Raw genomic sequence first — 72,089 nt, forward strand, 5'->3', positions numbered from 1 at the left:
ACCCCTTCACCACCAAGGGTGGTTTGCACGTTAATGACCGGGCCAATTTTTACAATTCTGACCACTGTCCCTTTATGAGGTTATAACTCTGGAACGCTTCAACGGATCTTGGCGATTCTGACACTGTTTTCTCGTGACATATTGTACTTCATGTTAGTGGTAAAATTTCTTCGATATAACTTGCGTTTATTTGTCAAAAAAAACGAATATTTGGCGAAAATTTTGAAAATTTCGCAATTTTCCAACTTTGAATTTTTATGCCCTTAAATCACAGACATATGTCACACAAAATACTTAATAAATAACATTTCCCGCATGTCTACTTTACATCAGCACAATTTTGGAACCAAAATTTTTTTTTGTGACGGAGTTATAAGGGTTAAAAGTTGACCAGCAATTTCTCATTTTTACAACACCATTTTTTTTTAGGGACCACATCTCATTTGAAGTCATTTTGACGGGTCTATATGATAGAAAATACCCAAGTGTGACACCATTCTAAAAACTGCACCCCTCAAGGTACTCAAAACCACTTTCAAGAAGTTTATTAACCCTTCAGGTGTTTCACAGGAATTTTTGGAATGTTTAAATAAAAATGAACATTTAACTTTTTTTCACACAAAATTTATTTCAGCTCCAATTTGTTTTATTTTACCAAGGGTAACAGGAGAAAATAGACCCCAAAAGTTGTTGTACAATTTGTCCTGAGTACGCTGATACCCCATATGTGGGGGTAAACCACAGTTTGGGCGCATGGCAGAGCTTGGAAGCAAAGGAGCGCCATTTGACTTTTCAATGCAAAATTGACTGGAATTGAGATGGGACGCCATGTTGCATTTGGAGAGCCCCTGATGTGCCTAAACATTGAAACCCCTAACAAGTGACACCATTTTGGAAAGTAGACCCCCTAAGGAACTTATCTAGATGTGTGGTGAGCACTTTGACCCAACAAGTGCTTTACAGAAGTTTATAATGCAGAGCCGTAAAAATAAAAAATCATATTTTTTCACAAAAATGATCTTTTCACCCCCAATTTTTTATTTTCCCAAGGGTAAGAGAAGAAATTGGACCCCAAAAATTGTTGTGCAATTTGTCCTGAGTACACTGATACCCCATATGTGGGTGTAAACCATTGTTTGGGCGCAGGGCAGAGCTCAGAAGGGAAGGAGCGCCATTTGACTTTTCAATGCAAAATTGACTGGAATTGAGATGGGACGCCATGTTGCGTTTGGAGAGCCCCTAATGTGCCTAAACATTGAAACCCCCCACGAGTGACACCATTTTGGAAAGTAGACCCCTTAAGGAACTTATCTAGATGTGTGTTGAGCACTTTGACCCAACAAGTGCTTCACAGAAGTTTATAATGCAGAGCCGTAAAAATAAAAAATCATATTTTTTCACAAAAATGATCTTTTCACCCCCATTTTTTTATTTCCCCAAGGGTAAGAGAAGAAATTAGACCACAAAAGTTGTTGTGCAATTTGTCCTGAGTACGACGATACCCCATATGTGGGTGTAAACCATTGTTTGGGCGCATAGCAGAGCTCAGAAGGGAAGAAGCGCTATTTTACTTTTCAATGCAAAATTGACTGGAATTAAGATGGGATGCCATGTTGCGTTTGGAGAGCCCCTGATGTGCCTAAACATTAAACCCCCCCACAAGTGACACCATTTTGGAAAGTAGACCCCCTAAGGAACTTATCTAGATGTGTTTTGAGAGCTTTGAACCCCCAAGTGTTTCACTACAGTTTATAACGCAGAGCCGTGAAAATAAAAATTATTTTTTTTTTCACAAAAATGATTTTTTAGCCCCCAGTTTTGTATTTTCACAAGGGTATCAGGATAAATTGGACCCTAAAAGTTGTTGTCCAATTTGTCCTGAGTATGCTGATACCCCCTATGTGGGGGGGAACCACTGTTTGGGCGCATGACAGAGCTCGGAAGGGAAGGAGCGCCATTTGGAATGCAGACTTAAATGGATTGGTCTGCAGGCGTCACGTTGCATTTGCAGAGCCCCTGATGTACCCAAACAGTACAAACCCCCCACAAGTGACCCCATATTGGAAACTAGACCCCCCAAGGAACTTATCTAGATGTGTTGTGAGAACTTTGAACCCCCAAGTGTTTCACTACAGTTTATAACGCAGAGCCGTGAAAATAAAAATTATTTTTTTTTTCACAAAAATGATTTTTTAGCCCCCAGTTTTGTATTTTCACAAGGGTATCAGGATAAATTGGACCCTAAAAGTTGTTGTCCAATTTGTCCTGAGTACGCTGATACCCCCTATGTGGGGGGGAACCACTGTTTGGGCGCATGACAGAGCTCGGAAGGGAAGGAGCGCCATTTGGAATGCAGACTTAAATGGATTGGTCTGCAGGCGTCACGTTGCATTTGCAGAGCCCCTGATGTACCCAAACAGTACAAACCCCCCACAAGTGACCCCATATTGGAAACTAGACCCCCCAAGGAACTTATCTAGATGTGTTGTGAGAACTTTGAACCCCCAAGTGTTTCACTACAGTTTATAACGCAGAGCCGTGAAAATAAAAATTATTTTTTTTTTTCACAAAAATGATTTTTTAGCCCCCAGTTTTGTATTTTCACAAGGGTATCAGGATAAATTGGACCCTAAAAGTTGTTGTCCAATTTGTCCTGAGTACGCTGATACCCCCTATGTGGGGGGGAACCACTGTTTGGGCGCATGACAGAGCTCGGAAGGGAAGGAGCGCCATTTGGAATGCAGACTTACATGGATTGGTCTGCAGGCGTCACGTTGCATTTGCAGAGCCCCTGATGTACCCAAACAGTACAAACCCCCCACAAGTGACCCCATATTGGAAACTAGACCCCCCAAGGAACTTATCTAGATGTGTTGTGAGAACTTTGAACCCCCAAGTGTTTCACTACAGTTTACAACGCAGAGCCGTGAAAATAAAACATATTTTTTTTCCCACAAAAATGATTTTTAGCCCCCCAAATTTTTATTTTCCCAAGGATAACAAGAGAACTTGGACCCCAGAAGTTGTTCTTCAATTTGTCCCTAGTACGCTGATACCCCATATGTTGGGGTAAACCCCTTTTTGGACGCACGGGAGAGCTCGGAAGGGAAGGAGCACTGTTTTACTTTTTCAACGCAGAATTGGCTGGAATTGAGATTGGACGCCATGTCGCGTTTGGAGAGCCCCTGATGTGCCTGAACAGTGGAAACTCCCCAATTCTACCTGAAACCCTACCCCTAACCTCACCCCTAACCGTTTACTGAACATTTTCTGACAGTCATAAGTGCCACGTATATAAGTGCCACGTATATAAGTGCCACGTATATAAGTGCCACGTATATAAGTGCCACGTATTTAAGTGCCACGTATTTAAGTGCCACGTATTTCAGTGCCACGTATTTCAGTGCCACGTATTTCAGGCACTGAAAAATACGTGGCACGTAAATACTTCAGTGCCACGATATTTCAGTGCCACGATATTTCAGTGCCACGATATTTCAGTGCCACGTATTTCAGTGCCACGTATTTCAGGCACTGAAAAATACGTGGCACGTAAATACGTGGCACGTAAATACGTGGCACTGAAATACGTGGCACTTAAATATGTGGCACTTAAATACGTGGCACTTAAATACGTGGCACTTAAATACGTGGCACTTATATACGTGGCCACTGAAATATCGTGGCACTTATATACGTATATACGTATATAAACGTATATTTCAGTGCCACGTATTTCAGTGCCACGTATTTCAGGTTAGGGGTAGGGTTAGGGGTAGGGTTAGGGTTTTTTGTTTTTTTCTTGTTTTCTTGTGTTTTTTTATAGAAAAACACAAGAAAACAAGAAAAAAACAAAAAACCCTAACCCTACCCCTAACCCTACCCCTAACCTGAAATACGTGGCACTGAAATACGTGGCACTGAAATATACGTTTATATACGTATATACGCATGCGTTTATATACGTATATACGCATGCGTTTTACCGCGTTTACATGCATTTTTTCACACATGTGGTTTTTTTAAAAAACGCATGCAGATAAAAACGCAAGTGTGAAACCAGACTAAAAGACGCTTTTTATAGCAAAAAAGTTTTTGCGTCTCCACATTTTGAGACCTATAATTTTTCCACATTTTGGTTCACAGAGTGATGTGAGGTCTTGTTTTTTGCGGGACGAGTTGACGTTTTTATTGGTAACATTTTCGGACACGTGACCATTTTTTATCACTTTTTATTCCGATTTTTGTGAGGCAGAATAACCAAAAACCAGCTATTCATGAATTTCTTTTGGGAGAGGCGTTTATACCGTTCTGCGCTTGGTAAAATTGATAAAGCAGTTTTATTCGTCGGGTCAGTACGATTACAGTGATACCTCATTTATATCATTTTTTTATGTTTTGACGCTTTTATACGATAAAAACTATTTTATAGAAAAAATAATTATTTTGGCATCGCTTTATTCTGAGGACTATAACTTTTTTTATTTTTTTGCTGATGATGCTGTATAGCGGCTCGTTTTTTGTGGGACAAGATGACGTTTTCAGCGGTAACATGGTTATTTATATCCGTCTTTTTGATCGCGTGTTATTCCACTTTTTGTTCGGCGGTATGGTAATAAAGCGTTGTTTTTTGCCTCATTTTTTTTTTTTTTCTTACGGTGTTTACTGAAGGGGTTAACTAGTGGGACAGTTTTATAGGTTGGGTCGTTACGGACGCGGTGATACTAAATATGTGTACTTTTATTGTTTTTGTTTGTTTTTTTTAGATAAAGAAATGTATTTATGGGAATAATATTTTTTTTTTATTATTATTTATTTAGGAATTTTTTTTTTTTTTTTTTACACATGTGGAAATTTTTTTTTTTACTTTTTTACTTTGTCCCAGGGGGGGACATCACAGATCGCAGATCTGATAGTGTGCACAGCACTCTATCAGATCGGCGATCATACTTTCATCGGAGCAGGCTGCAGCTTTCATCTGCAGCCTGCTCCGACCCGGAAGTGCTCCCTGCAGGACCCGGATACAGCCCCTCGGCCATTTTGGATCCGGGGCCTGCAGGGAGAAGACGTTCGGTACGAGGTGAGTACATCACCTTGTACCGATCGTCTCAGGGAAGCACGCAGGGAGCCCCCTCCCTGCGCGATGCTTCCCTGTACCGCCGGTACACCGCGATCATGTTTGATCGCGGTGTGCCGGGGGTTAATGTGCCGGGGGCGGTCCGTGACCGCTCCTGGCACATAGTGCCGGATGTCAGCTGCGATATGCAGCCGACACCCGGCCGCGATCGGCCGCGCTCCCCCCGTGAGCGCGGCCGATCGCGTATGACGTACTATCCCGTCGGCGGTCATGGGGGCCCACCCCACCTCGACGGGATAGTACGTCAAATGTCGGGAAGGGGTTAAAGGGCTCCGAGAAGATCCCGTTCACCCCGACTCTAGCAGATGGGTCCACATAGAGGGACATGATAGCTTCTATGAAAGGGGGCAGGAAGGCAATTTTTGTAATGTACAGACCATGTATTGCCAACTGATCCTGTCAAACGATTTTTCGGCGTCCGTTGACAGGATGGTTAGCGGCGTTCTGGTTGTCCTTGCGTAGGAAATAGCGTGCAGGACCTTAACAGAATTGTCTTTGCCCTCACGGCCTCTCACAAACCCCGCTTGATCGGGGCGAATAATCCCACCTAGTACTTTATTGATTCTTGAGGCCAATATCTTAGCCCACAGTTTGAGATCGGTATTGAGTAACGAAATGGGACGGTAATTACTGCAGAGGCTGTCATCTTTCCCCTCTTTTGGTATAATGGCAATGTAAGCTTCCAGCGCCTGACGGGGTGGGGTCATCCCTCCAAAGAAGGAGTTGAAGAGATTTACTAGATGGGGAAGGAGGATGTCAGAGAATTTTTTATAGCATCCTACCGGGAACCCGTCAGGAACCCGTCAGGACCGGGAGATTTACCATTGGGGGTAACTTTTAAAGTGTCTTCCACCTCTTTTAGTCTGACTTCAGCAAGAAGTGTATTACAATCCTTAGGGGAGATTGTCGGAAGAGAGAGAGGGGCCAAGAAGTTTTGAATTTTGGTTATGGCCATTGAACAGTCTTTCATGTCGTCAGAGGGGGGCAGATTATAAAGAGATTCGTAATATTGGCGGAAGGTTTCAGCAATTTCCTTAGAGTCCACAACTCTCTTGTTTGTCTTAGTGAAAATATATTTAATGAATTTCTTTTCTTTTTGCTGTTTAAGCAACTGTGTAGTGAGTTTGCTACTTCTGTTACCATGCATGTAGAAGCGATGTCTGCAGTACATGAACAGTTTTGCTGATTTCACGTTTAACAAATCTTTGAGTTTGTTGCGGAGGGAAATAAGTTCTTGAAGAGACTCACTCGATCTAGTGGTTTTGTGGGTACGCTCTGATATGTTAATTTGATGGAGAAGAGACTGAATTTCTTTATCTCTATTTAGCTGTTACCTTTAACCTATAAATATATATATCTAATGTGCTTCCATAATCTATTTGTCTTTATTAATTCCTAGAACACACTTAATCTCTGGTTATATTACTCAGCACTGTAATACCATTAGGAATTGCAGTTGCACTGGGAACTTAATTAGGCAAAGGTTGAACATTAGCCATGTCTTCCATAATTAGTAATCTGTATGAAAGCTATGAGGCTTCATCAGAGATAGGAAAACCAAGACTAAGGAGATTTCATATAAAATGAATTCCCCTTGCTGTCTGATTTGCTATAACCGCACATCTTAATTACCGAAGAGTAGCACTGCTCCTTACAACCGTAGTGTGCACTTCAGACAGCACTAAGGGCCTACGCTCTGCCGTAAAGGCCCCGTCTCACTAAGCGATTTACCAACGATCACGACCAGCGATACGACCTGGCCGTGATCGTTGGTAAGTCGCTGTGTGGTCGCTGGGGAGCTGTCACACAGACCGCTCTCTCCAGCGACCAACGATCAGGGGAACGACTTCGGCATCGTTGAAACTGTCTTCAACGATGCCGAAGTCCCCCTGCAGCACCCGGGTAACCAGGGTAAACATCGGGTTACTAAGCGCAGGGCCGCGCTTAGTAACCCGATGTTTACCCTGGTTACCAAAAAAAACAAACAGTACATACTCGCCTTTCGGTGTCCAGGTCCCTTGCCGTCTGCTTCCTGCTCTGACTGAGATCCGGCCGTACAGTGAGAGCAGAGCGCAGCGGTGACGTCACTGCTGTGCTCTCACTTCTCACTGTACGGCCGGCAGTCAGTGAGAGCAGGAAGCAGACGGCTAGGGACCTGACGGACATCAGAAGGCGAGTATGTATTGTTTTTTTTTTTTTTACATTTACGCTGGTAACCAGGGTAAACATCGGGTTACTAAGCGCGGCCCTGCGCTTAGTAACCCGATGTTTACCCTGGTTACCAGTGAAGACATCGCTGGATCGGTGTCACACACACCGATTCAGCGATGTCAGCGGGGCCTCAACGACCAAAAAAAGGTCCAGGCCATTCCGACACGACCAGCGATCTCGCAGCAGGGGCCTGATCGCTGGTACGTGTCACACATAGCGAGATCGCTATGGAGGTCGCTGTTGCGTCACAAAACTTGTGACTCAGCAGCGATCTCGCTAGCGATCTCGCTATGTGAGACGGGGCCTTAAGTGTCGTACAATCTCTGCTATCTAATCTTCTTCAGCCCCGAGAAAAATAATGAGGAAAATACAATCACTGCTATCTATTCTTTTTCAGCCCTGAGAAAAATAATGAGGAAAATAAGATCACATTCACAAGATCCTGTAAATTATTTCTATACGTATCACTAAGGCTGGTTTCACATTTGCGGTTGTGTCCGCAGCATTTATGCTGCATTTTTCCGCATGCGTCGTGTATTCCTATCTTTAACATTAGGGAGGCAGGTGCCTGCGATTGGATGCTTTTTGCCGCGTTTGACGACGCATGCGTCGCTTTGTTGTCTGCGGCTTGGCGCGGTAAACGCAACACGTTGTAATTTCAGAGGCGTGAATTTGCTGCCTAGAAACGTATGCGGTTGTTAGCAGAAGGAATGCGGCAAAAAAACGCATTTCAGTCTATGAGAATGCATGCATTCGCAAGCACATGCGTTTGTTTGCGTTTCTGAACGCATGCGTTTTTCCACAGGAAAACCTGTCTAGACACTGATTAGCCACTGATTAGCCACCCCCAGGGCCATATTTGCCACTAGGTGGGGGGCGGCACCTGAGTAAGTTTTTTTTCTTTTCTAATTATATTCCGGGGTCACCTCCTGACCACTCACCCCCGTCATCCCCCAACACTCCCCCCCGGCCGCCCGACCACCTGCCTCTTTGAAGACGTCATACTCACCCTACTCCAGCGATGCCTGGTCTCAGCGCCGGCAGCTCGTCCTGTGTGAGCGGTCACGTGGTACCGCTCATTAAGGTGATGAATATGGATGCATATTCATGACCTTAATGAGCGGTACCACGTGACCGCTCACACAGGAAGAAGATGCTGCGCCGGGACAGAGATGGAGAGATGTTCGCCGCGGTGTGGGAAAGGTGAGTATGACAGCCAGGGAGGAAGGGGGGAGGATGAAGGAGGACAGGGAGCCGAGCCATGCAAGATGGGAGCGGGGAGCCGATGAGCCATGCATACTGGATGGGAGGGAGGAGGATGAGCCATGCATACAGGAGGGGGGAGGAGATGAGCCATGCATACAGGAGGGGGGGAGATGAGCCATGCATACAGGGAGGGGGGAGATGAGCCATTCATACAAGAGGGGGGAGATGAGCCATGCAAACAGGGAGGGGGGGAGATGAGCCATGCATACAGGGAGGGGGTAGATGAGCCATGCATACAGGAGGAGGGGGTAGATGAGCCATGCATACAGGAGGGGGGGAGATGAGCCATGCATACAGGAGGGGGGAGATGAGCCATGCGTACAGGAGGGGGGAGATGAGCCATGCATACAGGGAGGGGGGAGAGATGAGCCATGCATATAGGGAGGGGGGAGATGAGCCATGCATACAAGAGGGGGGAAATGAGCCATACATAAAGGAGGGGGGGAGATGAGCCATGCATACAGGGAGGAGGGAGAGATGAGACATGCATACAAGAGGGGGGAGATGAGCCATGCATACAGGGAGGGGGGAGATGAGCCATGCATACAAGAGGGGGCGATGAGCCATGCATACAGGAGGGGGAGGGAGATGAGCCATGCATACAGGGAGGGGGGAGATGAGCCATGCATGCAAGAGGGGGGAGATGAGCCATGCATACAGGAGGGGGGGAGATGAGCCATGCATACAGGGAGGAGGGGGGAGATGAGCCATGCATACAGAGAGGGTGGATTAGCCATGCATACAAGATGGGAGGGGGGAGATGAGCCATGCATACAAGATGGGAGGGGGGCATTATACAGTATAGAGCATCATGTGTGGCCATTATACAGTATGGAGCATCATGTGTGGCCATTATACAGTATGGAGCATCATGTGTGGCCATTGTACAGTATGGAGCATCATTTGTGGCCATTATACAGTATGGAGCATCATGGGTGGCCATTATACAGTATGGAGCATCATTTGTGGCCATTATACAGTATGAAGCATCATGTGGGGCCATTATACAGTATGAAGCATCATGTGGGGCCAATATACAGTATGGAGCATCATGTGGGGCCATTAAACAGTATGGAGCATCATGTGTAGCCATTATACAGTATTGAGCATCATGTGTAGCCATTATACAGTATTGAGCATCATGTGGGGCCATTAAACAGTATGGAGCATCATGTGTGGCCATTATACAGTATTGAGCATCATGTGGGGCCATTATACAGTATGAAGCATCATGTGTGGCCACTATACAGTATTGAGCATCATGTGTGGCCATTATACAGTATGGAGCATTGTGTGGAGCCTTTATACTGTATGGAGCATCATGTGGGGCCATTATACAGTATGGAGCACTGTGTGGCTATTATACAGTATGGAGCACTATGTGTGGCCATTATACAGTATGGAGCATCATGTGTGGCCATTATACAATATTGAGCATCATGTGGGGCCATTATACAGTATTGAGCATCATGTGGGACCATTATACAGTATTGCGCATCATGTGTGGCCATTATACAGTATTGCGCATCATGTGGGGCCATTATACAGTATGGAGCATCATGTGTGGCCATTATACAGTATTGAGCATCATGTGGGGCCATTATACAGTATGGAGCATCATGTGTGGCCATTATACAGAATGAGGCATTATGTGGGGCCATTATACAGTATGGAGCATCATGTGTGATGATTATACAGTATTGAGCATCATGTGTGGCCATTATACAGTATTGAGCATCATGTGGCACCATTATACAGTATGGAGCACTGTGTGGCCATACTTTTTTGTTTATAAGTATTGTTTATGAAACAGTGTGATCAGCAGTACTAAATGGGTGTGGTTGGGGCGTGGATATGGGTGTGACTAGTTGTGAAATGGGTGTGGTCAGATGCGCGGCCTAAAAGTTTGCCGCGGCGCTGTGTGTGCCGCAAACTTTGCCCCTCTTTCCCTTCTTCACAAGTTGGGAGGTATGGTACCGCATTTGCCGGATCACAGCAAGTGCCGCAAATGTCCGCAAATCCCATAGGGAATGAATGAGGTCGAACGCAGTGTTTCCGTAAGTGATCCATTACGCGGCAGATGCGGAAAAACTGCTGGATCTGCTGCAAAAGGCTACTTTCACATCAGCGATTTTTGCCAAAGTCACTGCCGATAGTGTCATACTCACCAAAGGGGAAGGCAGCACTAAAAGTGCCTAGGGCAGCATAAACTCTAAATACAGCCCTGGCCACCCCCCACATACAAACTGATAAAAGGAGGGAGTGGGCATTTGCAGGTCACTACTCAGCAGACTGGGAACAAGAGAACAATCTCTGAAGCTGTGAGGAAACTACACTTTGAACAATGTGAGTATCAAAGCCAATGTCTGTATTTTCTTTTTTCTCTCTCTATATGTCCTAATAATTTCTGTCTCTTTTTTCTTGCTGCATGCATCAGAATGTCGTCGTCTTCTTCTGAGGAGCAACGTCTTGGGCCTGAACAAAGTGGAAATGAAAGTGAAGTGAGTACTCACCTCTTCAGATTGGTAAGCATTCTCTGTCACATCTACACATGTGACAATTTTTTTTTTTTTTTTTCAGAACAGTTCTTCAACTACGGCAGAGGCCGAGCAGGAGCAGCATGGACACGTTTGTGTGTCAAGGCAGCGTGTAAGTATACCTCACTGATTGTACTCTGTTTATTGTATCCTGACTGTACTATTCTTGATTGTTCATTTCTTTACTTTGCTCTTTCTTTACATTTTTCTTCTTTACTCATTTTTTTTCTTGACTTTGAATATTCTTGCCTGTTTTCTGTCTCTGTTGTTTTCTTATTTTCCATTGCAGAACAATAATAATTATGACAGGCATTTGTTTAGAATTATTACGTACCTTAGTGTGACCAGGAGACGTTCCTCTGCAGGAATCGCTCTACGGAGCTGGGTGTCCTGTCTCTGGATGGCTCCTTGGACACAACCAAGCTAATCCTGAAAAGTCTCTTGAGACATCCTGGTCTATTCTGGGAATTTGTCAGGGTTGGCATTAAGCTCGCCATATAGCATGTGGTAGGCTCCACGGCTCTCCCAGAGTTCAATAATGGGGTGTCTCCAATAACGCCCATGCCGTGTTCTTCTCTGTCTTTCTCGATTTCTTTGCTGCTCCCAAGCAAACCCATAGGCAAGAAACAGCTTTATACTTAAATCCAGGTTGAAATAAAAGCTCTCCATGCGAAGATCCACCATCGTGACACAGGATACAGTACCAAACTGTGAAGATTTCAGCTGACCAAGGGTCTATATAAAGATATCCCATAACACACGCCCACTGTTGGAGGTGTCTGTTTATCTAGATTTTTCTCCTGTAAAATTTTCTACCATGCACCCAGAAAACACAAACGCATGCAAAACGCATGAAAAAGCATGTAAACATTGCGGTTTTTTTACCGCATGCGTTACCTTATGCGTCTAAAAAAATGCTGTGTTTGCATGCGTTTGCATGCGGTTTATCGTGTGTTTTAGGTTGCGGCATAAACGCTGCACATTCTACCGCAAATGTGAAACTAGCCTAATAGAAACGTGCTGTCTTAGTAGAAAAGATTTCAAAGGATCTTGCTATAGGTTTCACAAAATCTCAAATCTTTTTTTTTAATTGATATCGCCTTGTTATGACAAGATTCAGCTCAATAGATTCATTATGTATGTTGATACGATGGATAGATATGGGAATGTGTCACCTATATTATACTAAATGATTAAAACCAGATGACTACTGAGCTTCTGGACACAGTGTTAAGTGATATGTAGTGTTGAGCATTCCGATACCGCAAGTATCGGGTATCGGCCGATACTTGCGGGTATCGGAATTCCGATACCGAGATCCGATACTTTTGTGGTATCGGGTATCGGTATCGAAACAACATTAATGTGTAAAATAAAGAATTAAAATAAAAAATATTGCTATACTCACCTCTCCGACGCAGCCTGCACCTTACCGAGGGAACCGGCAGCATTGTTTGCTTAAAATTCGCGCTTTAACTTCCTTACGTGAAGTCCCGGCTTGTGATTGCGCGCGTGCCCAGCCTCCCGTGACGTCACGGCTTGTGATTGGTCGCGTCGCCCATGTGACCGCGACGCGACCAATCACAACGCCGGAACGTAATTTTAAAATCCTGAAGGACCTGAAATTACGTCACGGCTTGCTGTGATTGGTTGCGTCGCGGCCACATGGGCGACGCGACCAATCACAAGCCGTGACGTCACGGGAGGCTGGACACGCGCGCATTTTAAAATGCGCGCGTCTCCTGCCTCCCGTGACGTCACGGCTTGTGATTGGTCGCGTCGCCCATGTGACCGCGACGCGACCAATCACAACGCCGGAACGTAATTTTAAAATCCTGAAGGACCTGAAATTACGTCACGGCTTGCTGTGATTGGTTGCGTCGCGGCCACATGGGCGGCACGCGACCAATCACAAGCCGGGACTTCACGTAAGGAAAGCGCGAATTTTAAGCAAACAACGCTGCCGGTTCCCTCGGTAAGGTGCAGGCTGCGTCGGAGAGGTGAGTATAGCAATATTTTTTATTTTAATTCTTTATTTTACACATTAATATGGTTCCCAGGGCCTGAAGGAGAGTTTCCTCTCCTTCAGACCCTGGGAACCATCAGGGATACCGTCCGATACATGAGTCCCATTGACTTGTATTGGTATCGGGTATCGGTATCGGATTAGATCCGATACTTTGCCGGTATCGGCCGATACTTTCCGATACCGATACTTTTAAGTATCGGACGGTATCGCTCAACACTAGTGATATGCTTTATAACCAAAACATGGACCATAGAAAGCAATATAAAAGTCAGAGACTGTCTAAGGCTGGTTTCACACTTGCGTTTTTATCTGCATGCGTTTTTTAAAAAAACGCATGTGTGAAAAAACGCATGTAAACGCGGTGAAACGCATGCGTTTTTTACACGCATGCGTTTTTATAGAAAAACACAAGAAAACAAGAAAAAAAACAAAAAACCCTAACCCTAACCCTACCCCTAACCCTACCCCTAACCCTAACCCTACCCCTAACCCTAACCCTACCCCTAACCTGAAATGCGTGGCACTGAAATACGTTTATATACGTATATACGTATATAAGTGCCACAATATTTCAGTGGCCACGTATATAAGTGCCACGTATTTAAGTGCCACGTATTTAAGTGCCACGTATGTAAGTGCCACGTGTATAAGTGCCACGTATATAAGTGCCACGTATATAAGTGCCACGTATTTAAGTGCCACGTATTTCACGTAAATGCCACGATATTTCAGTGCCACGTATAACCACGTAGTTATAGTATTTACAGTACGTGGCACTTAAATACGTGGCACTGAAATATCGTGGCACTGAAAGACGTGGCACTTAAATATGTGGCACTGAAATATCGTGGCAGTGAAATACGTGGCACTGAAATACATGGCACTTAAATATGTGGCACTGAAATACGTGGCACTTAAATACGTGGCACTGAAATACGTGGCACTGAAATACGTCATACGTGGCACTGAAATATGTGATACGTGGCACTTAAATACGTGGCACTTAAATACGTGGCACTGAAATACGTGATACGTGGCACTTAAATACGTGGCCCTATGACTGTCAGAAAATGTTCATTAAACGGTTAGGGGTGAGGTTAGGGGTAGAGTTAGGGTTAGGGTTTGGATCCCTTTATCACCTTGATGGTGGTGGGTGGCTTTTCAGTGTGTTTTCTGTTTTTTTTCTATAAAAACGCATGCGTTTTTAACGCAAACAAACGCATGTGCTTAAAAACGCATGCGTTTACATAGACAGCAATGCATTTTTTTTGCCGCGAAAAAACGCATGCGTTTTTTCGCGGCAAAAAAAACGCGCAAGAAAATGCTACAGGTTGCATTTTTGAAAATGAACGCATGCAGAAAAAAAACGCATGCATTTACAAACGCGACCAAACGCGTACAAAAAACGCATGCGTTTTCAATGTTAAATATAGGGGGAAAAACGCATGCGTTTTTTGTGCAAAAACGCTGCAGACAAAAACGCAAGTGTGAAACCAGCCTAAGGCTACGTTCACATTTGCGTTGTGCGCCGCAGCGTCGGAGACGCAACGCACAACGCAAACAAAAACGCAGCAAAACGCATGCACAACGCTGCGTTTTCAACAAAAAACGCAGCGTTTTGCGCCGCATGCGTTTTTTGTGCAGTGAGTCATTCTTCATCCCACCCACAAAAAAAAGTGTCTACACAATAGATAAGGACCACCAATGGCTAGAAGAGGGTTGGTGTTTATGTAATTGTGTATATATACCATGGCAGACATGAATTCCTCCCATTTTGCTGGTATTCATGATGGAGCGTCCCATGGACAGTATCGTCATGGATATGGAGATGGAATTTGCCTTGGCTCATGCCTATGCTGTCGCCTGTGCTCATCAAAGAGAAAGAGAAAAACGGAGATGGATTCATCGCCGATTTTGGATACACCCTATCTTGGAAGTCCGGGAGAGCCGTGGAGCATACCATAGCTTGTTTGGCGAACTGAATGAGAACCTGGAGAAATATTTCGAGTACACCAGGATGTCTCAGGAGAGCTTCCGGTATCTTCTGCGTCGGGTGGAAGGATCCATTAGCAGGCAGGATACTCAGCTCCGGAGAGCTATATCCGCAGAGGAGCGGCTTCTGGTGACTCTACGGTACGTAGCTGTTTGAATGACTGAGATATGTTCTTTCCTTTTTTTTTTTTTTAATTTTTTTTGGGGGTGGTATGGTCAATGTACTTTTATAAATTGCAATGTACTTTAATGTGTACTTTAATGTAATTTCTTTCTCTTCTTGGCAGTTTCCTGGCTACTGGAGAGACCTTGAGATCCCTTCAGTTTCAATTCCGGATTGGAGTCTCCACTCTCTCCGGGATTATTGCTGAGACCTGCCGCGCTTTGTGGGATAATCTCCGGGAGGAATTTTTACCCGTCCCTACAAGAGAAATCTGGGAGTACAACGCCCAGAAATTTGACCAACTGTGTTCTTTCCCAAACTGTATTGGCGCGGTGGATGGAAAGCATATTCGGATTACCAAGCCTGGGAAAAGTGGATCCATGTTCTACAACTACAAAAAATATTTTTCCACTGTGCTAATGGCAATTGCCGGTGCGGACTGCCGTTTTCTCGCAGTGGACATTGGTGCGTTTGGCCGTGCAAATGACTTGCGCACATTTAAAGAGTCGGATATGGGGCAAAAATTATATACCAACAATTTTAATTTCCCACAGCCACGACCTCTTCCACACACCGAAGACCCTGCGATGCCATTTGTTGTGGTTGGGGATGAGGCATTCCAAATGTCTGCCAACCTATTGAAACCCTACTCCAGTCGGGGCCTGGACCATACAAAAAGGGTTTTCAATTATAGACTGTCCAGGGCCAGAAGGACTGTGGAGTGCGCCTTTGGCATCCTTGTCTCCAAATGGCGGATATTAGGATCCGCCATTAATCTGAAAACTGAGACCGTGGATGAGGTGGTGAAGGCGTGTGTGGTTCTCCACAATTATATTCTGACCAAAGAGAGACTGAACATTGAACTGGATGAACCCATAGCAAACCCATTGCCCGATTACCAGGATCATCCTCTGAGGACAAGTGTGGAAATTGCACACATGAGGGATCGTTTTGCGGCCTATTTTGTGTCAGATGTTGGCCGGGTGTCATGGCAAGATACAATGGTGTAGTGTTTATGTTTTACTGTTGGACTTTATTCTGGATTTAACTACACCAATAAATCCCTGTATTGTGATTGTGCTATAAATATAATATGGTAATAAATTAATTCTACATTATGTGCAATAAATCCACTTTGGTTGGTTTGGTTATGTTAAATTTTGCATCTACCTATAGTTCACAAATGTAATGTGCCTTATCTAAAAATTTCTAACCTTTCTTTTTAAAATGTTGTTTAATAAAAAAGTTTTCTACGTTTTATACCCTTTTTCAAAGACCAAATTTATGCCTTAGCATATAACATATGCATTTGTTTTGTCAGATCGCCGTTTATCGTTGTGTGTGCCAGCCAAAGCAACGATACCAGCGATGTTTTACAATGGTAACCAGGGTAAACATCGGGTTACCAAGCACAAGGCCGCGCTTAGTAACCCGATGTTTACCGTGGTTACCAGTGTTAAATTTAAACTAAAAAATAAAAATAAATATACTCATCTTCGCGTCCCCTGGCGTCCGCTTCCTTCACTGACTGAGCGCCGGCCGTAAAGTGAATGCACAGCACAGCGTTGATGTGACCGCTTTGCTGTGAGGGACGTCACTCAGTCAGTGCAGGGAAGCTGACGCCGGGGGATGCGATTGTGAATATGTTTTTTTTTTTTCATTTTACACTGGTAACCAGGGTAAACATCGGAAGTGCGCCCTGCGCTTAGCAACCCGATGTTTACCATGGTTACCCGGGGACCTCGGCATCGTTGGTCGCTGGAGAGCTGTCACACAGACAGCTCTCCAGCTCCCAAATAGCGATGCTGCAGTGAATTGCATCGTTGTATGTTTGGCTGCAGCATTGTTAAGTGTGAAGGTACCTTTACAGTATGTGTCCACGTTCAGGATTGCATCCGTATTTGCTCAGGTTTTTTCAACAATATTTGTAAGCCAAAACCAGGAGTGGAACAATTAGGAAAAGTAGAATAGAAACATATGCACCACTGCTGTATTTATCACCCACGCCTGGTTTTGGCTACAAATATTGAATTAAAATCCTGACCAAATCCGGATGCAATCCTGAGCGTGGACACATACCCATTTTCTTTGAAAACAACTCATACACTTTAGTGTTTGGAAACACTTGGAAACACCTCATACAGCAATGAGAGACACCCAAAGAAACGGTAAAATTAAAAAATCCAACAATACTGTCTGACATTGCATATATGAGGTGTTTGAAGCACAAATAAACGGCGCACGGAGTGAATTACCGAGCAGTGTACTTGAAAAGAAGACCAAATATTGTATTCAAAAAAATAACTTTTTATTGGGTGGAAACAGAAAAAAAATGGAAAAGAAAATTAGGGGGTATCAACAGCCGGGGGGGGGAACAACATCCGCTACCAGCGGTGACCGGTAGCTTCGAGTTCTTGAACGTGGACGGGGAGTGGAATAGGAGGAGGAGGAGGAGGAGCCATAGTCGAGAAGGCTTGACGGCAGGTCCAAACCCCCCGCAGGGTACACTGGGGAGACCGCATCATCAGTAGGGGAGGGAGGAGGCAACACAAGCCGCCTGTATTTTTGGCTTGGTTGGCCCTGGCTGCTCCTGCTGTGGCTAGAGCCACGACGAGATGGTGTCTGTACTGGAGCAGCCAGAACCTGTGCCTCTGTGTGTCTCTCTGTGTGCCTCCTCTTATGTGTTTTTTTTTTCCGGCCTTCTGTGGCATATCCCCCAGAAGCACTCCTACGGGAGGATGAGGCCCTGGCAGGAGCAGGAGTGGGCCGCACACTAGTATGGTGCCTGTGGTGGCGTCGCCCGGCACTTGGACCAGGGTGGGGTGGCTGGAGTGACTCTGCAGCAGGAGTCGGAGTCATGCTAGCCAGCGACGGCACTACGGGCAGTGTCGCTGACTGCACGACCCGAGCCTGCTGCAGAGCCCTCACGTAGGAATTGTTGCAGTCCTGCATCACCGAAATCTGGAGTTCCGGCGTAAGGTTTTCCACCATGCCCTTAGCAATTGTACTTAAAAAATGTTTTGCCGGATTTGAGAGCTCGGCTTCAATGGTTTCAAGGCGACGTTCGATACTGGACATTTTATCGGTCATCGCCTTGAAACCGTTCTGGAACACCGTGCTCAAGTGCAAAAATTCGGGCATGGCTGGCCTGTCCGAGGCACGCTGGCGCTGTCGGGAATTCCCGAACGAAGGTGCGCCAGAGGCCTCGGGCAGGGGAAAACCTGATGGCCCGGCTGCCGGTTCTCCAGATGATGGTGGTGCAAGCCTGCTGTCGCTGTGGGAGGGCTGTGACGGTCCAGATGGCGATTCATGAAGTTCCGCTTCACAGGGGGGAGCTCGCTGGAGGGTGCTGCTGTGTGTCCTGTGAAAAGAAAAGGAAAAAATTAGTCTTCAATTAGTAACCTATCACATACGCCAACTCCTGTAAAAAAATTTACATTACATGACACATCAAAACATTACAATCCCCTGTCTCTCAGTCTGTGTGGCCTATAATAAATTGCTGATTGTTATCGCCAGCTGACCATTAGGGATCACGATAACAATCATGGACATACCGACGGCAGAAAATGACTGTTCATTCCCGCTGCCAAAGGCAATGCATACCCCTGTCATATTTTTAAAAATTTTTGGGTCAAAAAATAATTTCAAAATGCCTTCTATGTCGCAAACATAATATAAAATTTACGGTCTAGAAAAAATTTTTTAAAAAAACCCCCTGACTTTGCTGATCTGATCGCAGGAATGGCCATGACGTTAGGATCATGTGATCCAGACGTCATCATTATTCCTGCGATCAGAACTACACTGACGACTCAGAACGTAACCTGTCATGGACTACAACAACTCACGCTATAAATTATGGGCTATATACCATTCCACTAAGGAAAAAGGATGGCCAATATGCTACGCTGGCTACATGGATGGCCAATACACTATGTTCCTTGTAAATAAACTATGTGTATACGTGCCTAGAACGTGAAGTATGTGGCTGCAATATAGTAGCCTGGCAATATACTATGTGGATGCACAATGTACGTGGCTGGGCAATGTACTATGTGGCTGTGAAATATGCTATGTGTCTGGGCAATGTACAATGTGGCTGTGCAATATGCTATGTGGATTAAATACTTACTGTCGGCGGCCAAGGATGGGTCTCATGAATTGTAGTTGCCGGTTATACTTATATGGCACCGACTTGGCCGCAGCAGCACCGCTCCTCGATTGCTCCTCCTCTGCACGGAGCCCCTTATTGAAACGGTCCTTCATGGATCGCCATCTGGTCCTCAACTTTTTAACTGTAAATTAAACAAAAAAATAAGGTTACATATTTAGCATTTTAAAAGGATAAAACAACCGTGTGCGATGCAAAGTTTAGGCGTTGAACGCATCACACACGTTTGTGTTTATCCTGGCAAGATGGGTCATAGCAGCGTCTCAGCAATACTCACTAAAGTTGCCTTTGTCCTTGGCGGAGGCACTGTCAAAGCCATCCCACAGCGACTTTGCCACCTCTACCCACAAACGCCTGATCACCACCTGGTCCATGTGCCGGGGGTCATGGCTGTCCCACAACGGGCCACGCTCCTGTATGCAGGTGATAAGGAGGTCCACATCAATGCCACAATCTCCTTGGTCCCGTTGTGAAACCTAGAAAAATTAAAAACAAAAAGGTTACAAATATGCAAATATTCAGACCCCATAGCGAGATCGCTATCGATATCGCTGCTGAGTCACTGCTGTGCTGTGCTCTCACTGTACGGCGGCACTGTCAGAGCAGGAAGCAGACGGCAATGGACATGACAGACATCAGATGGTGAGTATGTATTTATTTTTTTACATTTACGCTGATAACCAGGGTAAACATCGTGTTAGGCCCTGAGCTTAGTAACCCGATGTTTACCCTGGTTACCCGGGTGCTGCAGGGTGACTTCGGCATCGTTGAAGACAGTTTAAACGATGCCGAAGTCGTTCCCCTGATCGTTGGTCGCTGGAGAGAGCGGTCTGTGTGACAGCTCCCCAGCGACCACACAACGACTTACCAACGATCACGGCCAGGTCGTATCGCTGGTCGTGATCGTTGGTAAGTCGCTATGTGTCACGGGGGCTTTACCTTCCCCCAATACTTGCTGCCCTGAAAAGCTATAATGTAATAAACTTAGTAAACATCCCTAGTGAAAACAGGAAAAGATCCTTATACTCACTCGCCGGCCTGACGCAACATCTTGGCCCCGACCTCGCTGCTCCCGCTGACTGCCTTCCCCCTCCTCACTTGAAGAAGCCTGTAAAAATTGTATTCAAAAATTATTGTCAATGTTACAAATGGCAGCGAATAGTAAGCACCTGGACATAATTACTCACCGCACTCCCCCGCGCCGATTGCCTACACTCTGACTCGCTAGTCATTCTTGGAAATTGGTTCTGCAAAGAAAAAATTTGAAAAAATCACATCCAAAGCTAACACGTATAATAAAATTGGCATAAAAAATTAAAAAAACATAATTGACTGTTGATTGATAGATAGGACAATGCAAACTGAAAAAGCAACACCACAACGCCATACATTGCAAGAGAATACAATAGAAGAAACAATACAAGAATAGACCAAAAAAAATTTTACCAAAAAAATTCACCAATGTCCAAATTTTTAAATATAAACCGTACAGGGAAAAAAAAGACAAAATGAAATAGCAAACTGCACGCCATACTTTACAATAGCAACAAGACATGATCTAAAACAACACCATCTGGTGACATCTACCACAGAAATACATCTGGAAAAGGTGAAAAATACCATTCTGGATAATAAGCAATAAAAATTACGGGAAAACCGCTGGTAAAAATACAGCAACCCAAAAGATAAACCATAAAATAGAAAAGAAAACACACGAAATTTTACATAGGAAAATGGCCACACTAAAAAAAAAAATATTCCAAACACTTTGCAATGCAAACAGTCAAGGAAGGAGATTATATATGCCATACGGAAAACGACGTAAAACCATCAGAGATTTAAAAAAAAAAAAGGGAAAATACAATTGAAAATAGCATGGCATATATCAGCACGGAACAATACATGAAACATCATACATGTAGCCCCCCTACCAGCAAGAAAAGACACTCGAGAAAAGTAAAAAAAAGCCTGCCAACAAAAGAACGCCATACGGTTACCCCCAACAATAGAAACCAAAAGACATGCACAAGAAATTTTACAATAAAAATTCTGCCCCAAAAAATACATTGAACAACCGCATGACACCAGAACAACCAAAAATCCATTAGAATCCAAAACCAAGCAAGGCCGAAGACAACAGCATATAACGACAGAAGTACATCAAAACCAGATCAAAAAACACAAATTTTTAAATTACAAACCACAGTGCCATAACCGTACAATATTACAGACAAAACATTGCACAAATTAAATCAAAATCCAAAAATAAAACACAAAATATAGAGAAATATATACTTACAGGTTTGGCAAGCAGATTCCTTGTCCTTTCTCCTCAGAGTCTGGTCAGCACTGAATAGCCTTGTGAAAGACAATGCCAACCCCCCTTTTTTATCTATATAGTGCTTTTTTTTGTGTCTAGACAAAAGTCTAGACAATGTTTTGCATTTTTTATTGGAAAACGCATGCGTCGTACAACGCACCACGACGCAAGTACTTGCGTCATCTGCGTTGTCAATGCAAGTCAATGGGAAAAAAGCCGCATCGACGACGCAAACACGACGCAAACACGACGCATGCGTTTTTGAAAAAGTCTGCGCCGCCCAAAAAATGCAACATGTTGCGTTTGCCGCGCCCTGACAGGTGCGCCCTAACGCCGCATGCGGCGCACAACGCACCAAAACGCATGACAACGCATGTACATGCGGCGTCATGCGTCCCCAATGTTAAAGATAGGGCCGCACGACGCATGCGTTTTGTTGCGGCGACGCCGCTGCGGCGCACAACGCAAATGTGAACGTAGCCTAAAAGAGACTTTTTTGGGCATGCTCTGTAATATGGGCAGAGGTCAGGTAAGGGGAAGTGGTGAATTTTGACCAAGACATATTTTGATTGGTGTAGTCCATGTTAGGGTAAATCCAGCAACCACCAAATTAGGAAAATCACAAAAATAAAAATCAACTTTTTAAGTAGACATGTGTGAACCCAAACTTGTTTGTACCGGACAGTTAGTTTCTGATACTAAATGCCTAACACGGACTTCTCCTAGAAGTCCGGTGCCCAGTTAGGAGTTCCAAAGGAGGTCCATGAGTGAGAGAAAGATAATTTTTTCCAGCTGCAAAGTTCGAGTCTTCGTACATTTCAAAGGGGTTGGGGTACTGGTTCAAATTCAGGTAAAGTTCTGTTACCTGAACTGAACTTTGTACTAGAGTTTGGGTTGGGTAACAGAACCAGAACTTCCACTGGTCCACTCATCCCTACTTTGAATCCAAACTAGTTAAAAAGGTTGATAAAACCACCTGCTGTCTTGAGCATTTTAGGTCTACTACTGACCCTTAATTCACATCTACTGTATGGTATGATAGAGTCTATAGGAGACCTGAAACACATAAGCTGCAGGAGTTTTTATCATATATTCATTTTTATCAATCTTTTTAATCATGACAAATTAAGAAATATTTTTTGACTTTTAACTTTGTGGTTGTGCGATCTACCCTAACATGAACTACATGAATTTACCTAAGAACCGAATTAGTGTTTTCTCCTTCCGTGCATCATACCCATGATTATTGATCTCACTGTGGGATTCGATTAGATATTCCTTTGGGACAGTGTGCTGTTTTTCTTCACATAACTTTCAGATTTTTTTTTGTATTATATTTTGATTCATGTCATCTTGTTTTATCTACCGGACCTTATCTGTCACTGTTATTCTGCATGTAATAATAAAGAGATGACTACCGAAAAGTGATCTGTACAGAATAGAAAGTATGCTCCTAATCAGATCCCAGGGGAAAATAAAAAATAAAAAATAAGAAAAAACTTCAATACCGAAGGTGTCACGCTCGCGCCCTGACTGGTGGGCGTGAGCTCGCGGGGGTATGTGGCCCCACTGTGCCACAAACCAGACTACCCTGGAAGGGGCGTGACTATGACAGCTGCCTGGGTTTTCACTGGAGCCTCTGATGGTGAGGTCAGGCTTATGCAGCAGGCAGCTGCCAGGTGCTACTCCAGGGTGGTGTCTGGCTGTGGCTGCTGATCCCACTTGGGAGACAGGGACACCAGGATTGGTGCGGGCATCAGGCAGGACTGGCAGAAGAGCACGGCTGAAACACAGTAGGCTGGCACGGCTGAGACACAGGGCTGGCAGAGACACGGCAGAGAACACCGGGCTGGCAGGAACACAGGACTGGCAGGGATGGCAGGAAACACAGGACTGGCAGGGATGGCAGGAAACACAGGACTGGAAGGTACGGCAGGACTGGCAGGAACACTGGATTGGAAGGCACGGCAGAGAACACAGGACAGTTTGATGTGGTGTATGAAGGAACAGGTAGGGACCTGTTCACACTGGAGGTGCAGGAACGGATATGTAGTATGGAGAAACAGGTTGGGGCCTGTTCACACTGGAAGAGAACCGCAAGGCTGCGGATAGGAGCGGTAGAGCAGCAAGAGATAGCGCAGCAATAAAAGCAAAGCAGAGCAGAACCACAAGGAATGTGGAGAAGAGCTGCAGCAAGAGATTCTTACAGCAACGGGAGCGGAGCAGAGATGAACGGAGCAGAACCGCAAGGAATGTGGAGAGGAGCTGCAGAAAGAGATTCTTACAGCAACGGGAGCGGAGCAGAGATGAACGGAGCAGAACCGCAGGAGTGCGGATCAGAGGTAAAAGCCACAAAGGTACAGAGCAGGCAGAGCTGCAAGAGTGCAGAGCATATGCAGCGCCCCAGAGTCCTGGTCGTTGCAGTACTGATGCTCCGCCGCTAAGGGGGGCTATGGTACGTCTGATGGCACTGAAGGAGTTCATCTGACCAGGTATCACAGACACCAATACACTTCACAGTCTGGCCTCCAGGGGGAGCTAAGGGTTCTATGTATTAGGCCACTCCTCACAATCTGGTAAAACTGGGGGTTAGGCAGGAAGTTAGAGGAGAAAGCTGACTGGGTTGGAACCAGGCAACACCTTGTGGCAGAGGGTGTTGTAGGGGAAGATTCAGAGGGGTCCCTGTCAGGGGTGGGATCCTGACAGAGGCCTAGCGAACAGAAAGAACGTTACGGGACCACGCCTGCACGATATAGCGGCGGTACCCCAAGAAAGGACAAGAAGCGAGGTTTATTGTGCTGAGTGAGAAACGAGATCAACGCAACAAGGAGAATACCAGTAGGAGTCGTGCTGTAAGACGAGGCAACATCCTACTGAGGCGCATAACCGGTGGCCGGAACGCCGAGGAAGTATAGAGCTCCAGGCCAAACTTCAAACCTACGGCAGGACAGTCAGTTAGAGGCGGGCTGTCTCACCCAATTGACCTAGGAAGACACAGGGGGGTAACAACAGGAGTGGGGCGACGCTAGAGTCCCGGAAGAGCTCCGAGCCTCCCCGTCATACGGGTGCGTCCTAACCATAAGATCTGGGGGACGTGGAAGAACATCAGAATCGAGTTGTGAGGGAACACGAGAAACAGACACAACAGTTGTGAGGACTATCCCGTGGTGCTTAGCAGGGAAGGACTACAACACACAAGCGCTAGAAGGTAGGCACAGATTTCCACCTGCAAAGGGAGCTCTGGATGTGCCATCGGACCGGCCAGGCTTGCGCAGCCCGGTTAACCGTATTCCGGATTGAGGATCCTGAAGCCTTCAGTAAAGAGGTAAAGAGACTGCAACCTGGTGTCCTCGTTATTTACTGCAACCTGCACCGCACCACCACGACATCATCACCATCATGCACACCTATCATTGTACGCCCCTCAGCAGGGTCACGGACCAGGTCTAGCCACCATGACAACCCCAGAACAGAGACTCAGAGGCCCGGTACCGGGTACCCCTCGGCCCTGCAACAGTGGGGGCGCTACACATAAGCAGACTGAGAACACAAGGAAAGACACAGCAGGGAAGGAAGCCACAGCAAGGAGACGGAGATAAGACTAAGTACAGACAAGGCCATGGAACAAGACACAAGGACAAAGACACAGGGACCAGGATATTCTGCCTCCTGGAGGGCGGACAACAAGAACAAGGCAAAAATACAGAGTAGAGCCTCCAGCGAGGGAGTAACATAGAGCAAGGCCTGGCAAACTCAGCAGCTAAACACAAACTGAGCAAACACATTGCACAGGCCCAGTCCACTGGGTGGAGCTGAACTATATACTGGAGGCCTCTAGGTAATTGGTCAGGAACGGATTAGACAGATGCACCTGATTCCTATAAGAACCAGAGAGTTCAGGCTCCGGCCCCCTATACACACAGCCATTAAGCATGCAGAGAGCAGAGACATAGAACATGGTGCTGGCAAGAAACAGAAACCACAACATGACCTGGAGCAGTGGGTAAGATAGTGTGAGAGATGAGAGGCCATGCCGTGATGCCAGCAGAGTTGTTACAGAATGTTTTGTTCTGACTACACATTACCTTTGCAGTAAAGAATACGGTAGTAATAGCGGTCCTAGGAGCGCTGGAAATGAGACCAAGACAAGGATTTTAGTGTTGAACCACAACGCGTTTCAACGGTTAAACCGTCTTCATCAGTGACCTTATCTTTCACTGTTATTCTGCATGTAATAATAAAGAGATGACTACTGAAAAGTGATCTGTACAGAATAGGAAGTATGCTCCTAATCAGATCCAAGGGGGAAAATAAAAAATCAAAAATAAGAAAAAAAGTAAAAACAGAAGGTTTTGTTCTGACTACACATTACCTTTAGCTTTTTAAAAATTGGGCAATTTTTGTTTTTCCACCTTTTGTTTACTTTGTTGTTCAAACAGCTATATTGTATTTTTTATTTTCTGCAGTCATCCTTGTTATACGAGGGCTTGTTTTTATAGGACAAATTGTAGAATTTCACCATTCATTTTAGTTTATAATATACTGAAAGTAGGAAACAAACATCCAAGTGCCATCAAAGGGTGAAAAAATGTAATTGCTTCATTGCTTTTAGGGTTATGTTTTTATGGTGGTAAATGTACCATATTTTTTGAACTATAAGACGCACCAGATCATAAGACACACAAAGGGTTTATAGGAGGAAAATAGAAAAAAAATTGAAGCACAAAATGTGGTCATGAGACACTGTTTTTTGGGGGGATCTACTGCTGACACTGTTATAGGGGTAATGAACTAACATTCTGTACTAATATCCCCCATCCTGGTATGTATATATATATATATATATATATATATATATATATATATATATATATATATATATATATATATATATATATATATATATGTGTGTGTGTGTCCGAATGCAGGTATACATGGCCCCCATCCAGGTATACATGGCCCCCCCATCCTGGTATACATGGCTCCCCAGTCCCCCATCCTGGTATCTATGGCCGTTCAGTTCCCCAGCCTGGTATGCATGGCTCCCCTCATCCCCATCCTCCTGGTATACATGGCTCCCCACATCCTGGTATACATGGCTCCCCTCATCTCACATCCTGGTATACATGGCCTCCATCATGGTATATATGGCCCCCATCATGCAGTACACATTTTTCATTTTGTATGCTATTTACGAGATAAGTAATTAAGTATTTTATTACTCTGAACAATTACACATGCAGTATTAAGAAATATATTTTCTTTTATTTGTTATAATTCACCAAAAGGTGTGATTTAAACTTATATATTTTAATATTTTGTTTAAATATGTTTTAATGTTTTCAGCATTTTTAATACTTTTTCTTAGGTGACTTGAACCTGCAGTCACTTGATTGCCTATATATTGTGAAATTGACAATGCACTGTGAAATCCAGCCATAGTCCGAGTTTTCCCAGATCAGACAAGATTACTCTCTGACACATCCTGGGCTTTATAGGTGCTCTAACATGGCCAACACTGGGACTTTCTGTAGGCTCTTGGGTGCCCTGAGAACCCAGTGGCACCATATGATCAATACAGCACAATTGTACTGCATAGGGGCTGGGGGGCAATAGTTGTCAAAAGACTTTTAAAGGCAATCTATCAGCAGGTTTTTGTTATTTAATCTGAGAGCAGCATAATGTAGGAGCACATACATGATTCCAAACATGTGTCTCTTACTTGGCTGTGTGCTGTAGTTTCAATACAATCAGTCTTATCAGCAGGAGATTTTCATTAGAGGACTAGGTGTCTTGTGCAAGGCAGTTCAGCTAATCTGTGTAACCTCGCCCCCACCACTGATTGCCAGCTTGCTGAACATGTACAGGAAGTTGCCAATCAGAGGTTATTGGAAGCTGCCAATCTATTATTTTTCTTTAACACTGGATGATATCACCCGACGCTGGCTCAGCTGTCGGGATATATATAGGCATGAGCGCCAAAAGCATACCAAAAGCGGGTCTGCTGCCTCCAAATCCATTAGCCGATTCCACTGAGGATGTTGGACCAGCACCAGGCCAATTAGATTCAGCCCCATCAGCTGCCCCAGCAGTTCAAGCCTCTGAAGATTTGGAAGGATGCCGGAGCAGCAGCCCTACCCTTCCACTTGATAACTCTGTAGCTGCACCCATCGTTCGGCGCAGGAGGGAGCTCCCGATCATCACCACCAAGAAAGAGGTAGATAGTGGTGTTTTAGATTATCTATCGCACACGGTGTAAAATGGCAAGGGGATTTTTGCATGTAGCCTGGCACGGTAAATTCGTTACATCGACAGACCTGTGTAGCTGCATGCCAGGCACACCATCCACATTGTTTTGGATGCTTTTACTGCAGCACCCCAGAGTCCTGGTCGTTGCAGTAATGTTGCTCTTCCACCAGGGGGAGTGATGTTACGTCTGATGGTACTAAAGGAGTTCACCAGACCAGGTATCACAGTCACACACTACACTTCACACTCCAGTCCACCAGGGGGAGCAAAGGTTCTATCTACTAGGCCACTCCTCACACACGGGTAAAACTGGTGGGTTGGATAGGAAATCAGTCAGAAGCTGCCTGGGTTTGACCCAGAGAGGACCTGTCAGGCAGACAGGGGGAGAAGGAGGAACATCTGAGCTGCAGACAGAGGGTCCCTGTCAGGGGTGGGATCCTGACAGAGGCCAAGCACGAGATAGAGTGTTACGGATCTGCGCCTGCACCCATTGCGGCAGTATCCTAAGAAAGGACACGAAGCGAATTGTATTGTGGAGAGTGAGAAACGAGGTCACAGCACAAGGAGATAATACTGGAAGGAGTTCTGCCCCAAGATCGGCAGCCTCCTTCTGAGGGGCGTAGCCGGTGGCCGGAACACCGAGGGAGTAATTGACTCTACGTATTACTTCAGAGACCGGCAGGACAGTCAATTCCAAGTTGGTTGCCCGACCTTAATACCTATGAAGACACGGAGGCAAATTGTGGGAGAGGGGCGTCTCTAGGGTCCCTATAAAATAGCTCCAGGCCTACCCCGTCATACAGGTTGTCCTATCCATACCATCTGGGGGACAGAGAGAGAAAGAACATCAGAAACATCCAAGAAAGTTGTGAGGACTATCCCGTGGTGCTCAGCAGGGAGGTACTACAACACACAGGCGCTAGTAGGAAGGCTACTGATTTCCACCTGCACAAGGGAATTCTGGATTTGCCTTCGGACCCGCCGGACTCTGCCAGCCCTGTGATCTGTGCTCTGGACTGTGAACGCTGAAGTCTTCAGTAAAAGGTAAAGAGACTGCAACCTTGTGTCCTCGTTATTCATTGCACCTTACATCGTCCACCATCACCACCTACACATCTGGGAAGCCCTGGGAACATACTTCACCTGTGGGAAGGTATACCATCTAGCTGCCATTCCATCACCCCAGCGGACCCCTAAGCAGCGTTGGTCACCCTGACCGAATACCACAGGTGGCGTCACGAACACCAGATAAACTACACCTTTAATTGGACGCCCCTCAGAAGGGCCACGGACCGGGTCGGGCCACCGTGACATCCCCAGAACCGAGAGAGATAGACCCGGTACCGAGTACCCCATTGCCCTACACATGGGGGCGCTGCATTACCAGACCCAACAATGTGCACAAGGCTTTTGACTGACTTGAAAGCTGACATCGGTCTTACAGAAATCATCTTCGCCTGCCATAGGAAGATGATGAGCATGTGGAGTGCACCCAAAAAAATAGTCTGCCAACAGCTCCCAACAAGACAACCATCACCCAAAGTACCTCAACAAAATATAATTATCAGCAGCGCATCAAGTGACACCTCACCCGGATATGTTCATTCTCTAAGTTCTTTGGACTCTTGTCCTGCAGCAGCTGATATATGCGTTTGATATATGTTGCTTTGTTGCAACACCACCAGGTGAGCAGATCCATGTTGTTTTCTGTGTTGTTTTAACATTTAAAACCCTATTGTGCGCACTTCCTTTTCCCAGTTTCCCTTACTTCAATCACAGCTGCTGACACCAAGCCCTAATCCCATTACCCCGATACCACTGCATCAGCATGAAAAAGGTGGTGTTGAACCAAGAAATTTTGGTTACAGCATTTTTTCCTGCCAAGAGATGCAGAAACCTTGAAGAAATTTCTGCAAGCAAATACTCAACGTGCGCACATAGCCTTATAGCTCTTATCTCCTGCTGCTCCCTACTACTAGAGTAGAAATATAGCTAGCCTACACAGCCACGAACACAAGTTGCATATTTGGTGATTTTTTACCTCAGGATTTGTTAGGGTGCTTTCACACTGCGTTCTGGCACCCGTTCATTGGTCTTGTCAGGGATTACAGTATGTCCATCTACAACATCTTGGTGTCTATCTCCAGTAGGAAGCGTACAAAGCAGAAAATGATGCAAGATAGAGTGCACCATTATAGTCTATGGCCCTGTCGGCCCATATGTCTGAATTCCGTTTTGCGCAAAGTTCGGACAAAAGCCCAGATGGGACCAAGGAATGGGTGCCAGAATGCAGTGTGAAAGTACCCTAAGACAAAAACATGGGATCACAGTTGCCCACTAATAACATGTTGTAACTAAAGACTAACAGTTATAATAAAAGACAAAACACCAGAGCTTAGAATAGAAGACCAAAGTGTTTATTTAGGGTTACCAAAACATTGCAAATGATTAAGCTACATATTAATAATTGTTCTTCAACCATTTAATAAATCATCAATCAAAATATATCAAGCCATTAAAAAATCCTGTCCACCCAGCATTAGCTGGGCAATTCCCTCAACTTAGCACCGCAACAAATATAATCTTATCATCAAGGGTGAGTGGATGGGGAGACGCTTCAGTGTTGACCTCTTCAGTTTGACAGAACTGGAACCAGTGAGTCAGTTTATATAGAAAAATCCTCCCGCGAAAACTGACATCTACCAATCAGAGACCTGTCGCTCAAAACTGCCTAAACATGTGACCTGACAGCAGATTCTTCTAGAACGTCAATACCAAAACCATTTACCTGAACATAAAAAAAGGGGGAAGGGAGGGAGCATATCATTTCCAATAAATCATAATATGCTGATTAATGAATGAAAAAGAGAGGGGGTCAATGTGATCTCAAGCGCCCCTTTTATTGATATATTTTCAGGGGCTTGCAGGAGTCGAACAATGAGAGGAAAAGTATAAGGCCGGGCTCACACTGCTGTAGAATACAGACGAGTGCTATGCGAGAAAACATGGCATCCCACTCGAACTAGTGTTAATCCATGGGGCAGCTCACATCACCGTATTTTTTATCAGGCATACTGACACATTTTCGTCATTTCAGCCCATTGAGCCATTAAATTCAATAGGGGAAAGCAGTGAGAAATGTCAAGCCATACGCATGTCATACGGATGTTATACAGATTAATTTGTGCAAGAAAATTGCATCATCACATTGCAAGCGCATTACACACAGATGACCATACGGAGAACACCTGTGCGACTCTCGGCAGGGAGGCCTGGACCTATTTTCCGTACGTTTTGTGTGACGCCGGCCTGAGGCTACTTTCACACTAGCGTCGGGAACAACCCATCGCTGTGCGTCGGGCCGACATTCCCGACGCTAGCGTGGTCTCCGCCGCACAACGGGGGCAGCGGATGCATTTTTCCAACGCATCCGCTGCCCCATTGTGAGGTGCGGGGAAGTGCGGGGAGGTGGGGGCGGAGTTCCGGCGGAGTTCCGGCCGCGCATGCGCGGTCGGAAAAAGCGGACCGTCGTGAGCAAAAAACGTTACATGTAGCGTTTTTTGCTCCCGACGGTCTGCCACTGCATGACGCATCCGTCGCACGACGGGTGCGACGTGTGGCAATCCGTCACAATGCGTCGCTTCATGTTAATCAATGGCGAAAAAACGCATCCTGCAAACACTTTTGCAGGATGCGTTTTTTTGGCAAAACGACGCATTGTGACGGAATGCAGTTAACGCTAGTGTGAAAGTAGCCTAATAGAAACACATCACCAACCACTTCTGCATTTATCACCCATTCCTCGTTTGGGTTACAAATACTGCAGTAAAAACTCAAATACTCAATGTGTGAACGTGTCCTAATACACTTGCAAATAAAAATTATATAATTTAGCTGTATTTATACCGTAACTATTCAGTATTGCTCAGTACTAGCTGTTATACTTGAGTGTGGCTGAAATGCTAAAAAGATGGGAGACTCCTGCACTAGCAAATATCACCTGAAGAAACAGAATTTCCATTTCCACCTCCAATATTTAATATGACCTTTTGATGTAATTGCACAATGTTATTGGCAAGGTTCTCTATTATGTTACTGTCGTCTGCTCCACTGCTCACATTGCATGCTTGTGCTGCTTTTTCTGACATTTGCTGCATTTGAGAGAATTATGAGCTATCCAGATCAGACGGTCCGTCACTGTCTCTTTTCCACTAAAAAGAGGGAAAATAAAATAAATACCATTAAGGTTATTTGATGCTGATGAATCATTGTGGAAATATCCTATATCAATGAAGTACCCTGGTCTGGAGAATCAGACCTCTGTGTAAATGACCAACATCTTAGTGACCGGCGCGCAAAAATAGTGAACGGCTGCTCTACATGGAAGAAAACCGTCTCCCAAGAGCCACCTGTACGTGGGCACCAAGTAACTACTCTAGCATGACTGAAAGGGAAAAATGCATTTCAAGTTATCTTTATCCCAGTTTTCAAACAAAACATACAATTAAACACAATTTATAGAAATTAGGAATTAGAGGAAGCAATTCAGCTAATGTTCTGCGTCAGCAACTTAAAAAAAAAATAACTAGAAACTAGAACTGCCAACATTATGGCAGTTTACACTGGTAATACTGGTAGAGCTTATAGGGAACTGACAGCTTATACATGCTTCCCAATCAGTTATTTTTTTATTTCATTGTTTGAGTGGTGTCACTAATGGCAGACCCGGGCCATCAGGAGGAGAATACATGGCATCACCATGCATTTGTATTCCTAGCCTGAAGTGTTAAATGGCGGGCAAGAAGTTTTTCTGGCCAAGTTTTTCCCCCACTTATATGGGGGGAAAGAAAGGTAATTTTCCAGGGTAGGGTGCACATGGTTAGATGATCTAAAGTCAGTAGAGCTGCATCCAGAGGTGGTTGAAAGGAAGTTTGAGAAGAAAGTAAAAGCCAGGAGAGTGGATGTCCATTTGTTAACTTCCGTCTTTCACCTCAGGGAATAGTTCCAAAAAGGAACTAAACTCATTTAGATAAATTCATCATTTATCTTACCCATATGGGTTATCATTAAACTATAGCAGTGATAATAGTCTGATATCGGCAACATATACAGAGCGTCCTTTGATAATGCAGCAGAGATAGTTAAAATTTTCGCGCCTGGGGCGCTCATGGCCAAGGCTGACATTGAATCAGCATTTAGGTTGCTACCAATTCATCCTAACGGTTTCAATTCTTTAGGCTTTAAGTTTGGTGGTTTCTTCTATGTTGATAAAGGTTTACTTCTGGTTTGTTCTATATCTTGTTGTTACTTTGACACATTTGCATCCTTTATTGAATTGGTAATAACGGTTTAATATATGAAAGGCTGGTTAGCACACTGAAGGAGAGAGGTTTTGCCAGCTCACCATATACTGTGATGCAGTAAGCATGGAATGACATTCTGAGAAACGTGGAAAATTATGCAGAAAAAAAAGGGGAAATGCAGCTTCTGGCAGCAATTACTAAAATGAAATAAATAAAACTTTTTTTATTTCAACATGTTAAAAATCCATGAAATTCACAGCATATTGTTAGGAGCAGGAAACATGGCGACAAGCTTCGAACGCTATCTGAGTTTTTCCTCAACACTTACAGCATTCAAAATGCAATCTGCTATGAATTTCATAGATTTTTTTAACATTTTGAAATAAAAAAGCTTTAATTTTATCAATTGCTGCCAGAAGCTGGATTTCCCCTTTTTATCGCTAGGTTAGCACATCTTTTGGATGATTGTGTGTTTACCAGACCTAGCGATTCTAACTTTTGTAGTGAGCTGCTGTCTACTTTTCAATTAATCTGCAGAAATTTTGGCATCCCCTTGGCTAAAGAAAAGACATTTCGCACAGCTAGTTGTTTAGAATATTTAGGTATAGTCATAGATACAAGTAGATGTGAATTTTTCTTGCCATTGGCTAAAATAGAGAGATGCAAGAAGGGTCTGTTATCTATTGGTAGTAAGAATAAAAGTTACAGTGAAGGAACTGGAGTCGTTACTGGGTTTGTTGGCTTTTGTGTCTAGGATAATGTAAATGGGTAGGGTCTTTTGTAGACAATTGGCAGCACAAATAGCAGAGATCAAAAATCCATGTTTTCATATTCGTAGATCTAGAGAAATAAAGGAGAATGTAAAGGTACGGTATAGTTGGAGTTTTGGGAATTTTACAATGGTCAAACCTTATGGTGAGACTAGTGATGAGCGAATATACTCGGTTCTTTGAGATTTCCCAAGCACACTCGGGTGTCCTCCGAGTATTTTTTAGTGCTCGGAGATTTAGTTTTCATCGCCGCAGCTGAATGATTTACATCAGTTAGCCAGCATAAATACATGGGGGGATTCCCTAGCAACCAGGCAACCCCCACATGTACTTATGCTGGCTAACAGATTGATTTACATTCAGCTGTGGCAATAAAAACTAAATTTCTGAGCACTAAAAAATACTCAGAGGACACCCGAGCGTGCTCGGGAAATCTCGAGTAATGAGTATATTCGCTCATCACTAGGTGAGACCCTTTTATTATGGATGGAAAATTGAATCTCATTATAGATGTAGCCTCAACAGAAGGTTTTGGTGTTTTTTTGGAACTGGAGATGGTGCGCATGTAAGAAGATGAACCGGACTGGGGGTACCTTTCTGCGCCGGTTCCGGAATTGTCGGGACTGTCACCATTGTTGCACGAGGGAGAGCTTTCTGGCCCAGACCGACCTTTACACTTGTCAGCAGGGGGTGGGTTAGAGATAAAAGAAAGGCAGGAGTTCTGGCGAGAAGACTGAGCGTGCAGCAGAGCGAATTGCAGGCCTTGATAGCGGAGAGTCTTGTAAGCGTAGGCCCACCTAGTGCAACCCCTGTAATTGTGTCCACAGCTCACGGACATCAGACAGCTACTCTCCTGACGTCTCCTGTGACGGGAGGTAACTCACACGTGAGATCAGTGACTGCTGCCTGTGTGCGGCCTAGCCTTGTACCGGTGACTGAGCCAGAATGTATCGACTCCTTTCCCGCCTGCACTGCAGACCAGAGCTACACTCTGATGATACTGTACAAAGAACTGAGCCCAGGACGAGAAAACCGCGGGTACGGGAACCCGCCTAGTGTCGCAAAGACTCTCTATCTACATCAAGGAACCGGACCTCCGTCTCTCCAGGACAACCCCGAGACATCACGTGCCGCTGTTGTCGGTGCCATCATTGGAACCCAAGACACTGCAATCAAGAAGCCGACATACTGATAAGTTGTACTCTGCTTTTCCCTTTTTGAACATTCTCCTAACACCGGTTTACCCTGTTCTCCCCTCCAGTTCCCATATCGTTATATCCTTTGCCTCCCATACCCCTGTTCTCCCTGCGTGGAGTTTAGATCTGTTAATAAATTTGTTAACTCTTGATCCGCCTCCTGTCCGTGACGACTTCCCGATCCCTGCAACTCTACACGCAGAAAGGTGGCACCTGGCATGGATGGAGAACGGCGTTACAAATAATTTGCTAATTTGGGGAAGAAACTTGGGAAACAAAAGTACTCTTATTGAATCAAACAACAATGGACTAGTGTTTGCTGTAAACTGTTTATCGAATAAATGTAGGGTCGTAATAAAACCGCTCTGGTTTTGCTGTGTTTAAAATGGAACATCTCGTTGAAAGCAGTCCAAGTTGAGAACAAATGCAATTTAATTGCTGCCTCACTCTCATTTTCAGTTCTGGAATTTCTTCAATCTCATACCCAGCTTCCGGCAAATAGGAAAGGATTGTCTGGAATATCTATGGGGACTAATTTGGTCATAATTATGGAACTTTTACCTCAGTCTGTGGCTGGTTCAACCTGGATAGGTTACCTGGATGCTTTGGATCTACGGTCCAAAATTTGTAATACCTAGGATTTAGAAATGTGCTAAAGTTCATAGCAGGTCGCTTTAACATTTGCATTGTCATTTTTTGATAAAGGGCAGGCTTATTCTACTGAAGCATAAAAATGAGGTCAGTGTCTCCTTTTTGTTATGAAAATACGTGGTCAATGGAGTCTAAATAGTTATTTTTTAGTTAAATAGGTTTTTAAAGGGTATAAGAAGAAGCATTATATGTGTGATAGTAGATGCATTATCTCTCCTAATATGTTAAGATACTTTTTTCCAGTTTCTTTTTTATACTGTTATGATAATTTTAAAGCAATATTATTTTCCACAGCAGTGACATTAATGTTTTTTGAGGCTCTACGAATAGGGGAATTGTTACCTAGAGGCAAAAAAAGGTTTGGAGTGGCTAACATTTGATCAGATTACGCTTAAAACAGATTCGGTGACACTTTATATAGCTAAATCCAAGACAGATTAAGCTGGGAAGGGTAGCTGATTAAAGCTAATGTGTCTCTCAGAAGAGGGCATTGTCCAGTCAGGAAGTATATGAACTTACACCCTGTAAATGGAAATACATTTTTATTACACCGGTCTAGTAAGCCTCTGGTGCAGTTCCAGTTCAGGAACGTTTTAAATAAATGCATGGCCACGTTAAGTTTAGGCGATAAATATTTTTCCACTCATTCTTTCAGGATTGGCGCTGTGACAGAGGGTGCCAGACTGTGTCTAAGTGAAACAGTAATGAAAACAAAACTGGAGAGATGGGGCTCGAGATGTTATCAACTGTATATTAGAAAGTAAATGGAAGTAACATTTGTTTGTAGTTTTCATAGATGTCACAGTATGGATCTCGGGACACTCCTTTATTCACTGGGCAGAATGGGGAGCAAAATAGTGGAGTTATGGGTCAAACCTATCATTGTCTTCTGAGAATCTTTTTGTTCGGGGTTAGAGGATGAAGATGGGATGGCCTAAAGGATCAAGTGACTCTGATGTGTGATAGAGCTCCAGCCCTTGATATCATCATTGACCACCTAGAAGAAAACAACATTGGGAAGATGGGTACAATTGAGCTGTCATTTCAAATAAAAATATTTTTTTTTGGCATTAAGGAAGCTGTTTGATGTGTTAAAATCGCATTTTCTGAAATTGTGTCCAGACTGTTATGTGTAAAATCGGTAGATATAACATTTTGCGGGAAAATCTGGAGTATATTAAAGGGAACCTGTCACCCCCCCCAGGCGTTTTTAACTAAAAGAGCCACCTTGTGCAGCACTAATGCTGCATTCTGTCAAGGTGGCTCTTTTAGTTGGGGTCCCTTCCAATGCTGAACTATTCATTTTATAATTTTCCCCTCATGCCTGTAGTCTGTCCGGGGGGCATGTCTTTTCCCCCCCAGACACAAAAGCCTCCCAGCCATCACTCAGCCCCTCCATGTGCCGGGTGCCACCTCCTCTACAGTCATTAACATTCCCAGCGCCTGCGCTGTAAGTTTTTTTTTGGGGGGGGCATGCATTGTTTGCGCTGCCGTTCGACTCCCATCACATGATGGGAATTTACAGCGCAGGCGCCGGGGAAGTTAATGAAGGAAGTGGAGGTGGCGCAGGGCGCACGGAGGGTCTGAGTGATGGCTGGGAGGTGTTTGTGTCCGGGGGGAAAAAGACATGCCCTCCCGGACAGACTAAAGGTATGAAGGGCAAATTATAAAAACGAATAGTTCAGCGTTGGAAGAGACCTCAACTAAAAGAGCCACCTTGACAGAATGCAGCATTAGTGCTGCACAAGGTGGCTCTTTTAGTTAAAAACACCAGGGGAGGGGGTGACAGGTTCCCTGTACGCAGGTCTATGAGTAAGTTCATGCCGACAATTGGTGGTTTTTCTTTCGAAACACATTGACTTAGAAGGTGGTCTTCCAGGCCTTTTTTCAAATGACTGGGTGTGCTTATTTGAGATAGGAAATTAGATATTTAATTTGAATTTGAAAGTGTAGGGAGGAGAACCAAGTTGAAGTTCTCTCCCGCGTATCTGGGCCAGAACCGTAGGGGCTGTTACCAGTGTTGCAGGGGGAAGAGATTGCTGACTGGAGCAGTACAGAGCACCTGACTGATGGGGGTGGGTCCGACATAAATAGCAGTTTGAGCGGGAAGACAGGACACTTGGTGAGGACCGAGCTTGTGAGTAGTAAGACGGTTAACTCCCTCTTCACGGACTCACGCCCGCTAGCTGTGCCTATACCCCCAGCTAGTCAGACTGTCGACGCTTCCTACCCTCAGCCCAGAGAGACTCCACACCGTGTAGTGACCAGGATAGAGTATGGACCTCCGCTCACCACCACGGAGGCACCGCTTAGTCCCATCCATGCGGGGCCTGCTGAGGACCGACCCATACCTGTGGCTGTGTCCGCTGGACTGTGTGTTCCTACTGCGGCCTTGCTCACTGAAATCTCTGCTTCTTCTTCTATGCCGCCGACCATCACCTCTACCTCACCATGTGCATGGATCAGGAGATCGAGTGCCGAAGAACCCGGAGGATTCGTCGTTGCAAGGAGAAAGTGCATCGCTCATCTGCGGGACCGGATCGGAGACATCTCGTGCCGCCTGAGGCGCTGTCGTGGGATCCTCCAGCCGCCTTCCTCCAGCGCACAGAGACTGATACGTTATCCTGTTACATTCTATTGCATTTGACTTCCCCCTGTCCTCCAATCACATTCCTTACCCCACCCAGCTTCTACCATTACTGTTCCTATACATAAAGAACCTGTTAACCCTTGTTCTGCCTCCTGTGTGTCACTGCATCCTACGCACCTGCTAGCATCCTACACAAGCAATGGCAGAAATGGCCCTTGAAGGGGCAAGGCCATGCTTGTCTAATGAATTAGACAAAATGTCCAAGTGGGTCAGTTGTTCAGAGAACTGAATGGACAACAGGCATTGTAAAGTGTAAACGGGCATGAGCTTTGGCTAAGCCGCAGGTTTGGTTTTAAGAACATTGTTACACGCTTTGGCTAAGCCGCAGGTTTGGTTTTAAGAACATTGTTACACGATTTCCTGAAGTTTTGTTATCTATGTATTAAAGAATTTTCATAAAGGCCGTGGCCAAATATTTTTCACTAAGTCAAGGTGCCCTGTGTATTTATTAGGTATCTTTATATATGTTAACACAAATGGACTTACAATCCTTGTAGTCCTAAGAAGGGAACCTTAAATATGAAAAGCACAAGAACTTTATTGAAAATCCATAAAATACAAAAAGACCATAGAAATATCTAAACAAAAATGTCCAGTAGGGGGGGCCCTCAAAAAGGCATAAGAAAACTCCACATATCAAGCATGGTAAATATATAGCTCCAGAGCTGCCAATACAAAATTCATCATAAGTAGCAAATATCAGTAATACAGTGAACAATATAATATACGTGCTAAATAGCCAACTAGGAGTTGGCTAAAATGACCCTAGCATAGGTCACTGTAAATACAAAAAATATATATTTAGAGTGTGTACCTAGTCATTAGACACCATATCAAATAGATAAATACAATGAAAGGTCCCATCCGTCTAAGTGTGCAGACAATGGGGAGACAAGGGATGGTATGCTCTCCACGTGCACAAGCGTGAACTGAACGAGGGAAGACCACCATCTAGAGGCTTGGAGCCATTGCCACTGGAGGTTCCATATTGCCCAACACTGCCCCCATCTGGCCAGGTGAGAGACACAGCTGCCCATGACAGAACACCCATTGTTCTGTGTTCCAGATGCGCAAGCGCTCTAGTGGAACAGAGGACTGTAAGTACGCAGACTCCCATTCAGAGTGCAGATGCACTGTACATGATGCCTGGTAGCCGTTCATACCCGAGGGAACTGCCTCCACCAGTGCTACCTCCAGAACTGTTTAAATAATTAAAAAATCTTGAACTGACTGTAAATAGTTAACTGTCTGCTGCTAATGTTCACTAAACCGGACCAGGGTTATTTCTTAAAGGGGTCCTCAGTTCCAGGAGGATCATATGTTTGCACAAGTTGCTTTAAAGAACATTAGAATCATGAACTGTGCATGATCGGAACTTTGCTTGTATATAGTTTGCACCTTCTTAAAGGTGCTTCCTACTGGTTTTACAAAGGAAGCTTTTACAGAGACTGCTTCTGAAAAGACTGCTGCTAATCTTGTTGTGAGAACTGCTTTGTTTTACAGAGACCTGAAGAAAAACCCGCTGGCATGGCAGGATTCCGGGTCGTGATACACGCCTTGTAGCCTGCCCAAGCCAACGTTGAGGGTTAATAACGGGTCCCTCGCATCGTCCCTGCTGTTACAATGTTATTAACTGACTTGAGTATTGATACTTTGCACTACTTCAGTAAAAAGGGACTTGAATATTGTTTAAACCCTTAAAGGGAGTGTTTGCTAGTTGCACTTTGCTAGAATATATTGGAGAGTTAATATAGTAGATAGTCCCGAAAGCTGAAATTTGGAGTTGGTTAGAATGATGTTTCAATATAGCCGATAATGAGTATTGATATCCTGATACACTCTTGAATAAGATAGAGAAAATAAAGTAACCCGCGGGGGTTGGACAGAAACTTTGCACTTGAAGAAAAATAAAAGTAATAAGATGTTGATTTGCACTCTGAAGCCTTAACAGATAGTATACTGTTATGGTTCCCAATGGCAGGGGAACATCAGAAACATAGAAAAACAGACAAGCTCTCGGGTGATGGAAACTGGAGCTGACTGCGATGCTAAACCTATACACACAACTAATAGTAGCCAGGGAACGTGCCTACGTTTTCGCTAGACGTCTCGCACCAGCCGGAGGACTAACTACCCCTAATAGATGAAACACAGTCCTGGCTTGCCTCCAGAGGAAAATTCCCCACAGGAGATAGTAGCCCCCCACATATAATAACGGTGAGTTAAGGTGAAAAGACAAACGTATGAAAACAGATTTAGCACAGCGAGGCCCACTAACTAGATAGCAGAAGGATACAATAGTGGACAATAGTGGACTTCGCAGTCAGCTACAAAACCCTATCAAAAACCATCCTGAAATTACCTTAAACTCATTAGCAAAAAGCTGAGTCCTCTCCTGGGACAACTTTAAATTGTCCACCACCTGACCCCAAATACGATGCAACCTGTCCACCATAGTATCCACTCCAGGACAATCCGAAGATTCCACCTGACCAGATGAAAAACGAGGATGGAACCCCGAATTGCAAAAGAAAGGGGAAACCAAAGTGGCAGAACTGGCCCGATTATTAAGGGCAAACTCTGCCAACGGCAAAAAGGTGACCCAGTCATCCTGATCAGCAGACACAAAACACCTCAAATAAGTCTCCAAGGTCTGATTAGTACGCTCCGTCTGGCCATTCGTCTGAGGATGAAATGCAGACGAAAAAGACAAATCAATGCCCATCCTGGCACAAAACGCCCGCCAAAATCTGGACACAAACTGAGATCCCCTGTCAGAAACTATATTCTCCGGGATACCATGCAACCGAACCACATTCTGAAAAAACAGAGGCACCAACTCAGATGAGGAAGGCAACTTGGGCAAAGGTACCAAATGAACCATCTTAGAAAAACGGTCACACACCACCCAGATGACAGACATTTTCTGAGAAACAGGGAGATCAGAAATAAAATCCATAGAGATGTGTGTCCAAGGCCTCTTAGGAATAGGCAAGGACAACAACAATCCACTAGCCCGAGAACAACAAGGCTTGGCCCGAGCACAAACATCACAAGACTGCACAAAAGTACGCACGTCCCGAGACAGGGAAGGCCACCAGAAGGACCTAGCCACCAAATCCCTGGTACCAAAAATTCCCGGATGACCTGCCAACGCAGAAGAATGAACCTCCGAGATGACTCTACTGGTCCACTCATCCGGCACAAACAATCTACCAGGCGGACAACGATCAGGCCGATCCGCCTGAAACTCTTGTAAAGCACGTCGCAGGTCAGGGGAGACAGCAGACAATATCACCCCATCCTTAAGGATACCCGTAGGTTTGGAATCACCAGGGAAATCAGGTTCAAAACTCCTAGAAAGGGCATCAGCCTTCACATTTTTAGAACCTGGCAGATACGAGACCACAAAATTAAACCGAGAGAAAAACAACGACCAGCGCGCCTGTCTAGGATTCAGACGTCTGGCCGACTCAAGATAAATCAAATTCTTGTGATCAGTCAAGACCACCACCTGATGTTTAGCACCCTCAAGCCAATGACGCCACTCCTCGAATGCCCATTTCATCGCCAAAAGCTCCCGATTACCAACATCATAGTTTCGCTCGGCGGGCGAAAATTTTCGAGAAAAGAACGCACAAGGTCTCATCACTGAACCATCTGAACTTTTCTGTGACAAAACCGCCCCCGCTCCAATCTCGGAAGCATCAACTTCCACCTGAAAAGGAAGTGAAACATCAGGCTGGCGCAACACAGGGGCAGAAGAAAAGCGGCGCTTAAGCTCTCGAAAGGCCTCCAGAGCAGCAGGAGACCAATCGGCAACATCAGCACCTTTTTTAGTCAAATCAGTCAAAGGCTTGACCACGCTAGAAAAACCAGTTATGAATCGACGATAAAAATTAGCAAAGCCCAAAAATTTCTGAAGGCTCTTAAGAGAAGTCGGCTGCGTCCAGTCACAAATTGCCCGAACCTTAACAGGATCCATCTCAATAGAAGAAGGGGAAAAAATGTACCCCAGAAAAGAAATCTTCTGAACCCCAAAAACACACTTTGCACCCTTTACAAACAGAGAATTGGTCTGCAAAACCTGAAAAACCTTCCTAACCTGTTGAACATGAGACTCCCAGTCATCCGAAAAAAATCAAAACATCATCCAGATACACAACCATGAATTTATCCAGATATTCACGGAAAATATTGTGCATAAAAGACTGAAAGACCGAAGGGGCATTTGACAAACCAAAAGGCATTACCAAATACTCAAAATGGCCCTCGGGCGTATTAAATGCGGTTTTCCACTCATCCCCCTGCTTAATTCGCACCAAATTATACGCACCGCGAAGATCAATCTTAGAGAACCACTTAGCTCCCTTAATGCGAGCAAATAAATCTGTCAGCAATGGCAAAGGATACTGATATTTGACTGTGATCTTATTTAAGAGTCTATAATCAATACAAGGTCTCAAAGAACCATCTCTTTTGGCTACAAAAAAGAACCCTGCTTGTCATGATCTCAATGGCAAGAGAACATAGCATAAGCATATATAGGAACTAGCTCTTGGAAGATGGGAACTGAGCTGACCATGAACTAAACCTCACGCACAACTAGCAGTGGCCGGGTAGCATGCCTACGTTGATTCTAGATGCCCAGCACCAGCCGGAGGACTAAATAAAACTAGCAGAGGAAAATATTAGTCCTAGCTCACCTCTAGAGAAATACCCCGAAAGGAGACAGAGGCCCCCCACATGTATTGGCGGTGAGTTGAGATGAAATAACAAACGTAGTATGAAAATAGGTTTAGCAAATTTGAGGTCCACTTACTACATAGCAGAAGACAGAAAGGACACTTTCATGGTCAGCTGAAAAGCCTATCAAAAACACCATCCAGAAATTACTTTAAAACTCTGGCATTAACTCATAACACCAGAGTGGCAATTCCTGTTCACAAGAGCTTTCCAGACACAGTAACGAAACTTCAGCTGTGAACTGGAACAAAAATGCAAAAACAAACATGGACAAGAGTCCAACTTATCTAGTAGTTGTCTAGGAGCAGGAACAAGCACAGAGAGGCTTCTGATAACATTGTTGACCGGCAAGCAACTAACAGAGCAGCAAGGTTATATAGCGACTCCCACATCTTGATGGGAACAGGTGAACAGAGAAGATGAAGACACCAGTTCAATTCCACCAGTAGCCACCGGGGGAGCCCAGAATCCAAATTCACAACAGTACCCCCCCCTCAAGGAGGGGGCACCGAACCCTCACCAGAACCACCAGGGCGATCAGGATGGGCCCTATGAAAGGCACGAACCAGATCGGAGGCATGAACATCAGATGCATTCACCCAAGAATTATCCTCCTGGCCGTATCCCTTCCACTTGACCAGATACTGGAGTCTCCGTCTGGAAACACGAGAGTCCAAGACCTTCTCCACAACGTACTCCAACTCACCCTCAACCAACACCGGAGCAGGAGGCTCAACGGAAGGCACAACCGGTACCTCATACCTGCGCAATAATGACCGATGAAAAACGTTATGAATAGAAAAGGATGCAGGGAGGTCCAAACGGAAGGAAACAGGGTTAAGAATCTCCAATATCTTATACGGGCCGATAAACCGAGGCTTAAACTTAGGAGAAGAGACCCTCATAGGGACAAAACGAGAAGACAACCACACCAAATCCCCAACAGAAAGCCGAGGACCAACACGACGGTGGCGGTTGGCAAAAAGCTGAGTCTTCTCCTGGGACAACCTCAAATTGTCCACCACCTGCCCCCAGATCTGATGCAATCTCTCCACCACAGCATCCACTCCAGGACAATCCGAAGATTCCACCTGACCAGAGGAAAATCGAGGATGAAACCCCGAATTACAGAAAAACGGGGACACCAAAGTGGCAGAGCTGGCCCGATTATTGAGAGCGAACTCCGCCAATGGCAAAAAAGCAACCCAATCATCCTGGTCAGCAGACACAAAACACCTCAGATATGTCTCCAGGGTCTGATTAATCCGCTCGGTCTGGCCATTCGTCTGAGGATGGAAAGCGGACGAAAAAGATAAATCTATGCCCATCCTAGCACAGAATGCCCGCCAAAATCTAGACACGAATTGGGTCCCTCTGTCAGAAACGATATTCTCAGGAATACCATGCAAACGAACAACATTTTGAAAAAACAGAGGAACCAACTCGGAAGAAGAAGGTAACTTGGGCAGAGGAACCAAATGGACCATCTTAGAAAAACGGTCACACACCACCCAGATGACAGACATCTTCTGAGAAACAGGCAGATCTGAAATAAAATCCATCGAGATGTGCGTCCAAGGCCTCTTAGGAATAGGCAAGGGCAACAATAATCCACTAGCCCGAGAACAACAAGGCTTGGCCCGAGCACAAACGTCACAAGACTGCACAAAGCCTCGCACATCTCGTGACAGGGAAGGCCACCAGAAGGACCTTGCCACCAAATCCCTGGTACCAAAAATGCCAGGATGACCTGCCAACGCAGAAGAATGAACCTCAGAGATGACTCTACTGGTCCAATCATCAGGAACAAACAGTTTATCAGGTGGGCAACGATCAGGTCTATCCGCCTGAAACTCCTGCAAGGCCCGCCGCAGGTCTGGAGAAACGGCTGACAATACCACTCCATCCTTAAGGATACCTGTGGGCTCAGAGTTACCAGGCGAGTCAGGCTCAAAACTCCTAGAAAGGGCATCCGCCTTAACATTCTTAGAACCCGGTAGGTACGACACCACAAAATTAAACCGAGAGAAAAATAATGACCAGCGCGCCTGTCTAGGATTCAGGCGCCTGGCGGTCTCAAGATAAATCAAATTTTTGTGGTCAGTCAATACCACCACCTGATGTCTGGCCCCCTCAAGCCAATGGCGCCACTCCTCAAAAGCCCACTTCATGGCCAAAAGCTCCCGATTCCCAACATCATAATTCCGCTCAGCGGGCGAAAATTTACGGGAAAAGAAGGCACAAGGCCTCATCACGGAGCAGTCAGAACTTTTCTGCGACAACACTGCCCCAGCTCCGATCTCAGAAGCGTCGACCTCAACCTGAAAAGGTAGAGCAACATCAGGCTGACGCAACACAGGGGCAGAGGAAAAACGACGCTTAAGCTCCCGAAAGGCCTCCACAGCATCAGGGGACCAATCAGCAACATCAGCACCCTTCTTAGTCAAATCGGTCAATGGTTTAGCAACATCCGAAAAACCAGCAATAAATCGACGATAAAAGTTAGCAAAGCCCAAAAATTTCTGAAGACTCTTAAGAGAAGAGGGCTGCGTCCAATCACAAATAGCTTGAACCTTGACAGGATCCATTTCAATGGAAGAGGGGGAAAAAATATATCCCAAAAAGGAAATCCTCTGTACCCCAAAAACACACTTAGAACCCTTCACACACAAAGAATTAGACCGCAAAACCTGAAAAACCCTCCTGACTTGCTGGACATGAGAGTCCCAGTCATCCGAAAAAATCAGAATATCATCCAGATACACAATCATAAATTTATCCAAATAATCGCGAAAAATATCATGCATAAAGGACTGGAAAACTGACGGAGCATTAGAAAGACCAAAAGGCATCACTAAATACTCAAAGTGGCCCTCGGGCGTATTAAATGCGGTTTTCCACTCATCCCCCTGCCTGATTCGCACCAAATTATACGCCCCACGAAGGTCAATCTTAGAGAACCACTTGGCCCCCTTTATGCGAGCAAACAAATCAGTCAGCAACGGCAATGGGTATTGATATTTAACAGTGATTTTATTCAAAAGCCGATAATCAATACACGGTCTCAAAGAGCCGTCTTTTTTTGACACAAAGAAAAAACCGGCTCCTAAGGGAGATGACGATGGACGAATATGTCCCTTTTCCAAGGACTCCTTTATATATTCTCGCATAGCAGCATGTTCAGGCACAGACAGATTAAATAAACGACCCTTTGGGTATTTACTACCCGGGATTAAATCTATGGCACAATCGCACTCTCGGTGCGGAGGTAACGAACCAAGCTTGGATTCTTCAAAGACGTCACGATAGTCAGACAGGAACTCAGGAATTTCAGAGGGAATGGATGATGAAATGGAAACCACAGGTACATCCCCATGAGCCCCCTTACATTCCCAGCTCAACACAGACATAGCTCTCCAGTCGAGGACTGGGTTGTGAGATTGCAGCCAAGGCAATCCTAGTACCAAATCATCATGTAGATTATACAGCACCAGAAAGCGAATAATCTCCTGGTGATCCGGATTAATACGCATAGTTACTTGTGTCCAGTATTGTGGTTTATTATTAGCCAATGGGGTGGAGTCAATCCCCTTCAGAGGAATAGGAGTCTCCAAAGGCTCTAAATCATACCCACAGCGTTTGGCAAAGGACCAATCCATAAGACTCAAAGCGGCGCCAGAGTCGACATAGGCGTCCGTGGTAATAGATGACAAAGAGCAAATCAGGGTCACAGATAGAATAAATTTAGACGGTAAGGTGCAAATGGAAACAGATTTACCAAGCTTTTTAGTGCGCTTAGAGCATGCTGATATAACATGAGTAGAATCACCACAATAGAAACACAACCCATTTTTCCGTCTAAAATTCTGCCGCTCGCTTCGGGACAGAATTCTATCACACTGCATACTCTCTGGCGACTTCTCAGTGGACACCGCCAGATGGTGCACTGGTTTGCGCTCCCGCAAACGCCTATCGATCTGAATAGCCATTGTCATGGACTCATTCAGACCCGCAGGCACAGGGAAACCCACCATAACATCCTTAATGGCATCAGAGAGACCCTCTCTGAAAGTCGCCGCCAGGGCGCACTCATTCCACTGAGTAAGCACAGACCATTTACGGAATCTTTGGCAGTAAATTTCCGCTTCATCTTGCCCCTGAGATAGGGACATCAAAGTTTTTTCTGCCTGAAGCTCCAAATGAGGTTCGTCATAAAGCAACCCCAAGGCCAGAAAAAACGCATCCACATTGAGCAACGCAGGATCCCCTGGTGTCAATGAAAAAGCCCAGTCTTGAGGGTCGCCCCGGAGCAAGGAAATCACAATCCTGACCTGCTGTGCAGGGTCTCCGGCAGAGCGAGATTTCAGGGACAAAAATAATTTGCAATTATTTCGAAAATTCTGAAACCCGGATCTATTCCCCGAGAAAAATTCCGGCAAAGGAATTCTCGGCTCAGATACAGGTGCATGACAAACAAAATCTTGCAAATTTTGTACCTTCGTGGCGAGATTATTCAAACCTGCAGTTACACTCTGAAGATCCATTACAAACAGGTGGACACAGAGCCATTCAAGGGTTAAGAGGAGGTAAGAAGCAGCTAGACAGCAATTAAGGGCTAGGCAGCAAAACTCTGAGGGGGAAAAAAAAAAAAAAAAAAAAATTTCCCTTCAACACTTCTTTTTCTCCTGCTTCAGCCCAAACAATTAACACTTTGATGGCCGGTCAAACTGTCATGATCTCAATGGCAAGAGAACATAGCATAAGCATATATAGGAACTAGCTCTTGGAAGATGGGAACTGAGCTGACCATGAACTAAACCTCACGCACAACTAGCAGTGGCCGGGTAGCATGCCTACGTTGATTCTAGATGCCCAGCACCAGCCGGAGGACTAAATAAAACTAGCAGAGGAAAATATTAGTCCTAGCTCACCTCTAGAGAAATACCCCGAAAGGAGACAGAGGCCCCCCACATGTATTGGCGGTGAGTTGAGATGAAATAACAAACGTAGTATGAAAATAGGTTTAGCAAATTTGAGGTCCACTTACTACATAGCAGAAGACAGAAAGGACACTTTCATGGTCAGCTGAAAAGCCTATCAAAAACACCATCCAGAAATTACTTTAAAACTCTGGCATTAACTCATAACACCAGAGTGGCAATTCCTGTTCACAAGAGCTTTCCAGACACAGTAACGAAACTTCAGCTGTGAACTGGAACAAAAATGCAAAAACAAACATGGACAAGAGTCCAACTTATCTAGTAGTTGTCTAGGAGCAGGAACAAGCACAGAGAGGCTTCTGATAACATTGTTGACCGGCAAGCAACTAACAGAGCAGCAAGGTTATATAGCGACTCCCACATCTTGATGGGAACAGGTGAACAGAGAAGATGAAGACACCAGTTCAATTCCACCAGTAGCCACCGGGGGAGCCCAGAATCCAAATTCACAACACCTGCTCCTAAAGGAGACGAAGAAGGACGAATATGTCCTTTTTCCAAGGACTCCCTAATATACTCTCGCATAGCAGCATGTTCAGGTACAGACAGATTGAATAAACGACCCTTAGGAAATTTACTGCCAGGAATCAAATCTATGGCGCAATCACAATCTCTGTGAGGGGGAAGAGAATTAAGAGTAGACTCCTCAAAAACATCACAATAATCAGACAAAAAAGCCGGGATCTCAGAAGGAATAGATGAAGCAATGGAAACCAAAGGTGCGCCCCCATGATTTCCCTGACATCCCCAGCTTAGTACAGACATTGTTTTCCAGTCAAGGACTGGGTTATGGGTTTGCAACCATGGCAATCCCAGCACTAATACATCATGTAGATTAAACAACACAAGGAAGCGAATCACCTCCTGATGGTCTGGAGTCATACGCATAGTCACTTGTGTCCAGTATTGTGGTTTATTACTAGCCAATGGTGTAGAATCAATACCCTTTAAAGGTATAGGGACTTCCAGAGGCTCTAGATCCAACCCACAGCGCCTGGCAAAGGACCAATCCATAAGACTCAAAGCGGCACCAGAATCCACATAAGCATCCGCGACAATAGAAGATAACGAACAAATTAAAGTCACAGACAAAATAAACTTGGACTGCAAAGTGCCAATAGCAGAGGAATTAGCAACTTTGTTTGTTCGTTTTGAGCATGCTGATATAACATGAGTTGAATTCCCACAATAGAAGCACAACTTATTTTTGCGCCTATAATTCTGTCGTTCGCTTCTGGACAGAAAACTATCACATTGCATACTCTCTGGTACCCTCTCAGAAGACACCGCCAAATGGTGCACAGGTTTGCGTTCCCGTAAACGCCGATCAATCTGAATAGCCATTGTCATGGACTCATTCAGACCCGTAGGCGTAGGAAACCCCACCATGACGTCTTTTACGGCATCAGAGAGACCTCTGAAATTTGCCGCCAGAGCGCACTCATTCCACTGAGTAAGCACAGACCATTTTCGAAATTTTTGGCAATATATTTCGGCCCCATCTTGCCCCTGAGAGAGGGCTATCAAGGCCTTTTCAGCCTGTATCTCTAAATTAGGTTCCTCATAAAGCAACCCTAAGGCCAGGAAAAACGCATCCACATTGAGCAACGCAGGATCCCCTGGCGCCAATGAAAATGCCCAATTTTGAGGGTCACCCCGCAATAATGAAATCACTATTTTAACCTGCTGCGCAGGATCTCCAGCAGAGTGAGATCTCAGAGAAAGAAACAATTTACAATTGTATTTAAAATTCAGAAAACAAGATCGATCTCCGGAGAAAAACTCTGGTAAAGGAATTTTAGGTTCAGACCGAGGAGCATGTATAACAAAATCTTGTATATTCTGAACTTTAGCAGCAAGATTATTCAAATTTGTAGCCAGACTCTGGAGATCCATATTTCAACAGATAAAATCTGAGCCATTCAGGGGTTAAGAGGAGAGGAAAGCAGGAGACTGCAATTAGAGCTGGAGTGCAACTTCAGAGAAAAAAAAAAAAAAAAAAATTCCACACAGTTCCTTTTTCTCTCCTGCTTCAGCCCATAGATTAAACATGTAGGCCGGCCATACTGTTATGGTTCCCAATGGCAGGGGAACATCAGAAACATAGAAAAACAGACAAGCTCTCGGGTGATGGAAACTGGAGCTGACCGCGATGCTAAACCTATACACACAACTAATAGTAGCCAGGGAACGTGCCTACGTTTTCGCTAGACGTCTCGCACCAGCCGGAGGACTAACTACCCCTAATAGATGAAACACAGTCCTGGCTTGCCTCCAGAGGAAAATTCCCAACAGGAGATAGTAGCCCCCCACATATAATAACGGTGAGTTAAGGTGAAAAGACAAACGTAGTATGAAAACAGATTTAGCACAGCGAGGCCCACTAACTAGATAGCAGAAGGATACAATAGTGGACTTCGCAGTCAGCTACAAAACCCTATCAAAAACCATCCTGAAATTACCTTAAACTCATGTGCCAACTCATGGCACCGGAGTGGCAATTTCAGCCCACAAGAGCTTCCAGCTGCAGAGAATCACATAACTGCAAACTGGACAAAACATACAAAAATAGACTAAGGACAGAAATGTCCAACTTAGCTGGTCAGCAGACTGGGAGCAGGTACATGCAACAGAAAGACTCTGGTTACATTGATGGCCGGCATTGGAATGACTGAGGAACAAGGCTAAATAGGAAACTCCCACATCCTGATAGAAACAGGTGAAAAGCTCACAAGACACCAGTACCACAAGCGACCACTGGGGGAGCCAAATAACCGAATCACAACAGTATACCCGTTCGGGTAATCGCATTTCATAGCCAGTTAGCGTACTGTTTTGCTAAATTGTTCTATTTCTAAAAGTAGGCCTACTATGTAAATATGTTTTGTTATGTAACGTTCAAGTGACCTTACCTCCCATAAAGGGAAGCATCAGTTCATATTAATTTGTTTTATAGCATTTCAAAAATTTGTATGTCTTTTGCTAACCTGTAACTGTTGTTTTCTTTTCCCAGTCCGGGAGTACTGGATTTAACGGGGGGGGGGGGGGGGGAGTGCGGCGCTCCAGGGTCCTGGTCATCGCAGTGGTATTCCTTTCCTCTTGGGGAGAGTGATGCTACGTTTGGAGGCATAGAAGGATAACACACACACACAGGTATCACAAACATGCAACACATTTCACATTCCAGGGGGAGCTTTTGCTCCTATTTATTAGGTCACTCCCCACATAGGTAAAACAGTTTGCCTGTAGGGAAAGTTAGTTAGTTGCTGGCTGAGCTCAGCTCAGTTAGTTGGTCCCTGACAGGGGTGGGATCCTGTCAGAGAATGAAGGAGAAAGGATACGGAGCTGTGCATGCCCTCAGAGCTGCAGCTCCTGGGAAGAGAGATCGAAGGCAGAACTGTATTGCAGCGAGGGTGAAGGAAGTCGTAGCAAAGAGAGGATACCAGAAGGGGACCAGCCCTATACAGACTGCCTCCTTCTGAGGCGCAGAATCCCGGTAGCCGGAACACCGATTGAGTAAGGACATTTATGCTTTGCTCCAGAGACCGGCAGGACAGCTAATTTCACGTTACCTGTCCGCCCTACACCCAGGAGGCACGGTGACACCCCTTAGAGGCTGGGGCATGATAGAGTCCCAATAAACCGCCTCAAGCCACCAGTCATACGGGTGTGTCCTATCCTATATGGGGGACAGAGAGACATACATTACATCTGTGAGGACCTTATGTGAAGCCTTAGGCAGTAAGGAACTACAACACTGCAGCGCAAGGGAAGGCTACTGATTTCCACCTGGATAAGGGGACTCTGGACATGCCTCCAAACCGGCCGGACTCTGCCTGCCCTGTGATCTGGTGCCCTGGACTGTGGATGCCGAAGTCTTCAGTAAAGGTAAAGAGACTGCAACCTTGTGTCCTTGATCTTCTCTGCACCTTTCATCATTCACCACCTACACACCGGGAAGCCCTGGGGATACACTTCACCTGTGGGAAGGAATATCATCTAGCTGCCATAACATCACCCCAGCGGATCCCTTAAAGCAGGGTCGGTCACCCTGATCGAATACCACAGGTGGCGTCACGAACATTCCCCTTAAAGACCTTTCCCTTTTACACGGACGTCCCAGAGCCACAGACCGTGTCAGCCACCGTGACATTCCTGTTATGACCCCAATGGCGAGGGTCTCAGAGGAACGTGGAAGTCTGCAGAATACAAAAATCCAGCTCATAGGGCAGTGGTAACTGGGTTGACCATATATCTACTCCTAACGCCAACACTAGAAGTAGCCGGGGATCATTCCTACGTTGATTCTAGATGACACGCGCCAGCCGGAGAATCTAGCTACCCCTAGTAGAGGAAAACAAAGACCTTTCTTGCCTCCAGAGAAGGGGACCCCAAAGCTGGATAGAAGCCCCCCACAAATAATGACGGTGAGGTAAGAGGAAATGACAAACACAGAAATGAACCAGGTTTAGCACAGAGAGGCCCGCTTACTGATAGCAGAATAAAGAAAGGTAACTTATATGGTCAACAAAAACCCTATCAAAATCCACACTGGAAATTCAAGAACCCCCGAACCGTCTAACGGTCCGGGGGGAGAACACCAGCCCCCTAGAGCTTCCAGCAAAGGTCAGGATATAGATTTGGAACAAGCTGGACAAAAATACAAAACCAAAACAAATAGCAAAAAGCAAAAGGCAGACTTAGCTGATATAACTGGAACCAGGATCAGTAGACAAGAGCACAGCAGACTAGCTCTGATAACTACGTTGCCAGGCATTGAACTGAAGGTCCAGGGAGCTTATATAGCAACACCCCTAACTAACGACCCAGGTGCGGATAAAAGGAATGACAGAAAAACCAGAGTCAAAAAACTAGTAACCACTAGAGGGAGCAAAAAGCAAATTCACAACAGTACCCCCCCCTTAGTGAGGGGTCACCGAACCCTCACCACGACCACCAGGGCGATCAGGATGAGCGGCATGAAAGGCACGAACTAAATCGGCCGCATGAACATCAGAGGCGACCACCCAGGAATTATCCTCCTGACCATAGCCCTTCCACTTGACCAGGTACTGAAGCCTCCACCTGGAGAGGCGAGAATCCAAGATCTTCTCCACCACGTACTCCAACTCGCCCTCAACCAACACCGGAGCAGGAGGCTCAGCAGAAGGAACTACAGGCACAATGTACCGCCGCAACAAGGACCTATGAAATACATTGTGAATAGCAAACGACACAGGAAGATCCAGACGAAAAGATACAGGATTAAGGATTTCCAATATCTTGTAAGGCCCAATAAAACGAGGTTTAAATTTGGGAGAGGAGACCTTCATAGGACCAAAGCGGGAAGAAAGCCACACCAAATCCCCAACGCGTAGTCGGGGACCCACACCGCGGCGGCGGTTGGCAAAGCGCTGAGCCTTCTCCTGTGACAACTTCAAGTTGTCCACCACATGATTCCAGATCTGCTGCAACCTATCCACCACAGAATCCACGCCAGGACAGTCAGAAGGCTCCACATGACCCGAAGAAAAGCGAGGATGGAAACCAGAGTTGCAGAAAAAAGGCGAAACCAAGGTGGCGGAACTAGCCCGATTATTAAGGGCAAACTCAGCCAACGGCAAGAATGTCACCCAATCGTCCTGATCAGCAGAGACAAAACACCTCAAATAAGCCTCCAAAGTCTGATTGGTTCGCTCCGTCTGTCCATTAGTCTGAGGATGGAAAGCAGACGAAAACGACAAATCAATGCCCATCCTACTACAAAAGGATCGCCAGAACCTGGAAACGAACTGGGATCCTCTGTCTGACACAATATTCTCAGGGATGCCGTGCAAACGAACCACGTTCTGGAAAAACACAGGAACCAGATCGGAAGAGGAAGGCAGCTTAGGCAAAGGAACCAAATGGACCATCTTGGAGAAGCGATCACATATCACCCAGATAACGGACATGCCCTGAGATAGCGGAAGATCAGAAATGAAATCCATGGAGATATGTGTCCAAGGTCTCTTCGGGACAGGCAAGGGCAAGAGCAAACCGCTGGCACGAGAACAGCAAGGCTTAGCTCGAGCACAAGTCCCACAGGACTGCACAAATGACCGCACATCCCTTGACAAGGAAGGCCACCAAAAGGACCTGGCCACCAGATCTCTGGTGCCAAAAATTCCCGGGTGACCTGCCAACACCGAGGAATGAACCTCGGAAATGACTCTGCTGGTCCACTTATCCGGGACAAACAGTCTGTCAGGTGGACAAGACTCAGGCCTATCAGCCTGAAATCTCTGCAACACACGTCGCAGATCCGGAGAAATAGCTGACAAGATAACTCCATCTTTAAGAATACCAACAGGATCAGCGACTCCAGGAGCATCAGGCACAAAGCTCCTAGAAAGAGCATCGGCCTTCACATTCTTTGAACCTGGTAAATACGAGACAACAAAATCAAAGCGGGAGAAAAACAATGACCAGCGGGCCTGTCTCGGATTAAGGCGTTTAGCAGACTCGAGATACATCAGATTTTTGTGATCAGTCAAGACCACCACACGATGCTTAGCACCCTCGAGCCAATGACGCCACTCCTCAAATGCCCATTTCATGGCCAACAACTCCCGATTGCCCACATCATAATTTCGCTCGGCAGGCGAAAATTTCCTAGAGAAAAAGGCACAAGGCTTCATAACAGAGCAACCAGGGCCTCTCTGCGACAAAACGGCCCCTGCCCCAATCTCCGAAGCATCCACCTCAACCTGAAAGGGAAGTGAGACGTCAGGCTGGCACAAAACAGGCGCCGAAGTAAACCGGCGTTTCAACTCCTGGAAAGCCTCCACGGCAGCAGGAGCCCAGTTAGCTACATCAGAGCCCTTCTTGGTCATATCCGTCAAAGGTTTCACAATGCTAGAAAAATTAGCGATAAAACGACGGTAGAAGTTAGCGAAGCCCAAGAACTTCTGAAGACTCTTAACTGACGAGGGCTGAGTCCAATCAAGAATAGCTCGGACCTTGACTGGGTCCATCTCCACAGCAGAAGGGGAAAAAATGAACCCCAAAAAGGGAACCTTCTGTACACCAAAGAGACACTTTGAGCCCTTGACAAACAAAGAATTTTCACGCAAAATTTTAAAGACCAACCTGACCTGCTCCACATGCGAATCCCAATTATCAGAAAAAACCAAAATATCATCCAGATAAACAATCAAAAATTTATCCAGATACTTCCGGAAAATGTCATGCATAAAGGACTGAAAAACTGAAGGCGCATTGGAGAGCCCAAAAGGCATCACCAAGTACTCAAAATGACCTTCGGGCGTATTGAATGCGGTTTTCCATTCATCACCTTGCTTAATGCGCACAAGGTTGTACGCACCACGAAGGTCTATCTTGGTGAACCACTTGGCACCCTTAATCCGGGCAAACAAGTCAGACAACAGCGGTAAAGGATACTGAAATTTGACAGTGATCTTATTTAAGAGCCGATAATCAATACAAGGTCTCAAAGATCCGTCCTTCTTTGCCACAAAAAAGAATCCCGCACCAAGAGGGGAAGAAGACGGACGAATATGTCCTTTTTCCAGAGACTCCTTGATATATGAACGCATAGCGGTATGTTCAGGTACCGACAGATTAAACAGTCTTCCCTTAGGAAATTTACTGCCTGGGATCAAATCTATAGCACAGTCACAGTCCCTATGAGGAGGCAGTGCACTGGACTCAGACTCACTGAAGACATCCTGATAATCAGACAAATACTCCGGAACTTCCGAAGGCGTAGAAGAAGCAATAGACACAGGCAGGGAATCCTCATGAATACCATGACAGCCCCAACTTGAGACTGACATAGCCTTCCAGTCCAGGACTGGATTATGGGTCTGTAACCATGGCAGCCCTAAAACGACCAAATCATGCATTTTATGTAAAACCAGGAAACGTATCACCTCGCGGTGTTCAGGAGTCATGCACATGGTAACCTGAGTCCAATACTGCGGTTTATTTGCTGCCAATGGTGTAGCATCAATACCCCTAAGAGGAATAGGATTTTCTAATGGTTCAAGAGTAAATCCACAGCGCTTAGCAAATGAGAGATCCATGAGACTCAGGGCAGCACCTGAATCTACAAACGCCATGACAGGATAAGATGACAGTGAGCAAATCAAAGTTACAGACAGAATAAATTTAGGTTGCAAATTACCAACGGTGACAGGACTAACAACCTTAGCTATACGTTTAGAGCATGCTGAGATAACATGTGTAGAATCACCACAGTAGTAGCACAAGCCATTCCGGCGTCTATGAATTTTCCGCTCATTTCTAGTCAGGATTCTATCACATTGCATTAAATCAGGTGTCTGTTCAGACAACACCATGAGGGAATTTGCGGTTTTGCGCTCCCGCAACCGCCGGTCAATTTGAATAGCCAGTGCCATAGTATCATTCAGACCTGTGGGAATGGGAAAACCCACCATAACATTCTTAATGGCTTCAGAAAGGCCATTTCTAAAATTAGCGGCCAGTGCACACTCGTTCCAATGTGTCAGCACGGACCATTTCCGAAATTTTTGGCAATACACTTCAGCCTCGTCCTGCCCCTGAGACATAGACAGCAAGGCCTTTTCTGCCTGAATCTCAAGATTGGGTTCCTCATAAAGTAAACCGAGCGCCAGAAAAAACGCATCAAGATCAGCCAATGCCGGATCTCCTGGCGCCAGCGAAAAAGCCCAATCCTGAGGGTCGCCCCGTAAGAACGAAATAACAATTTTTACTTGCTGAGCAGAATCTCCTGATGAACAGGGTCTCAGGGACAAAAACAATTTACAATTATTCACGAAATTCCTAAACTTAAACCTGTCTCCGGAAAACAGTTCAGGAATCGGTATTTTAGGTTCTGACCTAGGATTTCTGATAACATAGTCTTGTATGCCCTGCACACGAGTAGCCAGCTGGTCCACACTTGTAATCAAGGTCTGGACATTCATGTCTGCAGCAAGCATAGCCACTCTGAGGTAAAGGGGAAGGAGAAAAAAAAAACTCAGAATCTTCTTTCTTATAATCCCTCTTCTGCAATGCATTAAACATTTAATACTGGCCTGGCAAACTGTTATGACCCCAATGGCGAGGGTCTCAGAGGAACGTGGAAGTCTGCAGAATACAAAAATCCAGCTCATAGGGCAGTGGTAACTGGGTTGACCATATATCTACTCCTAACGCCAACACTAGAAGTAGCCGGGGATCATTCCTACGTTGATTCTAGATGACACGCGCCAGCCGGAGAATCTAGCTACCCCTAGTAGAGGAAAACAAAGACCTTTCTTGCCTCCAGAGAAGGGGACCCCAAAGCTGGATAGAAGCCCCCCACAAATAATGACGGTGAGGTAAGAGGAAATGACAAACACAGAAATGAACCAGGTTTAGCACAGAGAGGCCCGCTTACTGATAGCAGAATAAAGAAAGGTAACTTATATGGTCAACAAAAACCCTATCAAAATCCACACTGGAAATTCAAGAACCCCCGAACCGTCTAACGGTCCGGGGGGAGAACACCAGCCCCCTAGAGCTTCCAGCAAAGGTCAGGATATAGATTTGGAACAAGCTGGACAAAAATACAAAACCAAAACAAATAGCAAAAAGCAAAAGGCAGACTTAGCTGATATAACTGGAACCAGGATCAGTAGACAAGAGCACAAGCAGACTAGCTCTGATAACTACGTTGCCAGGCATTGAACTGAAGGTCCAGGGAGCTTATATAGCAACACCCCTAACTAACGACCCAGGTGCGGATAAAAGGAATGACAGAAAAACCAGAGTCAAAAAACTAGTAACCACTAGAGGGAGCAAAAAGCAAATTCACAACAATTCCCCTGTGAACCGCAGGACCCGGTACCGATTACCCCACGGCCTCATGGGGGAGCTCCACTTACAGCCAATTAAAACCCAAAAGTCATTATCTCAGTAAATTAGAATACTTTTTAACACTAGCTTGAAAAATTATTTTAAAATCTGAAATGTTGGCCTACTGAAATGTATGTTCAGTAAATGCACTCAATACTTGGTCGGGGCTCCTTTTGCATCAATTACTGCATCAATGCAGAGTGGCATGGAGGCGATCAGCCTGTGGCACTGCTGAGGTGTTAAGGAAGCCCATGTTGCTTTGAAAGCAGCCTTCTGCTCATCTGCATTGTTGGGTTTGGTGTCTCAACTTGCTCTTGAATATACCCCATAGATTCTCTATGGGGTTAAGGCCAGGCGAGTTTGCTGGCCAATCAAGCACAGTGATACTGTTGTTTTTAAACCAGGTATTGGTACTTTTGGCAGTGTGGACAGGTGCCAAGTCCTGCTGGAGAATGAAATGTACATCCCCAAAAAGCTTATCAGCAGAGGGAAGCATGAAGTGCTCTAAAATTTTTTGGTAGACGGCTGCGCTGACTTTGGTCTTGATAATACACAGTGAACCTACACCAGCAGATGACATAGCTCCCCAAACCATCACTGATTGTGGAAACTTCACACTAGACCTCAAGCAGCTTGGATTGTGTGCCTCTCCACTCTTTCTCCAGACTTTGGGACCTTGATTTCCAAATTAAATGCAAAATGTACTTTCATCTGAAAACAACACCTTGGACCACCGAGCAACAGTCCAGTTCTTTTTCTCCTTGACCCAGGTCAGACGCTTCTGGCATTGTCTATTGGTCACGAGTGGCTTGACACAAGGAATTCAACACTTGTAGCCCATGTCCTGAATACATCTGTGTGTGGTGGCTCTTGAAGCAATGACTCCAGCAGCAGTCCACTCCTTGTGAATCTCCCCCAGTTTTTGAATGTCCTTTTCTTAACAATCCTCTCAATGCTGCAGTTATCCAGGCTACTTGTGCACCTTTTTCTACCACACTTTTTCCTTCCACTAAAATTTCCACTAATCTTTAGCAATGACCTTTTGTGGTTTACCTTCCTTGTGGAGTGTGTCAGTGACTGCTTTGTGGACATCTGTCCAGTCAGCAGTCTTCTCCATGATTGTGGAGTCTTCTGAAACAGACTAAAGGTACCTTCACACTAAACGACTTTGCAACGAGAACGACAACGATCCGTGACGTTGCAGCGTCCTGGATATCGATCTGGATCCCGCTGTGATATCGCTGGTCGTTACTGAAAGTCCAGAACTTTATTTGGTCGTCAGATCGGCGTGTATTGTCGTGTTTGACAGCAAAAGCAACGATGCCAGCAATGTTTTACAATGGTAACCAGGGTAAATATCGGGTTACTAAGCGCAGGGCTTACTAACTGCTTACTAAGCGCTTAGTAACCCGATATTTACCCTGGTTACCATTGTAAAAGTAAAAAAAAAACCACTACATACTCACCCTCTGATGTCTGTCACGTCCCCCGGCGTCCGCGCTGCTGCTCAGAGCTTCCTGCACTGAATGTGTCAGTGCCGGCCGTAAAGCAAAGCACAGCGGTGATGTCACCGCTGTGCTTTAGGGCCGGCGCTTACACAGTGCAGGGAAGCTGAAGGCGAGGGACGCGACAGACACGGCAATGTAAGTATGTAGTGTTTTTTTTTTTTTACATTTACACTGGTAACCAGGGTAAACATCTGGTTACTATGCGCGGCCCTGCGCTTAGTAACCCGATGTTTATCCTGGTTACCCGGGGACTTCGGCATCGTTGGTCGCTGGAGAGCTGTCTGTGTGACAGGTCTCCAGCGACCACACAGCGACGCTGCAGCGATCGGCATTGTTGTCAATATCGCTGCAGCGTCGCTTAATGTGACGGTACCTTAAGGGACGCTTAGGAAGCCTTTGCAGGCATTGTTTGTAATTCTAATTTACTGAGATAATGTACTTTTGTTTTTTCATTGGCTGTAAGCCATAATCATCAACATTAACAGAAATAAACACTTGAAATAGATCACTGTTTGTAATGACTCTATATAATATATGAGCTTCACTTTTTATATAGAAGAAAGAACTGAAATAAATTAGCTATGAATTAACACATGTGGAATTATATAATTAACAAAAAAGTGTGAAACAAATGAAATTATGTCTAATATTCTAGGTTGTTCAAAGTAGCCATCTTTTGCTTTGATGACTGCTTTGCACACTCTTGGCATTCTCTTGATGAGCTTCAAGAGGTAGTCACCGGGAATGGTTTTCACTTCACAGGTGTGAAGGGCGTCAGGTTTAATAAGTGGGATTTCTTGCTGATGAGTCCAAATGTGAGATCTTTGGTTCCAACCACCGTGTCTTTGTGTGACGCAGAAAAGGTGAACGGATGGACTCTACATGCCTGGTTCACACCGTGAAGCATAGAGGAGGAGGTGTGATGGTGTGGGGGTGCTTTGCAGGTGACACTCTTGGGGATTTATTCAAAATTGAAGGCATACTGAACCAGCATGGCTACCACATCATCTTGCAACGTAATGCTTTTCCATTTGGTTTGCGTTTAGTTGGACCATCATTTATTTTTCAACAGGACAATGACCCCAAACACACCTCCAGGCTGTGTAAGGGCTATTTGAGCAAGAGGGAGAGTGATGGGGTGATACGCCAGATGACCTGGCCTCCACAGTCACCAGACCTGAACCCAATCGAGATGGCTTGGGGTGAGCTGGACTGCAGAGTGAAGGCAAAAGGGCCAACATCTCTAGTAACTCCTTCAAGACTGTTGGAAGACCATTCCCGGTGACTACCTCTTGAAGCTCATCAAGAGAATGCCAAGAGTGTGCAAAGCAGTCATTAAAGCAAAAGGTGGCAACTTTGAAGAACCTAGAATATGACATAATTTCAGTTGTTTCACACTTTTTTGATAAGTATATAATTCCACATGTGTTAATTCATAGTTTTGATGCCTTCAGTGTGAATGTAAAAAACACCATAAGAGGAAAGACCTCCACTATGCTAGACAAAAAAAACACCAGTACACAGGCAGAGATGCTTACCTGTCCAAGGCCTCCAACAATTGCACTAACCAAGGTGCAGCGGACCCAAGTTAAGATGGCAAACGCACAGGTGCAATAATACCGATAAGGCAGCCACCCTACAATCAGGAATTGGCCGCTTGGTGCACCTGTGCAAACAAATAGTCTGAATGTGGCGTGTTCACACAGGAATGCAAAGTATATGGCTCAAAGCCTATTAATGGCGCCATGTAGCGGGCTCACCATAATGCATTTTGTGTGAACAGAGGCCACAGTGTACAGAGCCATCTAGGGCCCAGCCGCACCCTGGAAAAATATACAGTGCACCAAAAACATAACACTGTATGCAAGGTATTGGTCGATATTATGGCCACAATATTTAAGCTGCAAACCCGCGTCAAGGGTCCTTACATATTGGCAGTCCTAATCTAAAAAAACACCATAAGAGGAAAGACCTCCACTATTCTAGACAAAAAAAACACCAGTACACAGGCAGAGATGCCTACCTGTCCAAGACACAGCAAACCTTCTTGCCACAGCTCGCATTGATGTGCCATCCTGGATGAGCTGCACTACCTAAGCCACTTGTGTGGGTTGTAGAGTCCATCTCATGCTACCATGAGTGTGAAAGCACAATCAACATTCAAAAGTGACCAAAACATCAGCCAGAAAGCATTGGTACTGAGATGTGGTCTGTGGTCCCCACCTGCAGAACCACTCCTTTATTGAGGGTGTCTTGATAATTGCGAATAATTTCCATCAGTTGTCTATTCCATTTGCACAACAGCATGTGAAATTAATATCAAACAGTGTTGCTTCCTAAGTGGACAGTTTGATTTCACAGAAGTTTGATTTACTTGGAGTTATATTCTGTTGTTTAAGTGTTCCCTTTATTTTTTGAGCAGTATATTATATAGATTTATATGCATACAGTGGGTCGGGAAAGTATTCACGCCCCTTTAAATTTTTCATTCTTTGTTGCATTGCAGCTGTTTGGTGAATTCAAAAAAGTTCATTTTTTTCACATTAATATACACTCTGCACCCCATCTTGACTGAAAAAGAACAGAAATGTAGTAATTTTTGCAAACGAAAAACTGAAATATCATATGGTCATAAGTATTCAGACCCTTTTCACTGATTGGTTTCAACTGTATATTTATATATTTATGAACAGGATTAAAATAAAAAAGGCACATGTTTAAAGCAAAACTAAGTGGATGCAACTGTCGCATATAGTACGTCAGACATCAGTGCTTAGCGATGGGAGTCATGATGCCACTTATATGGCACAAATCCTGTAAGGTCACAGATTGACTGCACAGGTCATGCTCTTACTACTAAACAAAAACATCAGCGCTGGATCGGCAATGGATTGAAGTGGCGTGTACTGTATTTTTTTGTTTTTTAACATTTGCCCAGTTTTAAAATATTTTTAAAACATTGGATAAAACCTTTAAATTACTATCGTAACATTTATGCATTAATAATGTAGCTGTAAGTCACTTACACACAGATTCAAATAAATGGTAGCTGCTGACCACCATTTTTCTGCACCTTAATGGGTCACCATAGGTAAAATGCTCACCGCTCACCTCTTCAGCCCCTTCACTCCCCCCCATTACGTGTCTGGTCCTCACTGCATTTTCTGATGCTCCATCGATTGCAATAGAATCTTTGGGCCTCCCACCCTGTGCCAGATTTCCAGGCAGTATGGCACCCAGAAAGGTTCCGTGCAGGTGTGCAGGAGATGGCGGCGCTCATCGTACCATCGTGATGCCATTGACCACCAGTGTGCAGATGCAGAATTCTCTCAAGCGCAATGACGCCCGAGAGCCCGGCATACTGTGAGGCAAATCAGTGGTGTGGAATCAGAAGATGCATTGAGGACCAAATGGCTGTCGGAGAGTAGCGGTGATGTGAGCGGAAGGTGAGCATAACAATTTAGGTTTATTTTTCACATATTATGTCTGGGGTTTAAAGAGACCTCAGAGCAAAATAGAGGACAGTAAATTCACTGACAATAACTTATCTGCAAATCGTATTTCGTAGGAAAAAATACATGAACAGGCAAATTCGTATTTTGCCTAATTAAAAAATGCTAAGACTAAAGTACCAATTCATTGGGTTTTTTTGGAGAAAAAAATAATTATGGCTTTGGTAACAATTTAATGTTAATTTTTTCATTTGTTAGGTTTGCTCCACAATGTGGGCATAGTTTTCATTATAAAGATGTTTTTGACTACCGTAATTGATCATTTGGCACTTCACAAGGTTTCACATTTTTGTGCCTCATTTTGTGTCTCATTTTTTTCCTCGGCGGTTGACCGGTACCTTGTGACATATCATAGCTTATTGGATGGCTTGTCTAACATTTCAAGGAAGAAAGGAATAAAGCAAAAGAGGGGGAAAGAAACAAATTACTCCACAAATGATAAACTACATTTTCTCTGCCCAGCAGCACTCCCAGCCACCACTTACTGCAAAACAATGAAACCATCATTGCAGTACTTTCAATCTCAGGCTTATGAGGAGTTGGACCCGCACTGCTCATAAAGGGGTGACATATCCTAGTGATGTGCTAATACTTTATAAGGTTGGAATACACCTATAAAACCCATTCAGCTGAGAAATAAATCATTAAGGAACCGTTCAGGCTGCAGTTAGAGTGGGAAAGTCCCTTTAATATATATCTCATGACTAAGGGCTCATTCAGATGTCCTGTTTTCTCGTACGAATGCTATCCTTGTTTTTCACGGATAGCACTTGTACCTGTGATAGTCTATGGGGCCATTTACATGTCCAATTTTTTCCTTGAACTGAGTGGCCGGCGGAAAATATCGGAGAGGTGTCCGATTTTCATCCAAGAGTCGGATTGAAATCGGTAATGTAAGTGGGTCCATGAAACAAATTGGACTGCACTCAGATAACATCCGGGTGCGGCACAATTTTCTTAGACTGTCAAATTGTAGATTTTTTTAAATTTCTCTATGAAAGAGAAAAACGGATGACAGTCAACTCATAGCAATCTCTGATCAAACTCTGATCAGATTAGTCGGTCTAATTTTCTCATATGTGAAAGCAATCGGACTTCTGAATGAGCCTTAAAACCCTTTCTTATAGCTGATGATCCCCTTTTACCTGTTGTAACCTTCAACATTAGCAGCAATGATCAGACCATGCCTAATACTATAACATCCTGATGGGATGATTGCGATATGTCAGGGACTTCACGGCTCGCTGGCTTTCACAAACAATACCTGGCAATAGTGAGAAGGGTACATTTCACGCTGTATTAAGCAATGATCCGTAATACTTTCACAGCTGTCATCACTGAGCTGCAGAGACCATGTATGGTACTATAATGACATTATTGTGTATACATATGACCACTCTTTAATATGTTGTTATGTAATAACACGCTGTACTGTGGATATGATATTTCTATTCTATCAGCATTTGAATCAGTATTATCATGTTATTACTCCTTAGGGCTATTGACATGTTGGTAACATTTATAAATGAAGAATAATGGACTTGTGCGGCTAATGTTTTGTAGTTAAACATTTAAATAATGACTTCATATCATAAATGAGTGCCAGTGGAGGCTGCTTGTATGATTTTTGTTGGCTGGAAAACACGCAGAACCAGAACAAAGGTCAGGAGACTTCAGGCAATTCTTGATTTCAGATAATGCCAACTGTTTTATGCTATTAACCCTCCTTTTACAGTATAATTCACCATACGCATTCAGTGATTGTCAGTGGAACATGCTGATCTTGGAGTAACTAGCTAATTATTTCATGTATACGGGTATGTCCTGACTTTTTCCAGATGTAGCAGAAGTCAAGAAAGAGAAGGATCAGGGTATCTGGACTTCACCATGCCAGAGCCTTGTATTCTTTAGGCTAACTTCCATGATGAGTATTTGGTGTGTTTATGATGCTGTGTATTTTTGCTCCGTGGTTCCAGCAAAGAGGATGAGAGTTATACTAGTCTTATGCCTTCTATTTTTTTTGTTTTGTTTTTATAAACTGTATGAACTGACCAGGGCTTCCACCAGGAATTTCGGGGCCCTACACTGGCAACATTTTCGGGCCCCCTTTAGACTTTGCCCAGGCTCCACTCCAGCTCCGCCTCCAACCCTTGAACCTACCATAGTCCCACCGCCCACTCATAGAAAAACTCTACTTCTGCACACTGTCCTCACCAATCACATTATCAATTCCCATCTAACACCAAATTACATACATAGCCAGCAGCTTTTGTTTTGGCTAAAAGATTTTTTTGAAGCCGCCATCACAACAAGGTAGACTTTTGGTCACGCCCTACTCTACTCTAACCTATTAAATATTTGCTAAAATATTCTGTATTCTTTTTAGGTATATTTTTATTTATATTTCTTTAAGGGAATGTGTCACAATATTTAAATGATCAATAATACTACATACACAGAACAAATACCATCACACCATGGCCAGACCACATATTACAACCACATAGTGACTGAATATTACCACATACAAGGGAGAAATACAGCCACACCATGACCAGATCACATATTACTACCATATAGTGACTGAATAATACCACATACAAGGGCCTGTATATTATCACCACATAGTTACTGAATAATATCTCATACAAGGGACAAATACCACCACACCATGACCAGACCACATATTACCACCACACAGTGACCGAACAATATCACATACAGGGGACAAATACCGACACACCATGTCCAGACTACATATTACCACCACATAGTGACCGAATACTACAATACTGATCATTAATAAAAAAAAACCCACAATACTAATTTTACCATAAGTGCCAACATACACAGGAGCTTTATATATAGTATACAGTGTCAATGTACAAGTAATACAGTTATCACCGGTGACATAAACAGGAGCTCTGTATATAGTGTTAGTGTACAGATAATACAGTGATCAGCAGTGACATTATACGCAGAAGCTCTGTATATAGCATTTAGTGTACAAGTAATACAATGTTTACCAATGACATTATGCACAGGAGCTCTATATATAGTGTCAGTTTACAGGTAATACAATGATCACCAGTGACATTATACACAAGAGCTCTGTATATAGTGTCAGTGTGCAGGTAATACAGGGATAACAGTGCCACTATACACAGGAGCTCTGTATACAGTGTCAGTGTACAGGTAATACAGGGATCACCAATGACATTATACACAGTAGCTCTGTATATAGTGTCAGTGTACAGGTAATACATTCATCACCAGTGACATTATACACAGGAGATCAGTATAACACTGCACAAATAATACAGTGATCACAGGTGACATTATACACAGAAGCTCTGTATATAGTGCCACTGCACAGATAATACAGTGATCACCAGTGACATTATACACAGGAGCTCTGTATATAGCATATAAGGTACAAGAAATACAATGTTTACCAATGACATTATACACAGAAGCTCTATAGGGTGCACCTCCATTAGATAGTCTGCATGTCAATCTGTGTAGCACGGTGCCATGCCACGCCTGAAAATACAACATGAATCAAAGCAAAAAAAGACCAGACACAAATGGGAGTGCACACCTGTTTCAATACTCTCAGATCAAGATAATAATAAAATATATAGATTTATTTGGACATCAGGACACAAATCCACAAACAATAAAAACAGTTAAAAACAAATATACATCATGGCGGTCAACCCGCACCCCTCAATATTAAACGGTGACAACCTGTCAGTTTTTATAACCTTGTGTTGAATCAACATTACAAAACTCTCAATTAATAATAAGCTATGACAGGATCAGAAATCAATAGATTACAATAGTTTGTGAGAATAATTTATGACTAATAGTGCATAGCAACCGTGACCAAACATCAAACCTGACCTAATCATTTCCAGAATGTGACCCAGTCGTCACCTACATTAATAGGTTAGATGTCAGTAAACGGAGTTTAGAATTGCATGGTATGGAGGTTAGTGTGCCAATAATGCATTTTCTTGATGTTATCCAGCTAGGGAAAAATTTTTTTGAAAATGGTGCCACCTGTGCAGTATCAGCTCTCGGATCACAGGTAGACACCGATAGCTGCTACTGCACAGGAGAGGTGGCACCATCTTGGATTAGGATTTTTTTTTCTTCTCCAGTAAGAGGGTGCACAAGAGGGGCCATATGTGGTTCGCAATGCTGTTGTGTGCAGATCCATTCACTAGAATGAGGCAGCAGAGTTACGGTACTTTGGACTCCGTTTGGCCTCTGTTTACGGTGTCCTTTTTAGAGGTGCACAAAACTTTGGCACTTTTATGTATGACGGACATCACCTTACTTTCATCTTTGGGAGTCAGAATTAACAAAATCAACAGCTGGTTAAGAATTGGTTTTAGACTACTTTATTCTTCATGCCAGTGCGATATACCAGATTTATATAGTTTTTTACTGTTTGGCTGCTGTCACACACTAAAAGATGTATTTGCATTGCCACATTTTGAGAGCCATAATTTTTCCATATTTCTGCCAACAGAGTCATGTGAGGGCTTGTTTTATTAGTACCATTTTTCAGCACTTTACATTTTTTGATTGTTTTCTATTCCAATTTTTGGGAGGCAGAATGAACAAAAACCAGCAAGTCAGCAATTGTTTTTTTTAATATTGTTCTGCTTGTGGTAAAATTGATAAGGCAGCGTTATTCTTTGGGGCAGAACTATTACACCAATACCACATTTTTATCTTTTTTTATGTTTTAGTGCTTTTACGCAATAAAAACTACTTAATAGAAAAAAAATAATTATTTTTGCATTGCTTTATTCTGAGAGATATACCTTTTTTAACACTGATGGAGCTGTGTGGTGGCTTGTTTTTTTGCAGGATGAGTTGTTTTTATTGGTACCATTTTTGGGCACATGACATTTTTTGATCGCCTTTTATTCTCATTTTTGGGAGGCAGAATGTACAAAAACCAGCAATTAAGGAATTGATTTTTTTTTGGGGGGGGCTTATGTCATTCCACATGTGGTAAAATTGATAACGTAGCTTTATTGTTTGGGTCAGTACGATTACAGTGATACCACATTTATATCATTTTTTTATGTTTTGGTGCTTTTACACAATAAAAACTATTTTATAGAAAAAAATATATTATTTTTGCATCACTTTATTTTGAGCGCTAACTTTTTTATTTCTCGGTTGATGGAGCTGTATAGCAGCTTTTTCTGCAAGATAAGGTGATGTATTCAGCTGTACCATTTTTATTTACATTTGTCTTTTTGATTGTGTTTTATTCCACTTTTTGTTCGGCAGTATGATGAAAAAGCATAGTTTTTTGCCTTGTTTATTTTTTTTTTATGGTGTTCCCTGAAGGGAGCAAATAGTGGGACAGTTTTATAGGTCGGGTCACTCCAGATGCAGTGATACCAAATATGTGTACTTTTTTTTTCCATAAAATATTTATTTATGGGTACAATATTTTTTATTTTTATTAATTATTTTGTGATTAAAAAAAAAACATTTTTACAATTTGTCTCTACTTTGTTTCTAAACTTTTTACTTAGTCCCATGGGGCTTTAGCTTTCAGCACTCTGATTGCAGTTATAAAGCATTGCAAAGCTCACCTGGCTGCTCATAAAGGTAGACACATGAACGTTTCGTGTTTGAATCTTCTGCTGGTTTACTAAAGTGCAGCATTAACCAATGCAAAGTTCATCAAATTACACACATCCTTTGTGGCATAACGTGAAAACAAAAGAGAACGTATAGCACAGTCCATGTGGTTGCAGCTAGTATCCTCCTGCTCAGAAACAACAGCAGAGTTCAGCTTAGTATAGCATAAACAAAGCCCTGGAGCCAGGGGCGTAGCTAGGGTTTTGGTTCAGGAAGGGTGAAACTTCTGAGTGGGCCCCTAACCAGGTAACCTTGATTACAACTCGATGACGCCCCCTAATAGTGGAGGAGAACCTCAGCAGATGCCTGCGCTGTTACTGAAAATAATCCGTATATAAAGACCAACATGGATATTACCACCATATGATCAGTGGTAGATATCAGTCCTACAGAACGTATAAGTGATCACAGCACAGTTATAGATGGTGACTTACAGAGGACGTTCTTTCTGATGGAACTTTTCCATCTGGCCCAGACTGACATGACAACTTCTTCCAGCCAGGACTCGGCTGCAGAGAATACAACAAAGACACATTTCACTTCTCACATTCCAGCCATCACCATCTATTCCCAATCCGCACAAACTACTTATCCTGCTGATACCCCAATGCTTAGTTGCTGCTGTCGTATGTGTCCCTATAACTGCAGCTACTGTGTGGTTCTCTGTGCTCTCTAAATTCTAAAGCAACCCTCTAGAATATAGTAATGGCGAGTCTCCCCCTGTACAGCTCCCCTATAAACAGTATGATGCTCTCTTATACACAGTATAATGCCCCCTCACTGTATATATACTGACCATTTAGTATCCCCCAAACTGTGTGATGGCTCCAACACTGTATAATGGCCCGGTCACTGTAATCTCCACACTATATGATGGCCCCCTCTATATCCTCCATATAGTATAATGCACCAAATAGTCCTCAATACAGTATAATGCTCTCCCCATAGGCCTCCATATAGTATAATGCACTCCCCATAAGCCTCCATATTGTATAATGCACTCAGTATGGGTAAACTCTATATAGTATAATGCACTCCCTATAGACAGACTCTATATAGTATAATGCACTCGCCATAGGCAGACTCTATAGTATAATGCACTTCCCATAGGCAAACTCTATATAGTATAATGCACTCCCCATAGGCCTCTATATTGTATAATCCACTGCCCATAGGTAGACTCTACATAGTATAATGCACTCCCCATAGGCAGAGTCTATAGTATAATGCACTCCTCTTAGGCAAACTATATACTGTATAGTATAATGCACCCCCTTAGGCAGACTCTATAGTGTAATTCACCCCCCATAGGAAACTCTATATGGAATAATGCACCCCCATAGGCAGACTCTATAGTATAATGCAGCCCCCCATAGGCAGACTCTATAGTTTAATGCAGCCTCCCGTAGGCAGACTCTAATATAATGCAGCCCCCCATAGGCAGACTCTATTCAGCCCGCCATAGGCAAACTATATATAATGCAGCCCCCATAGGCAGACTGTAATTTAATGCAGCCTCCCATAGGCACTGTAATATAATGCACCCCCTTAGGCTTCTATAGTCTAATTCACCTCCATATAAAATAAATACATACAATACTCACCTCTCTTCTTCCTGGTTCTTCTGCTGCTCCAAGCTCCCGCAAATCTCTGGACAGCGGGTGCCGAGTAGTGACGTCATTGCACCTGCTATCAGTGTCTGCGTCAGGGACATCAGACGCTGAAAGAGAGCATAACGCTCCTTCTCTCATCAATGTGGTCAACTGTATCGTCATCCAGCTCTGCTCTGCCGTAGAGTTTAACTGTATCGGCGTGCTGTGCAGAGGCCATGGGAACAAACACCAATACCTGGTCTCCAGGGCTAATCTTTCTCAGCCTTGCTGAATGGTTGGAGAGCCTTGCCTAGGCCTCTTGTGTTTGAAAGAGGATCTCCTTCACAATTAGCAACACCCTTCGCGATCTTGTCCTGCATTTGGGCCACATGCATGATGATGCGTCCCTGAGAGTGCCAGCTCGAATGGTGAGAACTTCATAGAGGCCTCTGGAACTTCCCTAATAGAGAACAGCAAGTATGGTAGTAGGCAATACCAGTCTTGGCCATTGTTCTCCGTGACCTTCTTAAGCATGGTCTTCAAGGTCTTATTGAACTCCTCCACCAGGCCGTCTATCTGCATATAGCACACAGGCATCCTCATTTGTGTAAATCGAGATGGTTTGGGGTGAGCTGGACCGCAGAGGGAAGGCAAAAGGGCCAACAAGTGCTAAGCATCTCTGGGAACTCCTTCAAGATTGTTGGAAGACCATTTCAGGTGACTACCTCTTGAAGCTCATCAAGAGAATGCCAAAAGTGTGCAAAGCAGTCATCAAAGCAAAAGGTGGCTACTTTGAAGAACCTAGAATATAAGACATATTTTCAGTTGTTTCATACTTTTTTGTTAAGTATATAATTCCACATGTGTTAATTCATAGTTTTGATGCCTTCAGTGTGAATTTACAATTTTCATAGTCATGAAAATACAGAAAAATCTTTAAATGAGAAGGTGTGTCCAAAACTTTGCTCTGTACTGTATATGGGGACCATCATACACTGGAGCATCATATATGGGGCCCATCATGTATGGGGCTCATTATGCACTGGAGCATCATATATGGAGCCCATTATACACTGGAGCATCATATATGGGCCCATCATACTCTGGAGCTTCATATATGGGGCCAATTATATATGGAGCATGATATGGGCACATCATACCCTGGAGCATTATATATAGGGCCCATTATATAAGGAGCATTATATGGGAACTATTCTATATGGAGCATTATATGGGGCCCATCATATAATGTATGGAGCATTATGTAAGGCTTATTAAACTATATGGACCATTATTTGGGGCTCATTATACTGTATGGAGCAATATATGGGGCTCATTATACTCTATGGGGCCCATCCTATACTGTATGGAGCATTATATGGGGCCCGCTATATATGGAGCAATATATGGGGCTCATCATATACTGGAGCATTATATGGAGCCCATCATATACTGTATGGAACATTATATGGGACCCATTATGTATGGAACAATATATGGGGTCCATTATACAGTACGGAAT

The 72,089-nt window shown here is 44.4% G+C and overlaps 1 protein-coding gene across 1 annotated transcript; it reads left to right on the forward strand.

Moving 5' to 3' along the window:
- The first annotated feature begins 14,824 nt into the window (after positions 1-14,824).
- LOC143817626 (uncharacterized) lies at positions 14,825-19,317 on the forward strand. The gene is made up of 3 exons (XM_077299118.1): positions 14,825-15,313; positions 15,460-15,852; positions 19,311-19,317. Exons 1-3 carry the CDS (start codon positions 14,967-14,969, stop codon positions 19,315-19,317), a joined length of 747 nt encoding a protein of 248 aa, XP_077155233.1. The 5' UTR covers positions 14,825-14,966.
- Positions 19,318-72,089: the final 52,772 nt, after the last annotated feature.

The sequence above is a fragment of the Ranitomeya variabilis genome, chromosome 3 (assembly GCF_051348905.1).
Source record: "Ranitomeya variabilis isolate aRanVar5 chromosome 3, aRanVar5.hap1, whole genome shotgun sequence".
NCBI lineage: Eukaryota > Metazoa > Chordata > Amphibia > Anura > Dendrobatidae > Ranitomeya > Ranitomeya variabilis.

What these genes read in the sequence shown, in the direction of transcription:
- LOC143817626 (XM_077299118.1), top strand. Translation starts at nt 14,967, where the DNA reads ATGATGGAGCGTCCCATGGACAGTATCGTCATGGATATGGAGATGGAA. An exon ending in CGGCTTCTGGTGACTCTACG is followed by an intron (nt 15,314 to 15,459) that starts GTACGTAGCTGT and finishes TCTTCTTGGCAG; the next exon opens with TTTCCTGGCTACTGGAGAGA.